Below are 72,089 nucleotides of genomic sequence, written 5' to 3' on the forward strand. Positions count from 1 at the left end.
AATCTTTCAAAACTCTGAGTTTTTCTTTTGCGGAATCTTACTCAGCTGCATACGTGTCGGGTATTTCTTTGCATCTAAAGCCGTCCAAATTAGACATTGTTTCCTCGCACCTTCCACTCCCCACACCGCGCTTTTGCACTCTTACCTGGCCACAGGCTGTCTCTCTCCTGGTGAAACTCACTGCTTGTGTGTCTCTAAATATGCCTTCCCAAATGTTTTGGAAACGGTTTCTCTGAGTGACAGAAATTCTGCTCCCACATTTCTTTGTCCGACATCGATGGTTTTCATTTCCTGACGTTCAGAAATTTGTGAACTTGAAAGAGTGAATTTACCAACTATTTACTCTATCCAACTTCCATTCGGTTTTCCTTGGTTCAGTTTCAAATTTTCCAATACCCAAATAAATAAAATTCCGTCCCCACTAAACGCCTTCAGCATCGTCTCTAATGTCTTAGCAGCCAATAAACGCTGACAGTGTCCTCTCTGATAGAATCACAGATTCCCTACAATGCAGAAAGTACAATTCAGCCAATCGAGTCTGTCGGGACACACTGAAGAGCATCTCAACCGGCCCAACTCCCCTCTTTATCCCCGCAGGCCTCTGGCTTGTGATTTCAAATAAACCTGTTGGAATAAAACCTGGCATGGTGTGACTGCTGACCTTATCACTGCGTTACCCATGGCTAATTCACTTAACTTACTGAATTCACTCCCTGGACACATCAACGCAATTTAACATGGCCAATCCACCTCACACCTCGCTCAGTGCGAACCACTGAGCAAATGTACCATCACATTGAACACTATCTGTATCATGTGTAATGGCTTTACACACTGGTAACTCAGCCGAGTGAAAGCAAGCTGCGCCCTCAAACCGAGCTCAATGCATCCAAACGCGGTTCTCCACTGTACAACCTCATTAGTGCTGCTGGAAATGTTTCTGCACTCAGATCTGAGTGATTACTTTGTTTTCTTCCTCAGATTCCTGCTTTAAATAAACATGTCAGTCAGGAACAACTCTATGTAATGGTTTTCATTCCAACACAAACACAATGTGCAGTTTGCACAACTCACCTGTTTGCACTTTCACAGACACCCTCTCTCCCCAGGAGTTGCAGCCCGTCTCCACGCTGATTCAGACAGCACTGTCCTTCCTGTGACATATCCAATCGAGAATGGAAGGCCAGGCATTAATAACCTTCACTGGGGAACAGAGCGACAATTTTAAAACATTTACGATGCCCCCAGCGGAAAATTGAGCCCCGTGACAGGCGGGGACACTGACCACGATACTGTGGAGGACAACAACATCGAAGGAGACCCTTCAGCCTGTTGTGGCCTCACTTGTTCAACACAACTGCTTAACGACCTAAATCAAGTGTTCCATTGTTTAGCCCATAGTCTTATATGTTTTGGCATCACAAATAATCTCTGGTCCATGTCAGTAAAATCTGCTACATGAGCATTGATCTCACAACAGCGGTAACCAAATGTATCAACTGATTTTCATGTCCCGATCGTGGGCTTGGGGCACGTTCACCCAGCGACAGTGACTGCAGCAGCACAGAGTGAACAGTATCGATGTGAGATTCTGCAGTGCCTTAATGAAATAAGAAATGACTCCACAACCACATGATGAAAGAGCATAGCTCCGACAGCTAGTGCCCATTTAAACCTGGTAGACTCTAACTTGGTGTTGTGTGATTTTTAAGTTTGCACATCATTGTCCAAAACCGGCGTCTCTAAATTAATGAAACGGGGGTGTGGGACGGAAAGTTCAGTTAGTGATCTTAGGAGGGAGAGAAATCTCTAGGAACTGTGGATTTGAATTCTGACATATGAAACAGAGATTTGAGCGAGCAGAATTTGAAGGAAAAAATTCATCACCTTGGAGAAAATTTCCATGTTAAAACAAATGATTCCTTTGTGTTTAACAAAAGCTGAAGCAGATAGAAAAATTACTGCCGTGACTCGGATTCGAACCGAGGTTGCTGCGGCCACAACGCAGAGTACTAACCACTATACGATCACGGCAACACACAGACAAGCACGCTGATTGCTGCACTACAGTAGCATAAGAAATGTTAGGCAGAGCACGGAATGAACAATATCAGTAATTAGCGAAAAGTGGCAGATATGTGGGAACTCAGAATGGGCTGACTGTTTAACATCGGTGCCCCCAGAGGCAGTGGTGATTCCATCATTAATATGCTGAAGGCTGAGATAAATAGATTACTCCAAAACATCAAAGACTCCGGGGACGGTGCAGGTTTTGTTGAAATGTATGCTTCAATAGCAATGCAGTTTAACATCGGCTCCTTCACCAGTTTCCCCCCACAAGGCAGTAACTCCTGCTGACACATAGTCGCAATTCCCAGCCCCAGCATCATAGGAACTGAGTGGCGCAGTCGCGAAGATCCAACTTGAAATCGGTTGGGAATAAGGTCGCAGAGCTACTCGATGGCTCCAGTGATACAACCGGTGAATGCACGGTATTTCTATGACAGTTTAGAGGCACAAGCAATTCCGAGGTTGGGAGTGTTCCTGGTCAAAGGGGGGGGGAAGCGGCAGAAGGGAAAATTTATTCCCGTTTATAATGACATAGCAATCTACAGTGCATCTTGCTGAGACAGCTCAGTGCCACAACTGGAGCATTGGCGGCTGGTTTGACGTTTGATTCTGCTTCACGATCAACAACTTTCCTGGAATGAATTGCTTTCACCAATTTTCTTTCCAAATGTTTGATATCTCCCTGCAGTCTGCGGCTTTCTTCCTCATGGTTAATTGCATGATTAACTGTTGTATGATCTGCACACTGCTAAATGACGGCCACCGTAAGTAAAAATGAGTCATTGATCTACATGAGAAAACAGTGGAACTCACAGCAAGCATGCTTCGTAGGTTTGCAGGCAACATCAGAATTATTGACAGTGAGGAAGATTATCTAAGATTCAAAAGGATCTTAATCCAAAGAGTCGATGGACTGAAAAATGTAACATGGAGTTCAATCTGGATAAATGGAAGGTATTACATTTTGTACATCAAAAAGAGTAGGGCTTTGCGTGGTGTTGGAGAACACGGAAGCTAGGGGTACAGGTACATAATTCCTTGTAGTTTGCAATGCACATAGACAGGATGGTTAAAAACGCTTTGGCACACTTCCCTTCATTGCTCAGTCCTTTGTGCACAGGAGTTGGAACGTTATGTTGAAGCTTTGCAGGACATTGATGAGGCCTCTTCTGGAATATTATGTCCAGTTCTGGGCGCCCAGTTGTAGGAATGATATTATTCAGCTGGAATAGGTTTAGAAAAGGTATACACAAAAGTTGCCTTTTGTGAAATGTTTGAGTTATAATGAAAGGCTGGATAGGCTGAGGCTATTTTCAGATTCGAGATTGGGGTGCTGCAAAACCACAACAGGTAAGGCAGCATGCGAGGAGTAGGAGAATCAACATTTCATGCAAGTGTCATTCATTAGGCTCTTTCCCGAAACGTCGATTCTCCTCAAATGCTGCCTGACCTGCAGTGCTTTTCCAGCACAGCACACTCTCGACTCTGGTCTCTCATCTGCAGTATTCACTTTTTCCTAGTTGAGACTGTTTTCACTCTAGGTTAGGGGTTTGAGCAGTGACCTGATAGAAGTTTATGAATTATTGAGAGGTAAGCTAGAGTTAACGATAGCTGCCTTTTCCCAGAAGGGGAATTTCAAGGCGAGAGGCTATATGTTTAAGAGAAAAAGAGAGACATTATAAAAAAAGACATGTGAGACACTTCTTTTAAAGAGGGTGTTTTACGTGTGCAATTAACTTGCTGAGGAAGTGATGGATGAGGATGCATTTGCAACATTTAAAGGAAAATTGGATCCATCCATGAATGGGAAAGTGGGATTTCTAAAATAAAATATTTTCTTTCATGCCTAGTACATCTGTTATTTCCCAGAGGACTGTTAGGAGTCAACCACGATATTACGTATCTGGAGTTTTATGTGGGATAGAACAGATGACTATGGTAGTTTGCTTCCCGAACTGGCATGAGTGAATCAGGTGGGAGTTTCCACACCAACCGATTCACGTCATCACGAGAGTCTTCAAACTCCACCGTCTGTCCTGCCAGGATCTGAACCCTTTGACCCCAAAATATTACTTGGGATTTGGATTAACAATACAGTAATAAAACTACAAGGGCATTATCACCGCTCAGCGGGTACAGGAGGAGGCAGATGGGACTAGATCATTTTGGCAGTATGTTCAGCGTGGATTGGTTGGTCTGACGGGCCGGTTTTTATGTTGTATGACTCTATCACTGACGCCACGGAACAGGCAGTTGGTTGGGATTAACAGCAGCATTGACAACATAATCGAACTCCTGATGGGATATGTTAACCTGCTGGAGTCTCCGGAGGTTGTTTTGCTCAGTGATCCCTTCCCACACACGGGATTGGTGAACGGCCTCTCCCCAGTGTTACTCATTAAATGAGGTTCATTTCTGTGGTTAATTGAATCCCTTCCAGCAGTCCCTACATTGTCCTGCTTTCTCTGTGGTATTGGCGTCATTTTCTCTACCCAGAGTGAACGATTCTTTCAAATTGTGTCCACTCAGAAACAAATCCTGTTTTCCATGTTGTGAATGTGTTTTCATTCTTTCTCATTCACCCACAGGGTGTGAGAATGACTGATCAGGACAACATCTAATCTTCCCCCCTTGTTCGTTGCTGCCTGGCTGCATCACAACCCCTGGAGCGATCCCAGCCTCGGGTCGCTGTCTGTGGGCAGTCTGTGTGTTTGCATTTTTATTCCTCCCTCTGACCAAAGATGTGCCAGTTAAAGAGATCAACAATGGGAAATGCAGGTTTATGGAATAGCGAATATCTTGGGGTCTGGTGGGATGCTCTTCGGAGGGGTGTGGACTGGAACGGCCGACTAGCCTGCTTCCCCATACGTGAGGATTCTTGAATTAAGGATCAGCTAATGTTTTTTCTGGTCCTGGAGTCTCTCGTAGGCAGGACTGGGTAAAGATGGTAGAATCCCTTACATACGGGACATGAATGAGTGCGATTTCAGGAAATTAATGATCCCTGTTCCTGAGGTCAGGCTTGCATTCTAGGTTTTATTCGTCGAACTTAAACATTATCGGTTCGCTGTCCAAGTCCAAAAGGACAACTAGTTTAAAATATCACCCCAACATCACCTTCTCCATTTTGAAGTCTTTACTGTGGGAAGAAACTTATGCTGAGCTGATGCAAGCGAAAGCAGCTGCCACCGCCAGTGTCTGAAACACAGATCCAAATAGCAAAATCATCTTTTAAACCCACCACTGCCAAGTTGAGGACTCAACACGCTCCCGTTGTGCCACTCAGCTATCTTAGCAAGATGCACTGTAGATCGCTATGAGAGTATAAACGGGGCCAACTATTCCCTTGATCAGGAGCATACTCAACCGAGGAATTTCTTGCGCCTCCATACCATCACAGGAAGGGCCGCACTGTCACCTATTGCATCACTGGAGACAAAGACGAACTCCGCAGACTCACTCCCTTCCCCATTTCCGGTTGGATCTGGGCGGCTGTGCCGCAGTTTCTCTGACTCCGAGGCTGGGAACTGGTATTAGTTCCCAGCACTGGTTACTGCCTTGAGGAAGCTGGTGAAGTCGCTAATTTTATGCTAAAATGCTAGTGAAGCATACATTTCAACAATATCCTGAACTGTCGCCTGAGTCTTTGAGGCTTTATCGAAATCGATCAATCTCATTTTTCAACATTCTCATTTAAGGGATCTCCACAGTCTATGAGGACATCAAACTGAAAGATTCAGCTCATTCTCAGTTCCCACATGCCTGTCACAGTTTGCTGAGTACTGATATTGTACATTTGGTATTCTTCCGAACATATCCTCTGCTAGTATACTTATTGCTGCTGCCAAGCATCCTGTTCTGTAGTTGCTGTGATCGTGGTCGTCTGTATTTTGCATTGTCGGTTCTAAACCATATCACAACACTAAGTGTTCTCTCCGTTGTCCTTTGTGTGACACATCGTAAGAAATTAATTGTTTTACCTTCAAATTTCGCTTTCTCACATCTCTGCGTTTTATATATCAGGATTCAAACACACCTGTTATCGATGATTCCTCTCCTTCCCACGATCATTAAAACTTCCTTTCCGTCCCTCCTCCCATTTCTCTGAGGCAATGCACAATCTATCACTCTCTTTCACATTCACACTGTTCTGTCTATGCAGCGGTCACTGTTGATGGGTGAACGTGCACCAATCCCACCATCGGGACCTCCAAACAAGTTGATCCACTTGAATACCGCAGTTGTGAGATCAATCCCCATGTAGTAGCTTTTACTGACATAGGCCAGAGACAATTGGAGCGTCAGGCTCATGGGAAAGACCCAGGGCAGTTTTGGGGAAAAGAGATTTTATTGGAAAAGATCAGCTTTTGTGGCTTTCTGCATTGGTCTTGTTGTAATTTCATAGGACTGATAATCCAGAGACTAAGGTAATAGTTTGAGTACTCGGGCTTGAGTCGCACCATCCCAGATTGTAAAATTTAGATTCAGCAAATATCTGCAGTGAAGAATATAATGACTATTATACATCCATTGACATTTGTTGACAAAAAAAGCATCTGGTTCACTGACGTCATTTCAGGATGGAATCTGCTGTCCTGACTTAGTCTGACCTGCATGTGACTTCAGACTCATAGCAATGGGGTTGAGTCTCAACGGCCCTCTGTGCAATTAGGAATGGGTAATAAATTCTGCTTAGCCAGAATCGCCCTACTACTAATACAGAATTTTTTAAAAAACAAATGCTCATTAGGTTAAAGCAAGAGTGTTGTGTGCAGTTTTGCAAGTCACATTATAAGACCATAAGACATGGGAGTGGAATTAAGGCCATTCGGCCCATCGAGGCCACTCCACCATTCAATCATGGCTGATGGGTATTTCAACTCCACCTACCCGCATTCTCCTCGTAGCCCTCGCAGGAATGTAATCTCACTGAAAACATTGCAGGAGATATTTACCGGGATATTGTTTGGGACGAAGAGTTTCAATTAGGAAGAAAGACAGGACAAAGTGGACTGTTTGTCGCAGTGCAAAGGAGATGTAGTGGAGACATGATTGAGTTAGGGAATGGAGAGGGTTAACTGAACGAGTTTCCCATTGATGGAGGGATCGATCAGCAGGGGCCAGAGATTTAAGGAGAAAGTCATAAAGGTTTCAGATGATGTGCGAAAATGCTTTATCAGCCAGTGGGGGGTTGGAATTTGGAATACACTGTCTACATTGTTCAGAGTGGCAGACACTGTTAAAGGTGAAATGTGTTGCTGGAAAAGCGGAGCAGGTCAGGCAGCTTCCAAGGAGCAGGAGATTCGACGTTTCGGGCATGAGCCCTTCTTCCTATGATCAGAGGAATAGATAGAGTAGACAGTCAGAAACATTTTTCCTGGGTACAACAGTGTTACAATGGGACATAAATTTAAGGTGAAGGGTGGAAGGTATAGGGGAGATGTCAAGGGTGGGTTCTTTACCCAGAGAGTGGTGGGGACATGGAATGTGCTGCCCGTGGGAGTGGTAGAGTCAGAATCATTGGCGACATTTAAGCGGCATTTGGATAGGTAAATGAATGGGTGCTTAATCTAGGATAGAAGTTCGGCACAACATCGTGGGCCGAAGGGCCTGTTCTGTGCTGTATTGTTCTACGTTCTATATGTTCTATTTTCAGCTCTAATCTCCAGCATTGGCAGTCCTCACTTTCTCCTGGACATTGTTATAGCCTGAGTAAACATTCAGATGTGAACTTGTGATGCAAAGACATACAAGGCTGTGGGATAAACATTGTGAAATGGGATTCAGTTCATTAGGCAGGTATTTTTGACAAGTGTGGCCACAACTGGTTGAAGGGCCTCCTTTGACACTCTTGTTCTCGGTAGTATAGTAGTTAGTGTCCCCGCCTATTACAGGGCTCAATTCTCCACTGGGACAGTGTAAATATTTTAAAACAGTCGCTCAATTCCTAAGTGCGGGAATTGATAGTTGTCCTTCGATTCTCGATGAGGCATGTCACAGGAAGGACAGTGCTGCCTGAATCAAGGTGGGGAAGGACTGCAGCTCTCAGGGAGGCAGCGTGTCAGTGAAAGTGCAAACACGTGATTTCTGCAAACTGCACAATGTTACTGTGTTCGAATGAAAAGCATTTGACAGACTTGTTCCGGATTGAAGTGTTCATTGGAAGCAGGATGGTGAGGAAGAAACAGCGTACAAGCATTCAAATATGAGTGCAGAAACATTTCCCGCAGCACGGATCAGATCGTAACAGAGTAGCATTTCGATACATTGAATTTGGGTTGATTTGCTTTGAAGAGGCAGAGTTACCAGGGTATAAAGTCATTAAAAATGATACAGGTTTTGCTCACGATGATGAACATTGGCTCAGTAATTCGCACTGTTTTTCGGTCTGAGGGTTATGTTGATTGGTTAAGTTAAATTGCTCTCTCGTGTCCAGGGAGTGAATTAAGTAAGTTTAATGAATTAGCGACGGGTAACGCGGGGACAAGGTCAGAAGTCACAGGACACCAGGTTATAGTCCAACTGGTTTATTTGACATCACAAGGGGGAGGATTGCCCCTTCTTCTGGTGAAATATAAGGGAATAGGGAGGAGAGCTAGGTCTGGGTGAGATGCTCTTCAAAGAGTCTACACTGGATTGATTGACTGAAATGCTCTTTCTGCACTATAGGATTCTGTGATTCTATGAATTGATAATGACGGTGTTTACTGGGGTGTAAAGGCATTAGAGAAGATGCTGATAGGGGTGTACTGAGGATGAGATTTTATTCACTTGTCTTCTTGGAATACTGAGAACAGTTATCCCTGAACCAAGGAAGACTTAATGGGTTTTTTTCAAGTTATGAAATGTTTGGACAGAGTAAATAGGTGGAAAATTTCCTCTTTCAAGTAAGTAAACATCTAGATGTCAGGCATTCAATACCTTTGATAAAACCTTTGAAGGACAAAGAAATGATGAGAACAGAATCGCTGTCACTCCGAGAATCTGTTTTTCAAAGTGTTTGGAAAGGCACATTTGCTGACATGCAAGGAATACATTTCACAAGGAGAGAGACAGCGTGTAGCTAGGTAAAGGTGTAGGGGTGGGGTGAAGTCAGTCAGAAGTTGCGGCGAAACAATGTCTAAGTTGGTTGACTTTAAATGTAAATTTCTTTAATGTGTGCAGCTGAATAAGATTCGTTTCCAAAACTGCATTTTGAAATATTTCGCATAATATTCCACGTAAAGCATTGTAAATAAACTGAATGGATTTTTATTTATTGATAAGGTAAGATATCACAGAATGAATAGGAAGTGACAAGTTGCTTGTAGATCGACTTCCTGCTTTCATCACATGCTTTAAGGATGTGAGAACAAACACCATGATGTTTGGTTCATTTAATACTCAGTGAAATCTGCCAAAGCAACGCGTAACAAAACTGGTGGGTTTTCTTTTGCACTTTAACTCTCTGTTTTTCTAAGCAGTATTTTCCTTAAGCTGAAACAAAGTCAGAGCAAATTTGGATACTACATTAATCGTTCCAATGAGATATATCTAATTCACTTCTGATTATTACAATGACATTGTGAGATTTCAGAAAAATGAAAATGAAACGAACAAATCAGCATTTCTTGCGATTTAATCCAATTCAGGTTCAGCCATATAAGAAAAGCCATTGAGCGACAACATCACCTTTATTTCACTCACCATGGCTGCTTCTTCACGTGAGAGAGAATGTGACTGAAAAAAATTATGAGTCAAATGTAGGTGTAAATATGACGGAAAATTCTTGTCCTGTTTCATTCTGACACAGTTCTGACTCAGAATGTATCAATGACAGTTATTCATTCTGACCAGCATGGCTATTTATTGGAATATGCTGCTATTATAATTCCGGTGAAAGCAGAAACACAACGGTGTGGATTCGATTCCACTCTGGAAATTTCTCATCCATACTTTTCATCACATGTAACCTGATGAGGTCACATGTCACCCCACTAGAAAATGTGCAGAGGAAACCGAGAGATTATGGTGGTGGGTTATCATACTGCTGTGCTCCGCATTCACGGGTTAGAGTCACACTCTGGTTGCAAACTTTACGCACCCCTCTAGCAGTTTTTCTTTGCACCTCACACTCTGGTATACACTGGATCGAGAATCTTGTTCTTGCCCTTCACTGCACGGGAGATTCACAAATAATCGACATCACATTAAAGTCAAAATGAAGAGTGCGAGCAGTCATTCTACTCAATTGTAGATGAAATTGGTGTAATGAGAAGGAACGCATTTTTCTTTCCGCCCTACATTCTACCTTGTCTTTCTATGAATTTATATCGAAAGAAAGAGAAAAAAAAAGTGATGGGGAGCACAAATCTATCCAGTGGGGTTGTTCATGAGTATTTTAACCTAACACTTCACACAAAGATCTAATCAGTATTTCAAACAGTCACTCGGAATTGGAACCGCAGAAAATGTCTCCTTTGAAACAAACACTTCATTCTTTCACAAATTTCTGCTGTGTGTGAATCACACAACGATCCATCATCCAGCGTGATCACTGACTTGCCAACTGTATAAGATCTAGCAACTTCCTTCAGCAATCACAGCTTCTGTACACAGCCACCTGTGCTGTGCCCAGTGTCATTTGTTGCCCCCAGGTCACAGTACATTTCTTCTTCCTGAGTTTATGAGCCTTGTTCCTGATTGTCTGATCTGTTTAATAAACCTATTCTATTACTTCATCCCATCCTCTCACAATTCTGAACTTATGAATAAAATAAGGCGTTAGACGAAATATTAAACCAAGTGGAAGTATGCCACTCAGCCCCATGAGTCTGTTCAACCATTCAACGAAATCATGGTTGAACTGATTTGGAGATGCCGGTGTTGGCCTGGGGTGTACAAAGTTAAAAATCACACAACAGCAGGTTATAGTCCAAAAGGTTTAATTGGAAGTGCACTTGCTTTCGGAGCGATGCTCATTCACCAGGTAATCTAATAATCTTGAATTCCTTTCTGCTCGACAAAGTTTCTTCATCTTTCTGATTAACTATCTGACACAGTTTGATAATACCCAACCACACAGTCTCAACAGCGGTTACTGGAAAATGTCACAGATTCTTTGACCCCTGAGCAAAAATTTCTGAATTAAATGGGCAATATCTAATTCTGAGATTATGTCCTCTAGTGCTCTCCTCAGAGCATAGAGCAAGCCACCTGCCCGTATCTACCCTGTCAAGATCCCACGAATAATGAACGTTTACAATTATTATTATGTGATTATAAAGTTCCGCTCCTCCTCCTTTGTTTCAAGGAGAATAATCCCAGCCGAACCAATCATTCCACGAAGTTCTACTATATACAGAGTTAGCAACATGTTTGTAAGTCTCCACTGTCCCTTACCGCGTCCTTACATATTATTAAGACAGGTGGAGAAATTTCGGTGAGGAAACGGGTTGAAATTTCGGGCGCAAACGGGAGTTGGAACTTGAAATCAGAAAGCGATTGGAATCGATGGACCCACAGAAAGATCAAATACAGAGAAGATAACTCTGACAAACGAGAATCTAATCATATTCGATTGACATTCAATGGCTTCAATGTAACTGAATTCCTCCGTGTAATCGTCCTGGGAGCTAGTATTTAGGAGAAATGGAACCTGACTGCCCATATGAAGAAGTTGACGGAAAAAAAATGTCCGTCGGTCGACTTTGTTTAATTATTAACTCAACTCTCATCTCCGTGAAGCCTACATCGTCCGCAACGCACAAATTAGATGTTTAACAAAAATGTCTCCATTGCCTAGGTGAGTGCAGCTTCAATGCCACTGAAGGAACTGGGCACCCTCCACGACAATGCAGTCACTTAACTGTATATTGTTCAACACCTCAATATTTATTCCCTTAACTGCTAAGGCACAATTGCAACAGAGTGCACCACATAGAAGATTCACTGGATTAAGTCATCCAGGCTTTGTTGACAGAACCTTCAAAGCTCAAAGACTGTACCGACTATAAGGACAAGTTTGAAGATGCACTGAAACTTCACAATTTGCAAATTATCCTCCAAGGCACAAACCAGCATGACTTGGAGAGGGATCAGTGGCAAATTCATTGAGTGGTGAAGTAGTTTGATGGGCAAAGTTTAATATTTCAGCCCTCTATTTTTCATCTTTCGATTGTTAAAAATGTAGATTATTGCATGGACCAGACTTGTGCTCGTTCCTTTAGTTGTTTCCTAAACTGGCGGTTGCTAAAGATCGAATATCATCCACAGGCTGTGGTCAACAATAGAAAATATCCAAAAACCTCTTGAACACCTGATCTCCCTGTCCAACAATCTTCAGAGATCTGTGAATGTCCACTCCAAGATTTCTTTGTTCCTGTACACCACACAGAATCCTCACTGTTATTGTTACTATTCCCCAAATTCACGACAACACATTGGTCTGGATTCAATTCCATTCGCCATTTTTCCTTTCCACCTGATGGCTACATCCCTGCAGTCCCTGACATTATTCATCATAGTCAACTATACGACTATGTATCGTCATTAAACGTCTAAATCATAACTGCTAAAAAAAAAGTTTGAATTATTGATCTACATCAGGAAAAAGTGGTACTTCACTGGGAACAAGTATCCAAACATGGTTCCCCGCTGCATGGGATGAACACCTGCCATGTTCCAATCTCCAAAGGTTGCTAGCCCAGTATCTCGCCCCTTCATTTGCAAATGACACAAAGATTGGTTGAGTAGCCAGAAAACATAGGGGACTGTCAAAAATGAAGGGGAATATAGATAGACAGAAGAGTTGAGCGCAGAAGTGGCAAATGGAGTTCCATCCAAGCAAATGAGAGGTGATGTTTTTGGGAAGCCTAATTCTCAAGTCAAGTATACAGTAAATGGAAGAGCCTTGGGTAAACTTGATGAGAAGAAAGATCTGGGAGTTCAGGTCCTTTGTACCGTGAAGGTGACTGCACAGGTGGATAGAGTGGTCAAAAGGCATATGGCATGATTGTCTTCACCGGATAGAGCATTGAGTGTAAGAGCTGGCAAATCCTGCTAAATTTGTACAAATGTTTGGTTCGTCCGCGTTCAGAATACTCTGTTCAGTTCTGGTCGACAAATTACCAAAATTATGTGTACGTTTAGGAGAGAATGCAGAGAAAGTTTACACAGATGTTGCTTGGTATGGAAGATGCAAGCTCGGAAGAGAGGCTGAGTAGTTTACTTCTGCTTTCATTAGAAAGAACAAGATTGAGGGGCCCTGATTGAGGTCTACAACATCATGAAGGGTACAGACTGGATGGATTGAGATAAGCTTTTTCCCAAGATGAGGCATTCACTAATGAGAGGTCACGCGTTCAATGAGAGAGGTGAAACGTTTAAGGGAGATAGACATAGAAGGTATTTTACACAGAGGGTGGTAGGTGCTGGAATGCGTTGCCAGCAGAGGTAGTAGAGGCAGGCATGGTAGATTCATTTCTGGTGCGCCTGGAGAGATGCATGAGTAAGTGAGGAGCAGAGGGATGCGGATGCTTAGAAATTGGACGACATGTTTAGATAGTTGATTTCGACCGGCTCAGGCTTGGCCGTCCAAAAGGCCTGTTCCTGGGTTGCACATTTTCTGTATTCTTTGTTCTTCTTTGTTCACTACACTACCAACTGTGGGATACAGGTGAAGTAGTGTTACTTCTGCAAACATAATTACTTATGCAAAGTAAATGAACTCACACCAGTGTATAATTGTTTCAACCAAAAGCTGAGTCAACAAGAATGAAACCTATGTGAGGGAAATATATAATTGTTTTCATATTAGCTAAAATGTGCATACAAGAATGAAAGGTGCCTGCAAGCAATGGTAGATGGTACAGACACATAGATAAGGTGTTGTGAGGATGTAGGTTAAGCCAGATATGCTTGTACAAGCAGGAGTTATAAGCATTTTTTCCCATTTCTGCAAAAACAGAAAACAAACCCCAAGTAAAAGGTCGTAAGGTTCAATATGGTTGGGGAAAGGGAGGAAATGTCACAAGTGGGGGAAATAGATGGCAATGAAGGAGGATATACCTAACAGTTGACAACAGCCAGGATGTGGTGAAAAGGCCACGTAAAACCTATACTTTGTTATGCAAAAGGCCGGATAAGGCAAGAGCAAAACAATAGTAATGGGCACCGGGTTTGGAGTCGTGAATCCTATGTACTTGCTAAACTCTGCATGTCTATTTCAGGCACCACGCTTGCAAGCGTATAAAAAACATACTGAGTGCTTCAGATTTTGCCTCGCACTGAAATTATTGAAGTGAGTGGGCTTAGTTTCTCACAATTGGAGGATCGTCCGGGATATTCTTCTATCGCCAGGGGTTGTGGCTGGCCCTGGACACTGGGAAGATGTATCCCAGTCGCAAATGAGGAGCGGTTTCTTGTCCTAGTTTTGTCCGCTCCCTTGGGCGTCTGGTAGAATCCCACAAGAGGGACATCTGAATCAGACAGTGAAAGGAAGTCGATAAAAAACATGAGAAAAGGGGCCAGGCAACTCTGTGCACAGACCAACGTAAGAAAACTGACTTTTAAGTATTAACTTGGTGGCCGGCAAAAGGGGTATATAATTGCTGAGGGACTGATGAGGGCCTTGAGAAATAGGGGGTAGGCAGAGTAAGTCGAACTGTCACGGATTAAAGAAAGAAAAGCATCCTCGTTGGGGAGGATGTTGAGGGAATGGACAAGTAAAACTTGAACAAGGGAAAGAACCAATCCTTTATCCAGCTGTCTTCTGGCCAAAGTATGATTCGGATGAGGATTGGGTATGTCAGTATTCAAATTTGTATGTCAATAAAAAAACAAACCTTTAGTCAAGAAGAGTCGGACTATGTGTCCTGTTGGAAAGGCTGTTTGGGCTTGATGGGAGGAAAGACAAAGGATTCCCCCTCTGCCCCACCCAGTCCCTGGGGTCCTTTTGCTGCTTGCACCTCCCCCACCCGCCAGCCGCCTCATAAAATCAGATTAGGTGAAAATGGGGGGGGGGGGAGAGAGACAGAAAGACAGGGACAGGGAACGTATGAGCCACAAGAGGAGAACAAAGGGGCGGTGGACAGGGGTGTTGTTGTTCCCGAGCCTCAATTCGCAATAAAAGGAAGGGAAGATAAAGTAGATGTAGAGGAGGCCTCTGGTGTATTTACACTAACGCCTAAGCGGGAAAAAACCAAAAACAAATAAAGGGGCAGAATATGAAGACTTATCCCCTTCTGCAGGTACCAATAGGGGACAAAGAGATTGGGTTTGTGAGTGCCCCCCTCACCGGTGGGGAGGTCAGAACATTTAAAAAGGAAATGAAGGTTCTGGATGAGGATCCAGTACGGTAGTGTGAACAAATTAATCAATTCTTGGGGCCCAGTCTGTATACATAGACTGAGTTAATGTCCATTTTGAATATACTATTTACTGGGGAAGAAAGAGGACTTATACCAGGAGCAGCCATTAAAATATGGGACAGGAAACTTCCCAGTGGGGATGGGGATACTGGACAGGGAGAGACAGAGTTTCCCCTCAGAGATACCCAGTGGGAAAATCAAAACCTGGAGCATAGAGAAGAAATGAGGGAATTGAAATACCTGATTCTCAAAGAAATAAGAGAGGCAGTTCCGAAGTCGCAGAATTTGACTAAAGCCTTTGAAGTTAGAGAGGAGAAAGATGAGACTCCCTCAGCTTTCTTGCAAAGATTAAGAGACTCAATGTGGAAATACTCTGGAATGAACCCTGAGGACCCAGTGGCACAGGGTCTTTTGAAAGTACATTTTGTGACAAAGGCATGGCCAGACACAGAGAAAGATACTGAAGATAGAAGGGAGGAGCGAAACACCTTTAGATGAATTGGTAAGAGAGGCACAGAAAGTGTTTGCAAAGAGAGAGGATGAGAGAAAAAACAGAAGTCAAAAATGATGGAAGCTACGATTGATGAGGTAGTTAAGAAAAGAATGGAACCAATAGTGAGCAACGGAGCGATGGGTGGCAGTATATAGGACAGAGGAAGAGGGAGGGCGAGAGGAAAAGGGGAGCATTTGATAGAGGGTTCGGGCGACAGGCGCAGAGATGGAAGTCTCCACAGGCAGGATGCTATTATTGCAGAAAAATCGGGTATTTTAAGTGGGAGTGTCCTGACCTACAAAGGGAAGAAAGGCAATTCCGCTTATGAATTTTGATGAAGAATAGGGGTGTCAGGGTTCCTGCCCCCGGGAGCCACCAGGAACCCTTGATAAACTTGAAGGTGGGACCCTGTGGGGAAGAGGAAGTCTTCCTAGTAGATACAGGGGTAGCATGGTCATCGCTGAATTTTAAACCAAAGAAAGTAGGAATGTCAACATGGTCAATTACTATTGCCGGCGTGAAAGGGGAAGGATTTACTGTTCCAGTATTTGAAACTATGATGATAGAAGACCCTAAGGATACAGTGATAGGGGAACTGTTGTATATCCCTGATATTGGAAGTAACTTACTTGGGAGAGATTCAATTATCCTCTTAGGACTGGAGATTTGAAATCAGGAAAAAGAATTAGTTGTACAAATGGCAATGTTGACAGAAGATGTGGAGAGAGAGATAGACCCTATTATATGGGCTAGAGAAGGGAATCGTTGAAAAATACAGATCCGTCCCCTAGAAATAACTTTAGAAACGAAAGGGGACATTGTTTATGAGCGACAATATCCCATTTCCATAGAAGGCAAACGAAGGCTGCAGCCAGAAATTGAGGGGCTAGAGATGGACTGTTGGAGCCATGTATGTCTCCTTATAATATCCTGATTCTTCCAGTGCGAAAGTCCAATGGAACCTATCGATTGGTGCAGGATTTGAGAACATTGAATCCAATAGAACAGGTCAGGCACCTATACGTTATTAAGTAAGATCCCTAATGACCACAAATGGTTTAGTGTGATAGATTTAAATGATGCCTTTTGGGCTTGTCCCTTCGCAGAGGAAAGTAGTTTTTTTTCCTTTGAATGGGAAGATTCCATGACAGGACGAAAACAGCAATACCGGTGGACCGTGCTCCCCAAGGGGTTTATACAATCCCCGAATTTATTTGGACAGATGTTAGAACAAATATTGGAGAAATTTAGCAGCCCCAAGGGAACTACCCTGTTGCACTATGTAGAACGACCTCTTGGTAACAGGAAAGAGAAGAGAATGCATACTAGAAGCCGCTAAAAGAAATAATAAATTTCCTGGGTCAGAAGGGACTGCGAGTATCTGAAAACAAACTACAATATGTGGAGTGGGAAGTGAAATACTTGGGACATCTAGTTAGTGAGGGAAAGCGAAAGATAAGCCCAGAACGGTTAGAGGGAATAATGGGGATTCTGCTGTCCAGGACTAAACGGGAATTACGTATTTTTTTGTGTTTAACGGGATATTGCAGATTGTGGATTGATTTTTATGCTCAAAAGACGAATAAATTATATCTCAAACTATTAAAGGAGGAACCAAAGTGTCTAAGTTGGGACGAAGAGGAAAAAGAACTATTTAAGAATTCTAAAGAGATCTGATCAATGCAGCATGTTAGCCTTGCCTTCTCTAGATAAACCTTTCCAGCTCTTTGCTACTGTAGATAGGGGAGCGGCTTTGGGAGTATTAACCCAGACGTGGAGAGGAATGAAACAGCCAGTAGCATATCTTGCGAAGCTATTGGATCCAATGGCTCACATTCCGGGGTGGCCTGAATGTGTGCAGGTCGTGGTGGCCATTGCACTGTTGATGGAGGAAAGTAGGAAGCTTGCATTTAGGGGAACCCTAATAGTAAGCACCCCACACCAAGTGAGATTGATCCTAAACCAAAAAGCTGGGCGATGGTTGACAGTCTCGCGGGTTCTGAAATATGAGGCAATATTAATAGACGAGGATGATCTCGTGTTGGTCACGGACAATTGTTTAAATCCATCTGCCTTTCTTTCGAAAGGGGAAGGAGAATCTCCTCAGAATCCAGAGCACAACTGTGTCGACATTAGAAAATCCCAAACTAAGGTCTGCATGGACCTGAGAGATGTTCCGCTTCATGCAGGAGCCTGACTTTTTATAGATGGATCATCCCGGGTGACTGATGGGAAAAGACATAATAAGTATGCAGTTGTAGACAGGACGACAAGTAGTGTGTTAGAGGCAGGAAGGTTGCCGAATGGATAGTCAGCTCAGACTTGCGAACTCTATGCATTCGAAAGAGCCATTAGGGCGTTAGAAAATAAAGAGGGAGCAGCACACAGTAACTCTAAATATGCATTTGGTGTTGTGCACACTTTTGGAAAGATATTGCACGAAAGAGGACTGATAAATAGCCGGAGGAAGGAATTAGCACATGAGGAGTTGATTAAACGGGTCTTGGAATCCCAATTACACCCCCGAGACATAGCGGTAGTGCATGTAAATGGTCATCAGAAAGGAAATGAACCAGAAGTTAGGGGGAACAGATTAGCCGATGAAGTGGCTCAGGAAGCAGGCCTGGACCCACCAGGAGTGCTGATTCATTCCCTAATACCCATTGTCCCTGAGCCCCACAAGCTCCTATATTTACTGAAAGAGAAGAAAAAGAATTGAAAGATTTTGGGGCTGCAAAAAACAGCAGACGGGCAATGGATGTTACCTGATGGAAGGGAAATGTTAAACAAAATGATGATGCGAGAAATTATGGCTGTCCTACATCAATTCAGGCATTGGGGAGTACAAGCAACGAATTTTTCGTTCTTAGGGAATATGGATGTAAAGGATATACAATTGCTAAATAAATATGTGAGGCATGTATAATATGCACAAAGGTAAATAAGAAAGTCTTGAGAAAACAGACCCTGGGAGGGAGAGACCTAGGATTTAGACCCTTTCAGAGTATACAAGAAGATTATACTGGACTATCCAGAGTAGGAAGTCTAAAATATATGCTGGTCAGAGTAAATCATCTATCTGGTTGGATTGAGGCATAAACCCTAGCTATCGCCACTGCAAGTGTGGTGTCTAAAACAATATTACTGCAGTTAATTCCCCGATATGGGAGAGTGAACCGTATAGATTCCTACCAAGGAACTCATTTTACCTCTAAAGTGTTACAGGAGATAATGTAAGTATTGGGAATTTCCTGGGAGTTCCATGCTCCATGGCGCCCACCATCATCAGGAAAGTTTGAGAGAATGAACCACTCAAACGACAGCTCTCTAAATTGATAATAGGAACCAGACTCCCTTGGACAAAATGTTTACCTATAGCTCTCTTGCGAGTACGAACAACCCCAAGGAAAGATTTGGGACTATCTCCTATGAAATCATATTTGGATTACTTTATCTGGGAATGAACAGAGAATTAACAATTCCCGAAACTAAAGACTTGTTCTAAAGAAATGTATACTGGGCTTGTCCGCATCTTCGTCTCTCCTCAGAAAACAGGGTTTATTGGCACAGACTCCGCCCCTTGAATTCACCGTTCATCCCATCCGGGCAGGAGATTGGGTCGGAGTAAAATCTTGGACAGAGACTAAATTTCAGCCGGACTGGGAAGGGCAGTATCAGGATCCTTTGGTTACCGAAACGACAATAAGGATGGCGGAGAAAGGCTGGAATCACTCCACTCGGATCAAAGGGCCAGTGTAATCTCCAGTTGAGGAAGAAGTCTGGACAGCCGAGTCAACGCAAGACCCGCTGAAACTCAGACTGAAGAGACTTTGAGTAACTGGTTATACAGTGACGATGCGAGCGCGGGATTATTTCTGTAGGATTGTGTGTTAAGATTTTTTGTGCTTCAGCACAATTTTTACAATGCTGAGGATGCTTAGAGTTATGATGCTCGCTCTCTTAGCATTGGGATTTTGTCAAATATAATTTTCATATGTGTTATTAACGATCCCTGAGACTGATAATCGGCAAGGAATAGAGCTGATGCATGTAGCTTAGTAAATTGAGGGGATGTTGATAATCAGAGACAGTACCGCAGCTCTGAGATACATCTTAAGTCATTTCGGGATGGTACTTGGTATAGTGCTCATGTCACAATACACCGTGCCGCCTTCCAATCACCTCTCGATTGTGCCAATAAAGAGTGTAACCCAATATACCTAATGATAAAGAAAACCACATGGCACAAAGCAATTCTCGGGGTGGCGGAGGGGGCGGGGGAGGCACCTATGAGATACAATTAGATGAAACATTTGGGATAGAAATGTAAGCAAACGGGAAGGATTTCTCGGGCTGTTGTTTTCAAATTAGCGTGGGAGAGGGAAAATGGGCAGAACTATTGGATAATAAGGTACAACTTTTCACACCTCCCGATGTTCCTAAAGTAGTAAAAATTACAGAGATAAAGGACATGAAACAGACCATCGAAATAGAAACTGAATATGAGGATGCAAATGCCTGGTTTGAATGGGTAAAGTGTACTGTAAAAGTTCTGAACAAGAGCAATTGCTATGCATGTGCCTCCGGTAGACCAGTGGCCCAGGTGGTTCCCTTTCACTTGGGTGGAAGCGAGACAGGAAGGGCATGCAATGTATGATCGCCCTGTAACAGGATAATACTGCATGGAATGATAGTAATTGTACCTTCCTATCTCTGATGTTCGCACCCTTGGAGAAGAATGGTTCAAAAGCACCCTCCCGCCCCCCACACCCTATGTTTTCAGCCGCAGTCAGAAATCACACTACGTGTGTGCATAGACAAGGTACAAATAGGTCTATAGATTTGGGGGAGTTGAAAGTATGTACAGAGATTAAGAATGTCATCCAAACAGACAGGGGAGGAAACTAATCAGCACCAAAGCCTCCCTGAGGGGATCTGTGGTGGTAAAGTGAAGGCAAAATATTGAGACCCACCCTACCACTAGGTTAGAAAGGGATATGTGCAATTGTACAATTGGCAATTCCATTTACCCTGGCATTTGAGAAGGAAAAGATAGTGGGGGAAAAAGGAAGGAGTAAGAGATAATTGTTAGTCACTTCTTTCGATGACAGTTTTTATCTCGATTCTATAGGAGATTCTCGGAGGGTACCTGATGAGTTCAAGGGTCGTAATCAGATTGCAACAGGCTATTAGTCAGCTCTCTTTTGGTGGGTAACAATTAATAAAAATGTAGATTGTATAAATTACATTTTCTATAATCAACAGTGATTTATAAATTATGCAAGAGATGGGGTTAAAGGAATATCAGAACAGCTTGATGCGACAAGCAGGATGGCATGGAAAGCAGAATGGCCTTGATATGATTTTAGAGGAAAAGGTCTGTGTGTGTGTGATGTTAGGATGAAGCTGTTGCAAATTTATTCCTAATAACACTGCATCTGATTGTTCAATTACTCGGGTGTTAGGGGGATTGACTACCTTAGTGGAGGAACTGGCTGATAGTTCAGGATGAGACACATCTCTCATAGGATGGCTTTAATCATGGTTTGGAAAATGGAAGGGGATGGTGGTTTCCATCCTTACTTCCCTGATAGTAGTAGCCGGGGTATTGTTGGCCATTGCTGTTGTATCACGCCCTATATACGAGGACTCACCCAAAGACTGATTGAGACAGCCTTAATAAAACAGATGCCCCGAAAAGGCAATCAGGCAGAGGAACCTTGTCGATTAAATAATGAGGGGATGAGTGACACCAAGATGGATGAAATCTCTGGAATGATGTTTGTGAATTTTGGGGACAATGCTTAAAAGAAAAATGCAGAAGGTAACAAATGGTCATTAAAGAAAAAGGGGGAAATTGTTGAATATAGGTAAAGTAGTGTTACTTCTGCCCTAATAATTAATTATTCAAGGTAAATGATCTCACACCAGTGTATAACTGTTTCAACAAGAAGCTGAGTCAACAAGAATGAAAATTATGTGAAGGAAATATAAAATTGTTTTTGTATTAGCTAAAATGTGCATGCAAGAATGAAACGTGCCTGAAAACAATGGTAGATGGTACAGACAATGAGATAAGGTGCTGTGAGAATGTAGGTTAAGCCAGATATGCTTGTACAAGCAGTAGCTATAAGCATCTGTTTCCCACTTTTGCAAAAACACAAAAACAAACCCCAATTAAAAGGTCATAATGATCAATATGGTTGGGGAAAGCGAGGAAATGTGACAAATGGGGGATTTAGATAGAGGTGATGGAGGATATACCGAACAATCGGCCACAGCAGGATGTGGTGAAATGGCCAAGTAAAACTTGTAAATTGTTATGCACATGCCGGATTAGGCAAGAGAGAAACAATAATAATGGGCTCCAGGTTTGGAGTAGTGAATCCTATATAAGATATGTATTTGCTAAACTCTGTGTGCCTTATTCCAGGCACCACGCTTGCAAGCGTCTAATAAACATCGTGATTGCTTCAGATCTTGTCTTGGACTGAAATTATTGAGGTGAGTGAGCTTTGTTTCTCACACTCTTTAATTTAAATTTACTGTGCTTTCTTTTCACTCAACTTCTCATCTTAATTGCTCCTCGTTTTCTTCTTAACTTTGAGACAAATCTCAAAAGTCCAGGCACAATAAAAGCGATATGAATTATAAATTAGCATCTGGACAAGAGAACCAATGAACAGCTACATAGACGTCTTGAACATCCGAGATATTTGAATGAAAAAGTAATGCCTTCCAAAAAAATCTCTGCACATCTGTATCCTTTTTCAATTCAACAATCCTGCAAATAGCTTACAATTGTCAGTTGATCTGTCTTAATGAGTATCTAATCAATGTCATTGTAAACCACTGAAAAAATTAAAACTTTTATTTATTAATATGCAAAGATTCATTCTCAATTCGTTATTAAAACAATAAGGGAACCATATTTTACCTGTCCACTAAGGTCAAGTGACCTGTCGCCCATAATTGAACATTCTAAATATTCCTAAAGCTGGAGAAATTGGAGCCGAAAAAGCCAAACTAAATCAAGCATTAGACAAAATAATCAGCTCCAGAAAACTGTGGAAATCCCGGCCAGAGAGGTCACAAAGGTTCGAGAGATCCAATCACAACCAGCCCGAGAGTTATACTTTGAAGAGTTTTAAGCAGACTTCCTGGCACCATGACTTGCAGCCAATGCCTGAGCGTTATACACCTCGCTTGAAAATGACGACAAGTGAAGGGTGTTTGCACAAAACCCATTGAATGCTTAGAATCCAAAATTTTGGTAAAATGTTGAGAAACATTTCCCATATCATGGAAATCACCTTAACATTATTAAAATCAAACTACTCGTAATGGTCTTCAGGACCACCTAATTACTGTTCGGTGAGAAACATTTTGTACGTGCCTTATTGTTCTCCGGATGAATAATCACAAGAAGCATCACAGTCTCACTAGATCCAAACATATGGAAGAGAAACCTTATTATAATTTACACACTACATATTTCCTAGACCCATGATGACACCTTATTTCTGATGACTGAGGATACTACGTTTAACATGTATCGAGATGAAGCAAGTCCTGAATATAGGAATCTTTTTCTGATAAATTTCCAATCCAAACATTATGATAAAAATGTAATTGTGGTTCATTACATTGTCAACAGATCCCCATTAAACGTATTTATCTGTTTATTCAGAGACAATATTGAAACAAATACCTTGATAAATGCTGTTGACTGTATGTTTCTGTGAAAATAAATCTTCCTTATTGACTTATTTTCTTTAGAATTCTGACTCATATGTCCAAATATTGATGATAAGAAAAATTGCATAAATTAAATACAATGCAGTATTTGTTCTTCTTATATATTATATTTCTCCAGAAGAAAAGCTAAGAAACCAAGTATAGAAATCTTGAAGATCTGAGAATTTTGAATGACAAACCATTTCTGATCAACGTTCACTGAATGTCTAATGTCTTGTCATATCATCATGCCAGAATTTGTGTTCTCAGCTGACAGATTAAGAAATACCTAATCAACATCAGAGCAAAGCCGTTTGGCAATATTGAATCATTTACTTTGCAAAGGTTCCAAAATTATTTATCAATTCGTTGTCATTCCAAAGATCACACAGTAATTCAGTTTAGGTTTTGTAACAAACATCGTCTAATTCACATTTTAATTTAATCCATTATTTCTTAGAGTCAATATTAAAAAGGAATAATAGTTCTCTCATTCCAGGTCAACACAAACACAAACTAACTAATGATTCCCCATCCAACAATCACAGGTAATATCTCTTCCCTCTAATTTGAATGTTCACAGAAATCATTGGATTAATATTCGGCCTTACATATTAAATGGCGTTTGATATTTTTTGAGTTTAGATTACTTACGGTGTGGGAAAAGGCTCTTCGGCCCAACAAGTCCATACCGACCGGCCGAAACACAATACACCCAGACCCATTCCCCTACGTTTACCACTGCCCCTAACACTGCGGGCAATTTAGCATAGCCCATTCACCTAATCTGCACATTTTTGGACTGTGGGAGGAAATCCACGCAGACGCAGGGAGAATGTGCAAAATTCCACAGAGTCAGTCGCCTGAGGGGGGAAGTGAAGCCGGGTCTCTGGTGCTGTAAGGCAGCAGTGCTCACCACTGTGCCACCGTGCCGCCCATTACACTCCAACAAATGCTGTTCATTTTTACATATGACGGGCAGCTATATGAGATTTCGTTAGAAGAGTTCGTTTGTCAGAAATAGTTATTATTTTAAAGTTACTAAGAATATTAAACAAAGGTTCTAATTACAGATTCCTGAGAATCATAGGGGTAATTTGTAACATAATTAGATACATGTAACCAATGTGTATAAAAAAACATTATAGAAAAGCATTTAGACTTAGATGTACAGTTAGCTAGTTTTAGGAATTAACTTCAAGGTATGATGTTGACTGCCCATTAATTATATAGTCCTGGCAGTAAGAGTAGCTGGATAATTTCACACAATGTAACGAACATTGTAACACAAGTCATATTACTAATCTTATAGCAAGTAAGTTAATACTAACTGTCTTTTGCATTTCTTTGTACATATATAAATAGGACAGTGAACAATATGAGAAGTAATTGACTTTGTTAAAATAAAGTATAATGAATAGCAGAATTCAAAATGTCCCAACTGATAAGGCAAACTGAGAGGCCAGAGGGAGTGCATTGGCCATTGTGATGCAGAAAGTCCATAAAAATGCTGATTTTTACTGTACATGTTACAGTGTGTCATGGATCTCCCTTCCGAGATTGGCCTCGGGGGATGACCCCTGCATTAACTGGTTGCTACATGAGTAAACATCTTCCACATGCCTGAGCTCAGCCTCCCTCCTGAGTCCTCATTCCCTGTCAGGGGGAAACACTTCTACAGCTTTGATGACATTTCAATTCAATACAAACATTTATTGTGTGTGAAATGATTAATTTTCATGATAAAATTGCTTTGCATTTGCTTTTTTGGAGTACAAGAAAACAATTTGATTATATCCATTTGTTCTTTAGTTCAACCAACAATAAGTTTTAAATTATTGTGAAGACTACAATGGAGGAAACGGGAACGAGTCTTCCGCTCAAATGTCAAGTGATGTGACTATTTCTTTTTTTCAAACTATGTGCCCTCCAAAATGATTTTTACTTTCGTTTCATTACAAGAAAAAAATGTTTGGAAATGTTGACAATTCCCCTTTTCCTTCCATGTTAGTTGGCAGTGAATAATAATCACACAATTATGCGAATTCCTTTCCATACCAAATGTCATTGACGCTACAGTTTGTTCACAATAATAGTCATTTTCATGGCCTAAAACTTTTCCTCTTAATTCTGAAATAAATATTGAAATCTTTTTTGTGATAAAAATTATATGAACAAAATTAACATGAGTCTTCAAGAAAGCATATAACTCTTGCATTGCCTGCATTTTTGAACAAAATCTGTTTTTTTTTTCAATTGTTGCTGAATGATTTTTTTCACACCATCCAGCTAAGTTTTATGCTTTAATTTTCAGTTTCTTACCCTTAATGAATATCCAATCAACATCAGAGCAAAGTGCTTTCAAAATATTAAGTTAATTTATCTGTCAGAATTACAAAGGCATTTATCAATTACAATAATTACACAGCAATTTAACTTAGACTTTGTAGTGTTTTTTAAAATTTCTTTCATTATTTCTTATTGTCAATGCTGTCATATTAATACCTATTTGTTCAGGCCAATCCAAATACAAAACGACCAATAATATCCCTTGCAAACGTCTTTGTAAATATCTGATTTTTGCTCATTTGAAAGATTACAATTACATCAGCCTTTGAAATTCAGAGAGCTCCAGTTATGTTTCCCTGCAATATTATTCTTCATTTCTATATATTACTCAGTCTAATATCAAGATGAGATATCTCATTATTCTCAAATTCACGAATATGATTTTTAAAATCCCTTTGTTGCTAATATATCTTATATATAATAGTTATGCAATCCAGTAAGGGGTATAAATGTGGAATTATGCTTCCGTACAATAAATACTGCAAGGACATTGCAATGTACAATCTCTCAATCATTGTGAATATTGTATTTATTTTAAACTTCGAAACATTTTTGAATTGATTTGATTATAATTTACTTCGATGCTGACATTTACTGTATATCCAATCACAATATCAGTAGATTATAAGGAGATATCATCGTTCATTCCAAAAATCACAGTATCTGCTATATACTATATTCTGGTCACTAATAGCAAGATGTATCTAATTCCACTCAATCAACAGTCTTCGGAAAATATTTGAGAATGTTGCAGTCATAAAGCTGAAATATACAAAATCATGATAGTCATTAATTTTCTCTTGTTCTGTAGATCTTAATTAAAACGACACATAGAATTTTATGTTCCAGTGCTATAAATATGAGAAAAGATCAATTAATTCTTGAGTAAAATAAACAAATGTCACATGATATTATTTATCATTTTTTAAATTACTTGTCAGTTTATGAATTGTGTGAGATTTGATTTTAGATTTCCAGTCATTTATTTATATTGAATGTGACATTGAAATGGTGTGAAAATATCAGGTTGTGTTCATTTGAAAGTTGGATTTGCCAACTCTCACTTATCCCATTGATTGCATGATGGTTTAAGAACGTTTCACTCAGCAATCGTAGTAAATATAAAAAACTGTCAGATTTTGAATCAGATCATTCGCATCCAATTATCAATCTGTTCCTAATTCATGAAAATATCTCAATTTTATTGAAACCAATGTTCACGCTAAACAGTACACATAGAGCTACACAAAGACTTCCATCACCATCTGATTATTGTTCAGTAGAATAACCTGAGTAAGTACCTTATTGCTCCTGAAACCAATGACAACAGTAAGCATTTATTTACTATTCCATGCAACAAGTGCAATTGATATCTTCTATTTCAGTTCAGGAGTTAAAGATGATTTATGTTGTTTAAAACAATGCTTCTACTTTATCACAGATATTGACTGTAATACAATCATGCAAACAACAAACGTTTTGTCATTCTAAAAATCTTTAAGTTTACTTATTTTACATTTGTGTGCAATAGATATTTCAAATTACAACAATTTTTGTTGTATAATTCAGCAGACCTAAACTTTGAATTTGGGAAAGTCTCCATTTTTGCAAAATGGAATTCGTTTTCAGTTTATATAACACTTTAAATGACGTTTTTTTTCCAAATCACGCGCTATACAAAATGATTCTTGGTTTCAGTTAATTGTAAGAAAAGGACTGCTTTGAACACCTTGATTCTTTATGTCTTTTCTATTCCAACATTATTCATCAATGTACAATAATGACACAATTATTATAATTCCTTTATGTACCAAATGTCTGCATCATTTGTTCACTTTCATGCTCACTTTCATTATCTATTAACTTTCTTTCAAATTTTGACACAAATGCCTGAAATCCGATCATAATATTAATTGTCTGAATTAAAATAACATGTCTCTATGTGGAAACCATTTGATAGAAATTCATACTTATTGTGTTACCTATATTTAGTAAAGAAAAAAAAGTTCTATAACCACTGAATGGCTCATTTTTTCTTCAATTCATAAAGCTAGTTACTATATTGTATTCCACAATTTACCACTTTTAATAAATATTCAATCAACATAACAGCAAAGTGTTTTTGAAATATTGAATCATTTTATTGCTCATATAACAACATTATCAAGTCATTGTCATGATAATAATTGCACAATTATTTAAGAAAGTCTTTTGAACAAATAAAGTGAGATTTACATTTTAATTTAACCAATTGTTTCCGAGTACCAACACTGCAATATGAAACTTTATTTTCAGGTCAAGTATCCCACAATGGATCCAAGGACTTCGCATCCAACATTAATTGTGAATGTCTGATGTTTGCTTATTTGAATGAACTCCATAATCACAGACTTTAAATTCACAGACCTGCAATTACTTTTCACTGCAATAATTCCTGTTTGTTTGCACATATTCCTCACTCACATAGCAAAATGAGATTTCTCATTATTTCTAAATTCATTGATCGAATTTTATAATTCAGTTGTTGCTCATACCTAATAATCATTCAATCCAGTATTTGATGTAAATGTGGAATTACAGCTCTTTACATAAATAACTGAATATATTGTAGTGTACAATCTCTCAATCATTGTTAATATTAATTCTTATTTTACCCACGGAAACATAGTTGAATTCATTTAAAGATATTTCACTTCGATGCAAACATTTATTGTACTTCTAATCACAATAAGATTTAGGTATCTTTCATGCAACAAAATCATGTAAAATTTTTGAGTTTTGTTAAGTCAAATGAAAAAGAGTTAACATCTCTGTATTGTTTCATTAAACAATGACAATGCATTTTGAATTTTTCGAAGTTGAGCATTTTTGCAAAGAAGGGATGTTGTCTTCAGCTGAATAATCACATTGAACGACTAATTCATAGAATCTGCTGTTTATTCTCTTCGAGTTCCCAAGCAACCAAATTAACTAATTTTGCTGGATCTAAATTCCTGGAAAGTATGTGATAATGTTTGAGTCTCAAAGATGAAGAAGTCGATGTGATTGTACTGATTTCTTTTATGAGAAAGAGCTTAATTAAAACATTTCAGGCACATAAATTGCTATTCTGCAGTGTTACAAAGGTGAAAAGCAAGTCAATTTCTTTATCAGTGAAATAAACAAATGTTACTTCTCGTTATTCATTAGTTCGCTCATTCCTAAATTTGTAATTAAACAATGCAATTCACCTGAATATTGTTGTGTCTTTTGATCATATTAATTTTCTAATTATTGTTCATTTGTGATTTGTCAGAGATTTTTATTTTTTGTTTTGCACATCTCTTACTCATTTCACTTCTTGCATGGGGTTGGGCATTGAGAACAGAGGATCAGTGGTTAGCACTCGTGTCTTACAGTGTTATGCAAATGTGTTTGATTCCATCCTCAGTCACATGTTTGTGTGGAGTTTGCATGTTCTGGTTTTCTCCCACAATCCAAAGATGTGCAGCTTAGGTAAATTGGCCATGCTAAACTGCACGTTCTGTTCAGGGATGTGTAGGTTAGGAGCATTACTCAGGGGTAAATGTCCAATAATCTGTGAGCAGAATGGTGCTGAGTGGATTGTTCTTTGGAACGTCAGTGTAGACTTGTTGGGCCAAATGGCCTATTTCTACATAGTAGGGATTCCGTATAATTAGAATTGTGTTTCACTAAACAAAACTGACATTTTTAAAAAAGTTGCCTTTAACACTTATCTTTAACAGTCAATTGTTAATCTTGTAAAATATCTCAATGTTACTGAAATCAATGTTCAAACAAAACACTGCACATGAAGCCACACAAAGATCTTCATGACCATCTAATTACTGTTCAGTGGAATAATCACAGTAAATATCTTATTGTTTCTGAGATTAATCACCACTATCACAGTTAGGATCTGGTTATCATTCCCTCCAATAAATGCAATCGTTGTCCCTCTGGTATTTCAGTTCAGCAGTTATACACCATACTGGATGTTCAAAGCATGGTTATTCTTTATTATGAATGGCCAAGGGTTCTAACGGCAAGAGTGTTGTTCGATCTGATTTTTTGCATGTTCTCACACAGGTTTTCTCTATAAATATTGCAAAAAATGTGTTAACTTGGTCTTGTTCAAGTGCTGATGCTAACCTTTTCAGTTCATGTTCGTTAAACATATTTGGAGAAAGTGAGGAAAGCTGAAGCTGAAGATCAGAGCCAAGAGTGTGGCATTGGACAAGGGCAGGCACATCCAAAGAGCAGAAGGATCGACACTTTGGGCTTTAGGCCATAATCAGAAAATATTCCTGATGAAGTGCTTATGCCCAAAACGTTGATTCTGCTTCTCCTCGAATGCTGCCTGGCCTGCTGCACCTTTCTGGCACCACACTCTTGACATTAGAAAAATTTGACTGAATATTCAGAGATTATACTAAAAGTTGCCTTTGTCAATTTAATTTACTTTGCTTTCTATTCACTGAAGTTTTCATGTTAATTGTTCCTCCTTTTCTTCTTAAATCTGATACAAATCTCAAAATACAGAACACATTAAAATTCACGTGAACTTTAAATCTGCATTCTCGACAAGAAAACCAATGGAAGGCAATATAGAATTCTTGAACAGTTTACACATTCAAATGAAAAAGCAATTCCTTCCAAAAAAATGTTTGCCCGTCTGTATCTCTCTTTCAATTCAATAGTCCTGCAAATAGTTTATAATTGTTAATTGATCTCTCTGAATGAGTACCTAATCAATGTCAATGTAACCAGCTGAAACATTAACAACGGATTGATAACTGGGTGTTACAGATTTTATTTGAAGTCAACAAATGTTTGGAATTTACTCGAATTCCACCAGGAAACATTCTTGAATCATAATGCAAGAAATGAGATATGTGAGAGACGTGCAAACCTTATTTTTAAATGAACAAACCCCAATATTTTCAAAACATTTCAATCTATCGGTCAAAATGAACAGGTGAATGGAAGAATAAAAACAAGTTTCTGACAATTCATAAACCGAACAAATACAAGTTCACTTTGATAAAAGGACAGAGCAATATTTAGATGAATCACAACATTTAGTTAATAAGTAGGTAACCAGCTGACTGACATGTAATTGGTGGTAGCACTTGTTAGTTTCCTGAAGAAGATATCAACATTATTTCAAATTTATAGCACGAGAGAATAATATTTAATGTGTCTCAATTGTTTGGACTTGCCTCTTTGGAACAAAAAAAGATCGATCACATTACTTAGACATCGTTATCTTTAATTCTGCAATATTTTCAAATATTCTCCAGGAACTTATAAGCAACAGAATTAGATACAGGTATCCCCACTATCCGAAAGTAGAGCGTTATTATGAAACCTTACAGAAGCTGAAAAGGGGCAAATCGAAGAAGCATTAATTTATATGGGAAACATCTCCCTTTTTTTTCGTAAAAGTGAAAATCCTCTTCAGATTTCTTTCAGTTAGAGAAAACAGGGACAGATGTAAGTCTTTTGTAAAAGCAAAGTGACTAAAGTGAAGTTTCCAACAATATTTCTTGGTAACCTGACACAAATAAGTATCAGATTTTGTGATTATTGATGTAATAGATAAAAGCAGATCTAATGTTGTATTGAAAAGCAGTTCACTCTGTGCTTAGGTTCTCTCTAATCACCATTCAGAGCAGCTCTTGATATATTTCTGGTGAAGGTATGATTTGAAACCTTCCCTCGAGTCCAGTAATATAGACACTGCCACAGCTCCACAAGCTCCTTTCATAATGTTCCCACCCAGGACGGGCAGGACTGCAATATTATGTTTAATGTGGTTATTCAAATCAAAACTAATCAGCTGTTTATTGCAGTATTCGAATGGGAATTAATTAGATAGTTTCTGTGTGTAATGGACTGGAAATTAAACAATATTTTACAATAACAATACAATGGTGGTCTTAAATAAACAGCAATCTCATGACAATTCTTTGAAAGACAGATTGATAAAACTGCATGATCATTGTACTTTGATTTAAAAAAGCAATTTCCCTTCCTTTCAAGAATATACAACTTCCACAAATTCAAAATGAACACTCATCGATAAAGAAAGGAACAAGCAGATGTTAATTCTATTTTCTGTACATAAACATGTGATGAATTTTAATAAGTTATGTATATATGTAAAAAGAAAGCTCTTATTGTGCTTCGAAATGCAATAAATGTTAGCGTGAAATGAAAAATAATCAAATCAATTCAACTGTGTTTTCTCAGTTAAAATACCGTTCAATATTCAAAGTAATCGAGTGACTGTACGCTGCAATATCTTTACATTAATTCAGTGCTTAGATATAATTCCACATTTATACCCCATATAGTGAAGCAAACTTGTGCCAGGAGTCAGAGGGGGTAGGGGAGGTTCTTAATGAGTACTTGGCTTCAGTATTCACGAGTGAGTGGGACCTTGTTCCTGTGAGGACAGCGTGAAACAGGCTGATATGGTCGAACAGGTCGATGCTAAGGCGGAGAATGTGCTGAGCATATTGAAAAATCACAGGGATAGATGTCCCCTGGGCCAGAAAGGATATAACTTAGGTTGTTATGGCAAGGGAGGCAAGTGATTACTGTGTTTTGGCAATGATCTTTGCATCCTCACTGTCCACTGGAGTCATACCAGATGATTGGAGAGTGGCAAACATTATTTCCTTATTCAAGAAAGGCAATTGAGATAATCCTGGGAATCATCGATGAGTCAGTCTTACATCAGTTGTGGACAAATTATTGGAGAAGATTCTGAGACACAGGATTTATGATTATTTGGAAAAGCATAGATTGATTAGTGATGGTCAGCATGGCTTTGTGAGCGGCAGGTTATGCCTCACAAAACTTATTGAATTATTTGAGGATGTGACAAACACATTGGTGAGGACAGAGTAGTGGATGTGGTGTATTTGGATTTTAGCAAAGTGCTTGATTAGGTTCCCCATAGTAGGCTCATTTAGAAACTAATGAGGCATGGGATACAGGGAAACCTGCCTAGTTAGAAAATAAATTGGATGGCCCATAGAAGACAGGATGAGATTACATGGATAGTTTTCAGCTTGGAGCACGGTGACCAGTAGTATTCTGAAGGGATCAGTTCTGGGACCTCTGCTTTCTGTGATTTTTATAAATGACTTGGATGAGGAAGTAGAAGGGTGGGTTAGGAAGTTTGCCAATGACACGAGGGTTGGTGGAGTTGTTGATAGTGTGGAGGGCTTTTGTAGGTTGCTAGAGGACATTGGCAGAGCTGGGCTGAGAAGTGTCAGATGGAGTTCAACCTGGGAAAGTGTGATGTTATTCATTTTGGAATTTCAAATTTGAGTGCATATTTTCGGATTAAATGCAGGATCCATGACAATGTGGAGGAACAGAGGGATCGTGGGGTGCACGTCCATACATCCCTCATGGCTGACATCCAAGGTGATAGGTTTATTGAGACGGTATATGCTATGTTGGCTTTCATTCTCGGGAAAATTGAGTTTAAGAGACACGAGGTTATGCTGCAGCTCTATGGATCCCTGGTGAGACTACACTTGGAATATTGTGTTCAGTTCTGATCACCTCATTATACATAGAATGAGGAAGCTTTAGAAAAGGTGCAGATGAGATTTACCAAGATGCTGCCTGAACTAGAAGGCACGTCTTATGAAAAAAAGGTTGAGGGAGCTGGGGCTTCGGTCATTGCAGTGAAAGAGGGTGAGAGTTTGCTTGATAGATTTTGATAAGATGATGAGAGACATAGATAGAATGGATAATGAAAGAGTTTTCCCCACAAAGTGGCATAATTTTAAGGTGAATAGGGGAAGTTGTGGGGAGATGTCAGAGATAGTTTCTTTATAGATAGTGGTGGGTGTGTGGAATGCCCTGCCAGTGGTGATAGTAGATTCAGATCCATCAGCGACTCTTGGATAGGCACATGGATGATGGTAAATGAAGGGCATGTTGGTTTGTTTGATCTTAGAGTAGGATAAAAGGTCGGAACAACATCGTGGCCAAAGGGCCTGTACTGTGCTGTACTGTTCTATGTTCTATGGAATGTAATGAAAAATTATTATATATTAGCAACATATAGATTTTCAAACTTCTATTAGCATACTTACGAATAATGATAAATTTAATCTTGCTGCTTGACTGTGCTATCTGCAAGAATGAACAGGAATTGTTGCAGGGAAAAGTAATTAGGTTTTTCTCAATTTATAAGGCTGGGATTACACAGATCATTCAAATGAGCAAAAGTCACATTTTTAAGAGTGATGCTAGAGATAGTTTCTTTATAGATAGTGGTGGGTGCGTGGAATGCACTGCCAGTGGTGATAGTAGATTCAGATCCATCAGCGACTAGAGCGACTCTTGGATAGACACATGGCTGATAGTAAATGAAAAGCGTGTTGGTTAGTTTGATCTTAGAGTAGGTTATTCAACTCAGATACATGTGCTTCCTTTATGGTTCTGTGGGTGCTCACTCACTCCTTCCCTTCAGTTTTACATGAATTTCACACTGAATGTGAGGGTGGGAATGAATTTGCAAATATAAATACTCCAACCGAAACCCCTCACAGGTCAGGAACTGTTTTTGCTACTTTCATCACTCACAAGGAAGAGGAAAATAAAAGGTTCAGTCACCACTCTTACAGGAACATAACGGTTATAATCACCAGGAAAGGCTGAACAGCTCAAAACGCTTTTCTCAAGGAAAGAGGAGGCTCAGAGAAAACCTGGTACAAGTAGGAAGCTTTGTGTCTGTGTTTTCAGAGATTTGAGGTTGAAATCATTGGGTTGGAAGCATGTTGCATTGCCCCAGATCATCAAAGGTGCGATCTAAATGTGCATCTTTCTTACTACCTGTCTGAGTTAACAATCAGATGGACAGGTCAATGTCTGAGTGTCTCACCAAATCCCTGATTGAATCTGTCTCCCCACACAAACTCAGATGCCTCACCACTCACTAGGTCATGGAGAAACTCTGCTGTTACAATGAGAACTGTCTTTGCTATCACCTCTCCTCGTGCTTCCGCCTAATCCCCACTTCCCTTCATTAAATCCCAGCTGCCTCTAGTCCACCCACATGGACATGTTGAAGAGCATGGCAGGAGATTGGATTGAAACCGAGAGTTCAATTGACAGAATGAAAGAGGAAGAAGGAAATAAACGGTGAGTGTGGATCCCAGCGGATACAGACTCCAGGATTAATCCTTGTCGGCATTCCTGCAGTAATATGAGACAGCACTCCACTTTGAGAGTTAAACCCAGGAGGCAGGAGAGGGAGCCACTGAACATTAGCAGGTTTAGTTCAAACACACGAGGTTTGTTGAGTCAGTAACAGTGTGTTAGACATGGAGGTGAAGTGAGCAATGAGGGGAAATGTTACCACAAGCTGGCGATGGATAACTTTCATTGGAACAGGAGGAGGCCATTTAGCCCCTTGACTTTGCTCTGCCATTCATGATGATCACAGCTGATGTGTGACCTAACGTACAATTTTTGAAACCCTTTAATTTCATCAATAAACTCTTCTGCAACAGACAAGATCAGTATTGGAAAACTAAACATCTGCAAATGCTGGGAAATCAGAAATAAAAACAGAAATTGCTGGAAAAATTCAGTAGGACTAGCAGCATCTGTGGAGAGTGAACCTTTCAGGACCAGTGACCGGTCAGGTGACCAGCTGCAGCTGACCATTCTGCCGGATCTGGAACCCTCTCTGGAACAGGTTCTGGTGCGAAGGGAATGAGATTGTCAATAACAAATGAGAGAAACAGGAGGACGAGCTCAATCAGAATAAGGAATTCACTTACCCCTCCCAGTGGGACACTCACCGACACAGTCACACTGCGGAGAGGCCGCTCACCTGCCCCACGTATGGGAAGGGATTTACTCGATCTTACAATCTGCTGAGGTACCAGAGATGGAACACTGGATTTAGACCCTTCACCTGCTCAATGTGCGATAAAGGATTCATTCACATCTCTCACCAGCGGACACATCAGTGCATTCCCACTGGGGAGAGGCCATTCACCTGCTCAGTCTGTTTGAAAGCATTCACTCAGTCCTCTGACCTGCTGAAACACCAGCGAGCTCACTCTGGGGAACAGTCATTCACTTGTTCCCAGTGTGGGGGGAGTTTCACTCAAATGCAGCACCTTCGGAGTCCCCAGTCAGCTCACACAAGGGAGAGGCCATTCAGATACTCAGTGTGTGAGAATGGATTCAGTGATTCATCCTGTCCCCTGAGACCCCAGCGGGTTCACAATGGCTAGGAGCTGTTCACCCCTCTGTGTGACAAGGGATTTGCTGCGTCTTCAACACAATTGAGAGACCAGTGAGTGCTCACAGGAGAGTGGTCATCCACCTGCAGGACTCTGATTCTGATGTTACTGTCCATCAGAGTCAGGAGTGGACCTTGTACATGATGACACTGTTGGAGTATTGATGTTGTTGTTGTTAACCACATTAACTGGGCTGGAGTTGATTGAACTTACATTGCCACTTTCTAAACCTCAGGATGTCTCTCTGGGCAGGATGTCTCTACAAATATCAATGGGACAATGAGCAGGGATCATCTGTTTTGATTTAAATTGTGATTACAGCACGGCTGCTTCACAGCACTAGGTACTAGGTTGGAGTCCAGTCTTGGTCAATGTGGAGTTCCCCCATTCTCTCCATGATAGTGTGGGTCCCCCTCCAGGTGCTCTGGTTTCCTCCCACAGCCCAAAAATGTGCAGGTTACGTGGATCGGTCGTGCTACCTTGTCCACAATATCCAGGATTGTGCAGACTAGGTAGATCAGCCTTGGGAAATGCAGTATTTCAGGGATGGAGTGCAGTGGGTCGTATGTTCTTCGGGTAGTTGGTGGGGTTTTGACGGGCCAATGCTCTCCTTCCACACTGTCAGGATTCTATTATATGATTGAGGAAAAAGGCGACACAGCAGGGTGTCCTTGGAGGAGGAGTATGTGGTGTGTATCAATGCTCTTGATGCCTTTAGATAGAGGTGGGCACTGAAGGGGATATAGTGCTTTATCCCCACCGCTGCCCCCTCCCCACAACTCTACTTTGATTTAGTCCCTTCTCACTCGGTCACTTGTAAAGGTTTGCTTGGCCCGTAATGGGCTTTGTTTGGAAATATTCAATTGGTTACACAAATGGTTTATTGCTGGTGATTAGATGTCGAGATTAGAGTGGTGCTGGAAAAGCACAGCAGGTCAGGAGCCGGAAAAGCAACATTGTGGCAAAAGCCCTTTTCCAGCACCACTCTAATTCAGGCTCTGGTTTCCAGCATCTGCGGTCCTCACTTTTGCACTGTTGGTGATTATATGTTAACCAAAAGCAAAATGGCGTAATGATGATTTTGATGGTGGGAAGGTTGCTGTGATAATATTTCTGTGTCAGAGAAATGGGGAAAAAGAATGCATCACAGCTCACAGAACGAGATCTGAAAAACAGTTAAATCAAACCAAAGGTTAATACAGGGAGGGAATATTTCCATGGAGCTTGAGTAGCTGAAAAGTGAATAGACAAAATTTTGTTTTACAGAGGTTGAAAGTTTTAAATCTGTTATATTCAGACAGTTTAATTTATTTTCTTTAATTTTATTTGCTGTGCAAAAACTTTGACAACATTTTAAAAACAAAATTCTCAAACCTTGTGTTAAAGATAAATGTTAAATAAAATCCATCAAACCATCCCTCACTGAAAACTTATGTGGAAGTGCAATCTCCTGGATATTCCCTGCCTACTTCTTCCTACCCGGGCTCCATGGCTATGTACAAACCTGGGAGATAGCAGCAGGAGGAGACCATTCGGCCTTTCAATCCTGCCCCACCATTCAATGGGAAACAGCTGACCATCCAGCTCAGTCTCCTGTTCCTGCTGTGCTCCAATCCCCTGTCATGACTTTACCTCGAAGAACTATATCTAAGTCCTCCTTTGGTTTCACTGCCTTTTGTCCCAGTGATGTTGCTGTGTTACTGTGTGGGTGTAGGCGGGGTAATGTGATGGTGCTGCCTCCTGGAGGATACACTCAGCATCCCTCTTCATCCTGCAGTAACATCAACTGGGTTTCAGCAACTAGAGATAGAAACCATTTCCAGGATATGGGCATCACTGGCTCAGCCAGCATTTATTCCCCATCTTGTTACCCTTGAGAATATGGTAGTGAGCTGTTGTCTGGTACCATTCACAGACCGACAATGCTGGGAGGGAGAGTGTTGCTGGATTTTGGCCGAGTGATTCTCTATCTTTGGTTTTTCAAATGCTGGTTAACATAATCACAAATTGCACATGAGTTTGAGATTTCAGTCTGCAAATCTTCACCATCTAGCGCCCTGTATAAAGGAATATGTACAGGTTAGAAATTCAGAGCAGACAATTCTAGTTTCTCTGTCTTATCTTTTCCCCTTTCTTTCTGCAAAGCTGTAACCCTCCAGCCCACTTACTCTCTCCCACCATTCTGACTCTGCTACCCACTAATGTACCCACCCCCATTCTCATGGAGTTGCTGATAAACAGATCCATGCCACCACTTCCTGTCCTGGTTAGACTCTGCACCCTTTCTGGGTTCATTTCCTTTCCCTTCAGTTACCGCAAGTCAATAATGTAACAGCAGAATGAAACAAAAGGAAACAGAAAGGGAGGTAGCAGATCCTGGACAGAAGAGGAACATTCAGTCTGGGAGAATGGGTCAGATCCTTCTTTGTTTCCCATTGGTCGATGCCCAGTGTTATGACGAGTTAGGGATGGCCTTTGGCCCCACATGGGTGGAATGACACTTTGACCTCCCGCCCCCCAACCGATACGTTCCTCCTCCAGCCAATCACAGTGTGAAGTACTTTCCGCTAGTTACCCCAAAGCACATGCTCCAAAATCGGCCCACATTCTGTACATTTACAGTGCCAGGCTTCCCCACACACGTGTGGTCCCCGCCTCAGGGATTGTGGGAGTTGTAGTCCCATTGAAGCCACTGGAGCCGTGTCTCTGGAAAGTGAATGAAATATGTGGGGTGGAAGGTGTTGTGTATAGGATCCCCATTCAGACACACAGGACATATGGGCTGTCACTGGGTTTTACTGAGACACCTGCTTCCACAACCTGATTTCTGATGTAAAGAACACAGATTCAGCCAATTGCAGGGCGGGGAGGTTAATAAGGGGGAGCAGATTTTAAGCAGAGGTGGCTCAGTGGTTAGCACTGCTACCTCACAGCGTCAGGGAGCCGGGTTTGATTCCAGCCTTAGGTGACTGTGTGGAGGTTACACATTCTCCCCATGTCTGCGTGGGTTTCCTCTGGGTGCTCCAGTTTCCTCCCACAGTCCAAATATGTGCAGGTTAGGTGAATTGGCCAAACTAAATTGCCCACAGTGCCCATGTATGTGCCGGTTAGGCCATTAACCATGGGAAATGCAGGGTCACAGGGAATGGGTGGGTCTGAATGGGATGCTCATCATAGGGCTGGTGTGGACTCGATGGATGAATACCCTGTTTCTGTACAATAGGGACTCTATTCTATTCTCAGGAAGAAGAATGTACTTGTCTCAATGAGCTGTGAATCTGTGGAATTCCCTATTGAAAATGCGATGGATGCCAGGACAATGAGCACATTTAATGAAGAGATATTGATGTTGAATTTGTAATGAGTTGAAGGGTGAGAGAGAGCAGGTGGGAAAATCCAGTTGGGACCGAGGTGAGCTCAGTCATCATCGAAAGGCTACATTGCCTCTCCTGTGCCCAGTGCTCATCTTCTTACGGTAATAACTGGAAAGCTGAATCCAAAACTCACCCACTTCACCAAAAGAGATTTTCGGAAAATGCAGGATAATCAGGTGGATAAGTGTTCCAAACTTAGACAGTGAGGAAGCATGTAGGAGATAATGGTTTTGCAATTTTAACCTCAGGGGAGACATGATTTATGATTTTAGACTGTGTAGTACATTCACACCGTCCAGAACGGTCTTGTGGGCGGCACGGTGGCACAGTGGCACCGTGGTTAGCACTGCTGCCTCACAGCGCCAGAGACCCGGGTTCAATTCCCGACTCAGGCGACTGACTGTGTGGAGTTTGCACGTTCTCCCCGTGTCTGCGTGGGTTTCCTCCGGGTGCTCCGGTTTCCTCCCACAGTCCAAAGATGTGTGGGTCAGGTGAATTGGCCATGCTAAATTGCCCGTAGTGTTAGGTAAGGGGTGAATGTGGGGGTATGGGTGGGTTGCGCTTCGGCGGGTCGGTGTGGACTTGTTGGGCCGAAGGGCCTGTTTCCACACTGTAAGTAATCTAATCTAATCATTTCAGAATACTCTGTTGTGAATATCTATCCTGTACTTTATTATAAAGTTAAGGTCACTGATAATGAAAACCAAAACACCCAGGAAACATCCCCTCACCTTGTAATCTGATAAAGGACTTGTGATAAGTAAGGATGAATTTAGAATACAGATGGAAAGCGGGAAGATTAAATCCAGTCCCAAGATCCTGTGCTTAATCAAAGGAGACTACAATAGGATGAGACAGGAGTTGGCTAATGTAAACTGGAAGCAAAGAGTTTACGATGGGGTAGTTGACGGCCAGTGGAGAAATATCAAAGCAATTTTTCAAAGTGTTTAGCAAAAGTTTATATCAGTGAAAAGGAAGGACTGTAGGAAAAGGAGTAATCTTCTATGAGTGGCTAAAGAAATAAGGGAGTCTATCAAATTGTAATAGAAGGCATACAAATTGGCAATGATCAGCGAGAAACTAGGAGATTAGAAAAACTTTAAAGATCAACAGAAAGCTAGATGGGATTGGGGATAAAAAGTGAAGAGTAGCTTACCCGAGAGCCAGAATAGCAGTTGATACTGCTAGAGGGGAAGATGTGGCCTCTGTAATTAGATTAGATTACTTACAGTGTGGAAACAGGCCCTTCGGCCCAACAAGTCCACACCGACCCACCAAAGCGTAACGCACCCAGAAACATTCTCCTGCATTTACCCCTTCACCTAAGGCACAGAGTCGCCAGAGGAGGAAATTGAACCCGGGACTCTGGCGCTGTAAAGCAGTAGTGCTAACCACTGTGCCACCGTGCCGCCCACGAATTATTGGAGTACTTAACTGAAGAATTCTGTCATCGTAGAGATAGACCTGATAAAGTTAAAAATTACGCCGTGCTCGGAAAGCTGGTGCTTCCAAAAAAAAACCTGTTGGACTATAATCTGGTGCTGTGAGATTTATAACTTTGTCTACCCCACTCCAACACCGTCTCCTCCACATCAGAACCCTGACAGACAATCCCACTGAAACTGAAGCGCCTGTCAGGTACTGAAGTGAGCCACGGGGGAGTGTGGGGGAGGGGGGAGGGGTGCGATGTTAAAACAATGTGCTGAAATGGACTAGACTTTATAAACTGCCGTTGCCATGGAGATAATCCTGATAAACAGCCTCCATTCAAAGCTACAAACTTTGCTAACATGGACTTGGCTGTGTCGCAGTAATTTTTCCAGACGCATTGACATTTGAAATATTGTCCACGGACAGAATACACACCTTTCCTTCCAGATGAAAAGACCAATGATATTCGGATCAGTAACCATCAGGTCTGAACATGAAGCTCAATTTGAATTTTTCATCCACAAATCCACCCTTTCAGTGCCCTACAACAGAGAAAACAACTCACCACTGTTAATACAGGACGGAACTTTATAAGATAATGATAGTATTAAATTGTAGTTTCCTTGTTCTCCCCCCAAAGCTTTAAATCTCAGTCTCACAATTTCTCTCTCTTGTTAACTGAAGACCAAACCAATCTCCTCACTCCTTCCCTCCACACCCAGTTTTCACAATCTCTCTCCTCTCCTTGAATTCAGTTACCTAGCTCTTGTCTGCAGACTAAGAACCAAATCAATGATTCTGACTCTGAGCCTCCCGGGTGTTGGTGAATCCTGCCCCCAGGTCCCCAGGTTTCCTTCCTGGTCGGAATCACATTGGGGAAAAATCAATCTGGAACCTCTCATTTATATTCCCCACCTCCACCCTCTGATGAGAACCATCCTGCACACACTGCATCCTGCACACTGGCAAAATCATATCTGGTTGAACTGAAATGAAGCAAGTTAGAACTCGCATTGCAGGCCCATCCTTGTCCCTTTCCATAACAATCCTGAATTTTCACAAAATGTGTTCTGATAACTTTCTGCAAAATCCTCCCCCATTCATACTTTGACCACTCAACAGGATACCAGGAGCGGGGCTATTCCCCGGGTCCTGTTCCCAGAGGAGGAAGATAAGGAGCTGCCAATGATAGATTAATCCCACACACCCATAGCCTCCCTCCCTGGCACTGACCCGCGCTGTGGCCAATTGCCCAGCACTGCGCCTGTGCATTGGTCTCCCCTCCGATAGCACATGCTCGAGATCACACAGGAGCCCGGGTGATTGACAGCAGCTGCTGCCCAATAGAGTGGAGGAGGCGGGGCTGGAGGACTGGGACAATGGGATTGTAAACAATGAATGAACGAGGAGGGACACGGGGAATGGACAGGTCAGTGAGGGACAGGAGCAGTGCAGCTGCAGGAGGGGATCCTGGACAAACTGAGCAATGGGAGAGGCTGACAGGAGAGAAACTACAGGAAGGTTCTGTTTGGAGGCTCAGGCAGGGACAGCTGGGAGACAGTATGGCCTGGTGGCTTGGGCACGTTTTCTAATCATCCTCTTCAAAGATGGTGTTACTCAACTCTGAACCAGATCCTCCTGGTCCAGAGGCAAGGACACTACCACCATTTTTTTGGTGGGCCAGTGGAAAGAAGGGAAGATGTTCTCAATCTCACGCACATGGAAACTCCATGAGCTCCTCCCATTTACTGTCTATGGTGGGGATGGAGGAGACAGAGCAGTTGGGAGTGGGTTAGGGATATAGGGACTGCCTTTCCAAAGGAACTCACCGGTGTTGGTGATATTAACAAGAATCAACACAGTCACTAACACAAAGCTGGTGTATGTGAACTTTATCCAGAATATGAACACCCATAACTTGGTGACGCAGACCCCAGTGTATAGAGTTAAGTCCTGTATATTATTAACAGCTTTGTTTGTGAGACATCACATCTCATGAACTTGAGTCAGTTTTTGAAGAAGTAACAAAAATGATTGATGAGGGCAGAGCTGTGGTCATGATCTACATGGCCTTCAGTCAGGCGTTTGACAAGATTCCCGATGGGAGACTGGTTAGCAAGGTTAGATTTCATGGAATACAGGGAGAACTAGCCATTTGGATACAGATCTGGCTCAAAGGTCGAAGGAGGAGGACGGTGGTTGAGGGGTGCTTTTCAGGCTGGAGGCCTGTGACCAGTGGAGTGTCACAAGGATCGGTGCTGGATCCACTACTTTTTGTCATTTATATCATTGACTTGGATGTGAACATAAGAGGTATTGTTAGGAAGTTTGCAGATGACACCAAAATTGGAGTTGGAGTGGACAGTGAAAAAGATTACCTCAGAGTACGAGGCACGTGGATCACATGGGCAAATGGGCTGAGGAGTTCAGTTTAGAAAAAAATGTGAGGTGCTGCATTTTGGAAAAGCAAACCTTAGCGGGACGTATAGAGTTAATAGTAAGTTCCTGAGGAGTGCTGCTAAACAAAGAGACCTTGTTCTGCAGCTTCATAGTTCCTTGAAAGTAAAGTCGCAGGTAGATAAGATAGTGAAGGCGGCAGTTGGTCTGCTTGCCTTTATTGGTCAGAGTGTTTAGTATAGGGGTCGGGAGGTCATAATGTGGCTGGACAGGACATTGATTAGGCAGCTTTTGGAATATTCCATGCAATTCTGGTCTTCCGATCAGAAGGATGTTCTCAAACTTGAAATGGTCAGAAAGGTATTACAAGGATGTTGCCAGGAGTTTTACCTGGAGTGTCGGAGGCTGAGGGGTGACCTTATAGAGATTTATAAAATCACGCCGGACATGGGTAGGTTAAATAGACAAGGTCTTTTCCCTGTGGTGGGGGAGTACAGACCTAGGGAATAGGGAGATGAGGGAAGGCAGGGATGGGGTGGCAGAGGGTGGGGAGACAGAGAGGCTGGCGGGATAGAGAGGGATGGCACAGAGAAGGGGGAAGAGAGAGATGGGGAACAGACAGTGGGGACAGAGGAAGCAACGGGGATAGGCGCGGGGAGGGGGCAGACAGACAGATGGGGGACAGACAGACAGGGGGAGACGGGGGAACAAACAGACAGGGGAGACAGGCAGAGAGGGGGAAGATGGAGAGAATTTTTACAGATCAAAATTCAACCCTGTTGCTGTTTTCTCTCCATCCCCTTCAATCCCTCTGAAGGACTCAGAACAACTGCATAGTTCCTGCCAAGTAGCGTTTCAGGGAGATCATTTGTTGGCATTTGGGATGGTGACCATTATTGGTCAGAGCACTGATTAATAAATGGACCGGGCTTAATTCCACTGTCTGTGTGGTGTTCGCATATTCTCCCAGTGTGTGTCTGCGTGGCCTTCCTCTGGGTGCTCTGGTTTCCTCCCTCAATCCAAACTCTTGCAGATAAGGTGGATTCGCTGTGGCAAATGAGAGGTTACATGGTTAGGGTGGGATGCTGTTCCGTTGATTGGTATGGTCTCATGGGCCGAATGGCCTGTTTTCACACTGTAGGGATTCTGTCACTGAGTATAGAAGTTAGGAGGTCATGTTGCGGCTGTATAGGGCATTGGTGAGGACAATTTTAGAATACTACATTCAATTCTAGTCTCCCTGATTTCAGAAAGATGTTACCACAATAAACTCAACCTCAATGACAAGTTCCTGGGAAATGTTGATAAATAAACAGACCGTGCAGTATGAGTTGATAGTTCCTTGAAAGTGGGGTTGAAGGTAGACAGGTCGGTGAAGGTGGTGTGCCGTATGCTAGCTGTTATTGGGCAGAGCACTGAGGATAGGAGTTGGGAGATCATGTTTCGGTTGCACAGTTTATTGGCTCGGTCACTTTTGGATTTTCCTTAGTGCTTTCAATTCCAGTCTCCCTGCTATAGGGTGGATGTTGGGAAACTTGAAAGAATTCGGAAAAGATTTACAAGGGTGTTGCGAGTATTGGAAAATTAGAACCATCGGGAGAGGCTGAATAGGCTGAGGCTATTTTCCCTGGATCACTGGACGCTTGAGGTGGCATTGTAGAACTTTATAAAATTATGAGGAGCAACGATAGGGTGACTAGTCATGGTTTCTTTTTTACCCCAGGATATGGGAATCTAAGAGTAGAGAGCATAGGTTTAACATGAGAGGGGAAAGACTTCAAAGGGATTTGGAGGCTTTGGGGAGGGTGAAAACAGGTTTACCAGGATGTTGTCTGGATTGGGAGAGGTTGGAAAAACTTGGATTTTTATCTTTGGCAAGTCAGTAGCTGGGGGGTAACCCGAGAGGCACAGACAGAGTGAATAATGTGAATCTTTTCTCCAAGGTGGAAGTCACAAATTCTAGAGCCACACATTTAAGAGGAGAGGAGGCAGTTTAAAGGAATGAAAACCAAAACAACTGCAGATGCTGTAAACCAGGAAGAGAAACAGAAGTTTCTGAAACAGCTCAGCAGGTCCAGCAGCATCTGTGAAAAGAAATTAGAGTTAACGTTTCTGAGGAAGGGTGACCAGTCCCGAAACAGTAACTGATTTTTCTTCACAGATGCTGCATGACCTGCTGGGCATTTCCAACAATATCTGTGCAGGTTTAAAGGGAGATATGTCAGACAAGTTTCTTAAGCAGAAGGTGGTAGTTGACTAGAATGTACTCTCCTGGAAGATGGTAAAAGCAGAAACAATCACAACGTTTTTGAGGCGTTTGGGCAGACACATAAGCAGGCATGGGGTGGCATTGCTGAACAAAGACACCTCGGAGTGCAGATTCATAGCTTCTTGAAAGTGGAGTCGCAGGTAGATAGAATAGTGAAGGCAGCGTTTGGTATGATTTTCCTTATTGGCCAGAGCATTGAGTACAGGAGTTAGGAGATCATATTGCGGTGCACGGGACATTGCTTAGGCCACTATTGGAATAGTCCATACAATTCTGGTTGCCTTCCTATCAAAACAATATTGTGAAACTTGAAAGGGGTCAGAAAAGAATTTCAAGGATGTTGCCAGGACTGGAGGATTCGAGCTACCGGGAGAAGTTGAGTAGGCTGTGTTCCCTGGAGCGTCAGAGACTGATGAGTGACCTTATCAAGGTTTGCAAAATCATGAGGGGCATGGATAGGGGAAATACACAAGTTCAGATGGTTGGCATAGTCTTATGGGCCAAATGGCCTGCTTCCACACTGTAGGGATTTGGTCACTGAGTATAGGAGTTAGCTGAAGTTGTGGCTGTACTGGGCATTGGTGAGGCCAGTTTTAGAATACTACATTCAATTCTATTCTCCCTGATTTCAGAAAAATGTTACCACAATAGGACTCAACCTCATCATGACAAGTTCCTGGGAAGTGTGCACAAACAAATATAAGGAATTATTAACTCACTGCACAGTGTAAGTGGGGTTGAAGGTAGACAGGTCGGTGAAGGTGGTGTTTGGTATGCTAGCTATTATTGGGCAGTACATTGAGGATAGGAGTTGGGAGATCATGGTTCGGTTGGACAGTATATTAGCTCGGCCACTTTTGGAATCCCCAGACTGCTTTCCATTCTGGTCTCCCTGCAACAGGAAAGATGTTGGGAAACCTGAACAAGTTCAGCAAAGATCTGCAAGGGTGTTTCCAGTATTGGAACATTTGAACCATAGGGAGGGGCTGAGGCTATTTTCCCTGGAGCAGGAGATGCGTGGGATGGCTTTATACATCTTTATAAAGTTGTGAGGAGCAACAACAGGGTGACGGGTCAGTTTCTTTATTCCCAGGATAGGGGAGTCCAAAAGCAGAGGGCATAGGTTTACGTGAGAGGGGAAAGACTTCAAGGGGACCGTAGGGACAACTTGCTTGGTACATGTATAAATGAGCTGGTTGGCATGGACAATTAGGACAGAGGGTCTGTTTCCATTCTGTACATCTCTATGACTCTGTTTCACAAAACTTGAGGAGGGTTTCACAAAATATCTGCAAGGTTATTGTTCGGACTGTGGAGTTAAAGGGAAAGGCTGAATAAGCTGGGGCTTTTTCCCCAGAGCGTCAGAGACTGACGGGTTACCTTACGGAGAAGCACAGACAGGGTGAATAGCCAAGGTCTTTGTTTCTACCCAGTGTCAGGGAGTTCAAAACTATAGGGCATTGGGTTTTTAGGTGAGAGGGGAAAGGTTTCAAATGGACCTGAGGGCCAAACGGTTCGCTCAGAGGTTGGTGAGCGTATGGAATGAGATGCTTTAGGAATGATGAACACAGGCCAAATTAAATTTAAAAGGCGACTGGAGGGGGACATGAACAGAAAGTGTTCATGGGTGATATAGGCCAACTCTCCCAAATGGAGCTGGATCAGGTTAGGATATCTGGTCGACATGGATGAGTTGGACTGAAGGGCCTGTTTCCGTGCTGGATAACTCTCTGACTCGAAGTGCCTCAGCAAAATGGTGGAAATCCACAATAAAAACAAAACCTGCTGGAGATCCTCAGCGGGTCTGGCAGCCCCGGAAATGGTGACAGATGCAGGAAACATTGCAGCTTTGAAGTAGTGTTGAGATGATCACACCAAGCTCTACAATATCGATTACATGCTGAGTGCCAGAACATGGGACGAGAATAAATAGGTATTTGATGACCAGCATGAATACGATGGGGTTGGAAAGCTGACGTTCTGGGTCAGGATTATTCATCAGGACTGACAAAGGGTCCCGACCCAAAACATCAACTTTCCTGCTCCTCTGATACTGCCTGACCTGCTGCACTTCCCCAGGTCCGCATTGTATAGACTCGGACTTCCAGCAATGCCCACATCTTATCCATCCTGGTCATTGTGTTCAGGTCAGGCAGCATCAGTAGTGCTTGGTGTGTCCATCTCAACACTTCTTCAAGTGCACGATCTACCTGTGCCTCTACTTTCGAGGAATTATGAATCTGCACTGCAAGGTCTCTTTGTTCAGCAACACTCCCCAGGCCTAACCATGATGTGTATCAGTCCTGCTAAGCTTTGCTTTTCCAAAATGCAGCACCTTGCATTTATCTAAATTAAACTCCATCTGCCACTCCTCAGCCCATTTGCCCATCTGATCAAGATCCCATTGTAATCCGAGGTAATATACTCCATTGTCCGCTACGCATACAATTTTGGTTTCATCTGCCAACTTACTAACTATACCTACTATGTTCACATCCAAATCATTGATATAAATCACAAAAAGCAGAGGGCCCAGCACCGATCCTTGTGGCACTTCACTGATCACAGGCCTCCAGTCCAAAAACAATCTTCCACCACCACCCTCTGTCTTCTAACTTTGAGCCTGTTCTGTATCCAAATGGCTAGTTCTCCCTGTATTCTGTGAGATCTCACCTTGCTAATCAATCTCCCATGGGGAACCTTACCAAAAGCCTTACTGAAGTCCATAGAGATCACATCTACCACTCTGCCCTCTTCAATCCTCTGTTAATTCTTCAAAAACAGCTCAATCAAGTACGAGACACGTGATTTCCCACACACAAAGCCATGCCGACTATCCCTAATCACACAACATAGACAAGTACAGCACAGAACAGGCCCTTACGTCCACGATGTTATACCGAGATTTAATCCTAATGTAAAACACAGTAACTTAACCTACGCACCCCTCAACTCACTGCTATCTATGTGCATGTCTTGTCCCCAATGACTTCGCTGCCACCACCACCACTGGTAACGCATTCCATGCATTCACAACTCTGTGTAAAAAACCTACCTCGGACGTGTCCTGAATACCTTCCTCCTAATATCTTCATAGTATGACTTCTCAAACAAGTCAATCCTGCCCTGGGGAAAAGTCTCTGTACACCTGTATGAGGTCTCCTCTCTTCCTCTTTTTCTCCAGAGAGAAAAGTCTGAGCTTATTCAAACTTTCTTCTTACAGGAAGCCCTCCAGTCCAGGAAGCATGCTAGTAAACCTTTTTGCACCCTCTCCAAAGCCTCTGTACATTTCCTATAGTAGTGAGACCAGGACTGGACACAAAATTCCAAGTGTGGTCTCACCTGTGACTTGTAGAGCTGTAGAAAAACCTCATGGCTTTTAAACTCTATCCCCTGATAATGAAAGCCAAAAAAAAACATTTGCTTTATTAACAACCCTATCCACTTGGTTGGCAACTTTGAGGGATTTATGTACTTGCACACCCAGATCCCTCTGTTCCTCCACACTGCCAAGAATCCTGTCTTTAATCCTATATTCAGCATTCAAGTTCCCATTTATCCAGGTTGAACTCCATCTGCCATTTCTCAGCCCAGCTCTGCATCCTGTCTATGTTACACTGCAGCCTGCAGTAGCCCTCTATATTATCAACGACACTTCCAATCTTTGTGTCATCGGCAAATTTACTAACCCAACCATCAACCTCCTCATCCAAGTCATTTATAAATCCTACAGAGACCCAAGAACAGAGCTCTGCGGGACCCCACTCAACACTATCCTCCAGACAGAATACTTTCCATCGACAACCACTCTCTGCCTTCTGTCAGCCAGCCAATTCTGAGTCCGGATAGCCAAATCTCCCTGTGTCCCATACTTCCTGACTTTATGGATGAACCTACCATGGGGAACCCTAACAAATGCCTTGCTGAAATCCATTTATAACACATCCACTGCTCTACAGTCATCGACCTGTCTTGATACCTCCTCAAAGAACTCAATAATCACACTATGCTTTGACAAACTGTCATAAATTCTATCCCTCAGAATTATTTCCACAACTTTGCTAACAGATGTAATTGCCACCAATTTCCCTATTTCCCTTCTTGAAAAGAGGAACAACATTCGCCTCCTTCTAATTCTCCGGTACGACTCCTGTAGAGTGAGGAGGCAAACGTCCTCGCCAGCGGCTTAGCAACCTCCTTTCTCGCTTCCTGGAGCAGCCGAGGATAAATCTGGTCTGGCCATGGGGACATATCAATCTTGATGTTTTCCAAAATTTCCAGCACATCAATTTCATCAATCTTGATCTGTCCTTGCTTTTCTAAATACGTGTAAATGCTGGCCCTCAGGGTTCCCTCCAACAACTTGTCTAGCACCGACGTCAGGGTCACGCGTCTGTAGTTCCCGGGCTTGTCCAAACCGCCTTCCTTAAACAGGAGCACCCCATTAACCAACCCCCAGTCTCCTGGCTCCTCAGCTGTGACTATCAATAATACAAAACTCTCAGCAAGGGGCCCAGCAATCACTTCCCTAGCTTCCTACAGAATTTTAGGGTACACCTGATCAGATCCTGGGCATTTATCCACCTTTATGCGTTTCAAGGTATCCAGTACCACCTTCTGTGTAATATGGACATTGTCAAGGTGTCACCATCTATTTCCCGACATTCTATAACTCCCATGTCCTTCTCCACAGTAAACAATGATGCCAACTACTCGTTTAGTCTCTCCCCCACCCCACCCCCACCGTATTACCGACAGCTCCACACATAGGCCACGTTGCTGATCTTTTGAGGAGCCCTAATCTCTTTCTAGTTCTCTATCGATATATGGGTCCACATGTTTTCCCTCTTAGAATCCCATTCCCCTACCCTTTTTACTCTACATATACCCCTGACTAATTCACTAAACCCAATCATCCCTGAACACGATGGGCAATTTAGCACGGCCAGTTCACCTACTCTGTATATCTGTGGTTTGTGGGAAGAAAGGGGAGCACCTGGAGGAACCCACGCTGACACGGGGAGGAATATCCAAACTCCACATGGACAGCCACCCAATACAGGAATTGAACCTGTGTCCCTGGTGCTGTGAGGCAGCCCTGCTAGCCATTGAGCCACTGTGCCACCCTGAAATTGTAATTGCATTCACAGCTACCTCTGCAAATATATTCCACACGTGAACCACTTTCTATGCAAAAATAAAATCCCAAACGTCGTTTTAAAGCTTTCCTCCTCTCACTTTAAAATGTCTGTACCCAGTCTTGAATCGCAATCCCTCCTGGAAAGGGCACCTGTTGTTCACATTACTGATATAAAATCCTGAAGACTAAATCTCTAATAATGTCACCCCTCAGCCTCCTATGCTCTGGTGAAAGAAGTCACAGCCTATCCAGACTCTGCTTAAAATTCAAACCATCCATTCCCATTAACCCACTGGTAAAACTCTTCTGAACCCGCTCCAGTTTAAAAATACCCTTCCCAAAAGTGGGCTATCCACCCCCACCACACTCACTAAACCATTTATAATAGTTGTTAACCTTAAATAGTTACCTATTAGTACATTTAAATAGTCTAATACTAGCTGGAAAATGAGTAAAGGGAAGGGAACAGGCGGCTCTAAGAAAGCAGGGACCCCTCCCCCACCCTCTCCCTCTTCATCTGCAACAAAGGTGTCTTCAGCTGCTTCAGGAGATTTACCAATGAAGATGAGCTTTGAGGAGATGTTTGCCAGGTGGGAGGCGAAGATTGATGCTTTTATCGATGAGTCTCGGCAGAGCAGAGAAGCACTATCAGCCGAGCTGCAGAAGCAGGGCAGAACCATTCAGGAATTGGAGTGCCGAGTCAGAAAGGTGGAGTCGAAGGCCGCAGCCTCAGAGACTGGGATAAAATCAACAGCCGACCACATCCGCTTTCTCGAGAATCGAGTCCAGAACCTAGAAAACCACATTGATGACCTCGAAAATCGATGTCGTAGAAAAAAATATTCGGTTGTTGGGCCAGCCCGAGCAGGAAGAGGGAGGTCAGCTGACAGCATTCTTAGAGCATTGGCTGCCACAACTTTTAAATCTGCATAATGGATCAGGCCAGGTAAGGGTAGAATGGGCCTACCGGGTCACAGTACGTGGGCCTGGCTCAACCCAGCGCCCACACCCGGTCCTGTTCCAGCTGCAGAGCTATAGGGAGAGGCAGATGCTCCTGGAAGCCTCAAGAAATCTGGGAAAAGATCCCCAAGCTATGACCCACAAAGGATCCAGGATCATGCTGTTCCAGGACTTCTCCCCAGCTTTGGTCCGAAAGAGGAAGGCATTCGATGAGGCGAAGAAGCGTTTAAGGGACTTAAATATCCAGTACTTCTTACGATATCCAGCGACGCTACGCCTTAGCCACGAAGGATCCATATAGAACTTCGGATCACCGGAGAAGGCTCAGGAATTCTTGGACTCTCTTAAATAAACTGTAAGAGATTGTGGACGCTGGTCTGCCTTTCCCATTATTTTGGTTTACATCACTTCATCTTTTCTTATCTTTCCCCTATGTGTGTGTGTGTGTGTGTGTGTGTGTGTGTGTGTGTGTGTGTGTGTGTGTGTGTGTGTATATATATATATATATATATATATATAGGGGCGTTTGGTTAATGTTGATGGGGAGAGGTGGTTACCTTATTCTATTTTACTTCTGTTTTTAGGAGCGGGGTTGTTTTTCTTTCCCCTGTTATTTTGTGGTATTATATTTAAGTATTACATGTTGAGATTGTAATCTTATAGTTATATATGGTATTAATATTCCCAAATATATTTAGATGTGGGTGTGGGTGGGGGTGGGGTGTTCACTGTTACCTCTAGCTTTATATTATATTTGAATTCTCCTCATTTTATTGAGGAACACCTGGGTCAAGGGTGGGGCACTGGTTGGAAGAGGGTAAGATGGACTGTGGGAGAGGAAGTGACGCTTCCTGGGAACAAGGGAGAAAATCTCCAATTCGGAATGTTTTATATTTTTTATACTTAGAAAGAGTTTTTTGTTATATTGTTTTGAGTGTATCAGAGAATCTTTACTTTTGTAAATCTTGTATGCTCCATGCTCGGGATGTCCTAGATAGGGTTTCCCCTCCCGAGGGGTCTCGGATCTGTCCAGATGATTATGGCTGAACAGTCGGTTAAGTGGTGCACCTGAAATGTCAGGGGGAGTAATTCGCCAGTTAAAAGGAAGAAAATATTATCAAATCTTAAGAAGGAGAGAGTTGATATAGCTCTCCTACAGGAGACACACCTGTCGGATAAAGAACACTTAAAATTACGACAGGGCGGATTTGATCAGGCCTTTTTTTTCCTCTTTTAATTCAAAAAGCAGGGGAATCGTTATCCTTGTCCGGAAGAACTTCCCTTTGAAAATTCTAAATCAGATAAAAGATGAATCTGGACGATATATTTTGATTAAAGCCCTCATAAATGGAGAGGAATATGGGATCTTAAATGTATACTGCCCCCCGGCACACCCCTTTAAATTCATAACGGAAGCTTTTTCAAAACTGATGGCCTTTGGTGCCCGTCATACAATTATAGGGGGAGACTTTAATTGTATTATGGATCCGGAAATAGACAGGATTCCCAAGAGTGCCGCTGGAGTATCTCCCAGATCTAGACAACTGGCGGACCTGAATAAAGAATTAGGATTGGTAGATGTATGGAGATGTCTCCATCCACAGGGTAGAGATTTTTCTTTCTACTCTAATCCACATAAATGTCACACAAGAATTGATATGTTTTTTGCCCCATCGATTTTTCTAAACTCTATAGCAACCTGTAAAATAGGTACTATAGCAATCTCTGACCATGCCGCTGTATACATGGAAACTAAGGTAAAGAACAATGGGACATCTGCTCGGCATTGGCGTATGGACCCCTTCCTGATAAAATATAGCAAATTTTTAAAGTACTTCTCCCAAGAACTTAAAACTTTTTTAGAAATTAATACTGGTACGGCTAGCAATCCGTCAATGATGTGGGAGACCATCAAAGCTTATGCACGAGGTTTGATCATCTCCTATTCAGCGACCCAGAGGAAAATGAAGGGAAAGCAACAGCGTCTGCTCGAAGCTCGCCTAAAAGCAGCCGAAACAGCATACGCTGATAGACCTTCTATCACAAAATTGCAGAGGATTACAAGCTCTTAGGACAGCTTTAAACACCGCGCTTACTCAAACGGCTAAAAGGGAAATATTATTTGCGAAACAAAGATTATATGAATATGGCGACAAACCGGGTAGATACTTAGCATTTCTTGCAAAGAAAAAGAAAGCCCCTCAAACTATTCCGACCATCAAGGAAAGTACAGGTACCCTGACTCATGATCATAAAAAGATCAATGCGACCTTTAAAGAATTTTATTCTGAACTATATAGATCGCAGGACTGTGAAGATAGGATTAGGAGGATGCAGTCATTTTTAAAAAATTTGACCTTCCCGGGCCTGACTCCGGAACAGGTGTCGGCCCTAAATACCCCTTTAACAGTCCAAGAAATACTTGAGGCAATTAGGCAACTTCAGAGCGGAAAAGCACCGGGCCCGGATGGTTTTCAAGCTGAATTCTATAAAGAATTTACAGGAATATTGGTTGACCCACTTATGGATATGTATAATTTTGCGCATAGTCAGGTCTGTCTCCCGCCCACACTGAAAGAAGCAAATATTTCTCTTATCCTCAAAAAAGGAAAAGACCCAGAAGATTGTGCATCTTACAGACCAATATCCTTACTAAATGTAGACTTTAAAATTCTCTCAAAAATGTTAGCACTAAGACTAGAAAGGGTACTGCCATATATTATAAAGGAGGACCAGACGGGATTTATTAAGGGCCACAGATCATCCAATAATATCAGAAGGGTCTTGAATATGATCCAAGCCTGTCATCAGGGAAAGATACCAGGAGTAGTAATTTCATTGGATGTGGAAAAGGCATTTGATAGGGTTGAATGGTCATATTTATTTTACACATTGGAAAGGTTTGGCGTTGGACAGGTGTTTACCAAATGGGTTTCAACATTGTATAATGACCCCAAAGCAGCTGTTATTACTAATGGGTTAAGATCGGATGGCTTCAGTGTGGGTAGGGGCTGCCGTCAAGGATGTCCTCTCTCACCATTGTTGTTTACGCTGATAATCGAACCATTAGCAGAAGCCATCCGGACTGATCCTAATATAACGGCCCCGAGGATTGGTACAGGTAAACACAAAATTACCCTCTATGCAGATGACGTTCTCTTATTCCTCAGTAATCCTTTAATGTCAGTGCCTCGTCTAATTCAAGTTATTAATACATTTAATGCATTCTCAGGCTATAAAATTAATTTTTCAAAATCGGAAGCCATGCCAATGGGTGGTCTGGCTATGATACCCCACTTAATGGACGGATCCCCTTTTCCCTTCCGTTGGTCCCTGGAGGGCTTCTTATATTTAGGTATTTTTATCACGCCAGTATTTGATCAGCTGTATAGGGCTAATTTTGTACAATTAATGGAAAGGATAAGGCAGGACCTCCAGCGATGGAGAGACCTTCCGATTTCCTGGCTAGGGAGAATAGCATTAATTAAAATGAATGTTCTGCCCCGTCTCTTATATCCTATGAGAATGCTCCCGCTGATGCTGCCAAGGCTATCCCTACGTAAATTATATGGCTGGTTGGGCTCCTTTATTTGGAACCATAGACGGCCCCTTATTAAGCTGAAGAAGCTACAGCTTCCACAGGCAAGGGGAGGACTGGACTTCCCAGACTTTAGGAAATATCAGTTAAGCTCCCTACTAAGTTACATAGCTGATTGGGTTTCATCTGATCCACAATCAATTTGGCTGGATATCGAAGCCTCCCAAGTAAAATACCCACTTATTAACCTTTTATTTTCAGATAAGAGGAAAATCATTACAGACCACTGTAAAAATCCCATAATATTAAACACAATTAAGGCCTGGAATATAATGCGGCAAAATGAGGGTAACTCACATAAAACATCCCCCCATGCACTAATAGTAGGCGCATGGGGATTCCAACCGGGGATTACAGATGCCACCTTTAAACTCTGGAGATCCAGGGGCATCTCATGCTTAGGGGACCTATTTAAAGATGGGATCCTGATGTCCTTTGAGCAGCTGCGTCTGAAATTCGGAATACCTAATGGGGATCTCTTTCGATACTTCCAAGTTCGAGATTATATACAGAGGAAGACTACATTAATAGATAGTCTTTATAAATCAGACAGAGAACGTAATGTCTTACGACCAGCGGGGGCATCCTCCGTTAGTACTATATACCATTTGCTACATGATGGAGTCTCAGGAGACATGGATGACCTGCTTAAAACATGGGAGCAGGACTTGGGGCTAGAAATCTCTGAGGATATGTGGAATGACATTTGGGAAAATGCTAGAAGAATTGCTATCTGTAACAGAACTCAGGCTATCCAACTAAAGATACTTCATAGGGCCCATATAGCTCCGGCTCGACTGGCAAAATTTAAGGCAGGAGCATCTCCAATGTGTCCTAAATGCAAAATAGAGGTGGGTACTCTTGTACATTGTCTGTGGACTTGTCAGAAAATCCGCAGATACTGGACTAAAGTGGCAAATACCCTGACAGAAATTTTAGGAACGGAAATTAGGGTGGACCCTGTATCTCTCCTTTTGGGCTTTTCGAACCTCTCATCTCTGGATATGCATGGGAAGAGACTATTTTCTATTCTCTCTTTCTGTGCAAGGAAAAATATTTTGGTGAACTGGGTGGCTGAGGGCCCCCCTGGACTTTCAAATTGGCACAGATTAATTATGGAATATATCCCCCTTGACTTCCTCACAAATATGGTGCACCGAAAGACTGAATTTTTTTATAAAATATGGCAGCCCTTTTTGAATTATATAAATGCAGATATTTCGGCTATCCTAACAAGGGCTTTTATTTAGTGAAGATTTCAGACCGGGCTGCTCCGGGGCCCCTTGGGAGAGGAATCCTGCGCGAATACGGGTTTTATTATATTTGATGTTTATACATTCCGAGCATGTAAGAGACTTAGGTATACACTCTGGTTAGTTATAGGTTAGATTAGTAGAAAGTTGTGATTTTTTTTTCTTTTTTCGTTTCTTTTTTTTCTTTTTTTGTTTTCTTTCTTTCTCTTTTCTTTGTTAAATTATGACTATTGTATATATGATTTAATTGTACATAAATGTTTGTATTTGAGAGTTTTGTTTATTTTTGTAAATTTGCAAAAATGTTAAATTTCAATAAAAATATCTACAAAAAAAAAACCCTTCCCATAACAGCACAACCAGAACTGGGCACAGTATTCCAGATGAGGCCTCCCCAACATCCTGTACAACCTCAACATCCCGTCCCAACTCCTATACTCTGAGGTCTGAGCAATGAAGATAAATGTGCTAAACACCTTTTTAACCACCCTGTCTACATGTGACACATACTTCAAAAATCTGAACACCGATGTCTCTGTTCTATATCACTTCTCATGGCCTGACTTTTAGTGAGTGTAAATCCTGCCTTCTTTTATCAAGATGTAATATTTTGCATTTATTCCAATACAAAACATCCTTCGAGTATAAGGGCAGTAGGAGTATACTGAAGAGGGGAATCAGGAGGTCAAAAGGGGACAGGACACAGCTTTGGCGAATAGGGTTAAGGATAATCCAAAGGGTTTTTATAAATGCATTAAGAACAAAAGGATTACAAGTGGAGGCAGATGCGATTAGTTCAGTTCAAAACTATGGTCAACATGGACTGGTTGGACCACAGGGCCTGTGTCAGTGCTGTATAACTTTATGTCTCTAACCCTCGCTACCTCTGTAAATTCCTGTGTGCTCGGTACTTTCCCTGTCAATGCCACCTCATCCAGCCTTACAACTCTTCCATATCTCAATAATTCCTCTCCAGCCTCAAAACCCAAAAATTTTTATCATAAATACCTATCTCTGTAACATCCTCCGTCCTCAGAATACTTTCCAAATTTCATATCCTCCAGCTTCATTATCCTCCCTATCTCCAATCCCCTCCCCTCTCTCAAAACTTTGCGATATGTGCCTTTCTTTATTTCCAGCCTCCAGGACGCCCAATTTTTATTTCTCACTTGATGATGGCCCTTTCTGATTCCTGAGCTGAGCTTCTGAATTTCATCTTAAAACTCTCCATCTCACTTACCTACCAAAAACATCGACCAACCATGTGCCGTCTATTCTAGTATCACCTTTTCTGACCTGATGTCCAATGGAGCCTGTCATATTTCTATAATAAACATCTCAGCTGTATACAGAACAGAAAAACGCTCTGGTGATCCATCTGTGAGAAAGAAAACTAACACCAAACTATCCTGATCTATTTTCCAGTACTTGTGGAAAAGTCTAATCTATCATGGCATCGCAAGTGTATACTAAATATATCTCAAATGTTTTCAGGATTTGTCTCCCACCCTGACAGACAGTGAGGCTTAGTGCAACTCTTGTTCTATGACGATATCACCCACAGGAACACAGAGCAGCTGGGTCTGTGCAAACCAGAGATCACCCACACATTGGGAAGGATGGCAGGTACCCTGAGAGGGGACACAGGAGATTTACCAGGATGGTACAAGGAATGGGGGATTTTAGTTGAAGGGACATGGGTGTTAATGGTACATATCAAGAATATCCAACTACAATAGATGGACTCTCCTTGACAACCTCTCCCCTTGCCTGGGCTGGGTAACCTTCAGGTTAAACCTACCACCAGACATTTCTCCCTAATGAGAGAGCAGCCCTATGGTCTGGGAGGACAATGCTGCCTTTCCCTTTTACACAGTGATGCCACTGTACCCCGGGGGTGGGGAGAGGGATTGCTGAAGGTGGTGGATGGGACACCACTCAGGCACAGTGCTTTGTCCTGGAGGATGTTCACTTTCTTTAATATTGTTAGGAACTGCACTGATGCAGGCAAGTGGAGAATGTTCCAACACAATCCTGATGTGTACCTTATAGAGAGCAAACAGACATTGGGGAATCAGGGGTTTGGAGAAACTGAGGTTGTTCTCCTTGTAGCAGAGGAAATTGTGGCTGCCCTGTTACAGAGGGGTTTACAGAAATTATACATTAGAATAATCAACCTTACACTCATCAGCTCATCATAAACTGTTGACAAGACATATATGAAAGACTTGGAGGGAGATCTATTGACAGGATGGTTTGATTCAAAGGAGAACTTTTATGCATCAAATAGGAATGAGTTGGAACACAATACTCACAACTAAATGCAAATATCCTGGTCCTGATGAATTGTATAATTCTGTCAGAGTTTGGTGTTACAATGACTGAGGTTACCATCTGAATGTCCACCTGTAATACAAGTTTATAAAATCCGTCACTGTCAGATCAGGTTAGAAACTCACGCCATCCCCTCCTCCTGGCCCAGGATGACCGGACACATTACCCCTTGTGGAGGTCAGCAGTCAATTCAGGGGGAAATCTACGTGGGTTTCTATCAGTTTCCATCTTGGGACTTCATGTGACTGCACAGGGCCGATCTTTGACACATGGGAGAGAATTTTCCAAGTGTCAGTGAGATGTGGAGAGCAGGATTTGTTGCTTCTTCTTTCCTTCCGTGCTGCCGCTGTGCCTCATCAATAAGACATGGGGGGGGGGGGGGTGAAAGGCTCATGCAGCTTCAGGGGCAAGTTGTCTCCATTCTGACCAAATAGGCAGTAAGCTCCTCCCAGTCATTCCATAGAGTATTCCGTAAAAGACAGGAACTCTGCATGCTTCCCACTGCCCAGTGTTCCCAGGAAAAGTTTAGAAGAATGATGGGGAAAATCTCCTAGGAAAGGCATAACAGTAAATATCCAAAAGGATTATAAACAATTTACACAGAGGGATTCATTGGAGAAGTGGGCAACAAGTTGGCAAATGGAGTATCACTTGGGAAAATGTGAAGTTGTTCATTTTGGAGGAGATAATAAAAGAACAGAGGACTATTTAATTGGTGGAAACTGTCGAAAGCTGCACCACAAAGGGAGCAAGAGGTAAATGTGCAGGAAACAAAGCAAGCTAGCACAAAGTTACACCAGGTCATCAGGAAGGGGAATGGAATATTGCTCCTGATTTCAAGGGATTTGCAGGATAAGAGTGTGAAGTATATACCTGAGAACAACTTTATACAGTGTGAGTGAGACCACATCTGGAGTAATGAGAAGTTTTGCTCCCTTTATTTTAGGGAATACATCACTTCATCGGAGGCATTCAGAGAAGATTGACTGGGATGATCCTTGGTTTGAAGGGATTATCTTTTAAGAAAAGGCTGAAGAAGTCCGGACTCTACTCACTCGATTTGGGAAGAATGAGAAGTGAACTCTTTCAAACATATCGGTTTCCTCAAGGGTTTGACAAGGTAAAGACTGACAGGATGTGTCCCAGCATGAGGGAACCTAGAACCAGGCTCTGGGTCATTCGCAGAATCAAGGGTTCTGTTTTAGTTTTGTCAACTTTAATGCAATACCAACACGGGTAAGGGGTTTCAGTAGCAATGGAGCTGGGGCGAGGGGGAGACAAGCAACATTTTACAGATTGGAATTCCTGGTGCTGGTGATTGTGTAGATGTCTGATCAGAAGGGCACCTTGGCGTCAGAATAGGAGAGCAATATTGTGAAGAGTGTAGCTCTGCCTCAGTTCCCAGTGAGAGAGAGGGGCTCAGCAGTGAGGGAAAGGAATTTGTAACATCAACTGAAGGCAATGGGTTTAACCATTGTAATGTTTCATTGGAGGAAATTGCAGCTAATCGAGTAGTGGGAGCATGGTTACCAGTTTGATAACAGAATAACAGTGGAGTAATGGAGAGGGATGATGGGGAGGTAGAGCTGGACATTGTCAGTGTACATGTGAAACCTAACAGTGCTTTTGGACGATGTCACTTCCTGGCAGTATGTAGGTGAGAAACTGGAGGGACCAAGGATAGATCCTTGAGGGACACCAAATACAAGGACTTCAGAAAGGAAAGGGAGAGTGGAGATGGAGAAGGATTTTCCAACAACCTTGAAGTAAAATATTAGTTGGTAGCAGAATGTGTGAGCAGGACGTAACCAGAAAAGACAGACAGAACAAGGAACAATATCTGTGAATCGGTGAGGGGGAGTGATGATGATGATGATGAGGAGGAGTATGACTCTACATTCTATTTCTACATTCATGAGATCACCCAACCCCACCCTCGTCTCAGCTCATTTACTGAAATACTTGCTCCATCCCTGTGTTATCTCCAGACTCCTTTATCCAAACACACTCCTGGCCAGCCTCCCACATTCAACTTACATATAATATCAACAATATCTAAAACTCTGCTGCCCAAGTGCTCACTTGCTCTATAACTTGTTGATCCAACAAAAGGCTCCCGTTTACAAGCAACTTAAAATTCTCTCCCTTGATGTAATTCCTGGCTGTGAACATCCCTGTCTCCCTGCACCACACAACCTGTGAGACCTCAACAACTCATTTTCTTTCAGACTCCCAACGATGTGTTTATTCATTGCTTCACCGGATTGGCTGTTTCTACTGTTGCCAAGGCAACACGGTCTGGAATTCCTATCCTAACCCTTTCATATCTGTTTTTCTCCTTTAAGGTATTCCCGAAAACCTGCTTATTTGGCAATTCTTTTGATCACCTGACCTAATATACCCATCTGTTGCCTAATGTCAGAAATTATCAATAGTATTTCTGTGAAATTATAAAAATGATAAAAATACAAACCGTTGTTGATTTGCACATACATTGTCAACTTTTCTCTGTCGCTGAGTGAATAATCTGTAACATCTCCTACTCAACCACATTGTAGGAGCACCTTCACCACACAAACTGCAGCTGTACGAGGAAGTCAAACATCACCCTCTCCACAGGCAATGGGGCTTTGGTATTAATCACTGGGAACTGTGGAGGGAGAAACACAGTTGATATTTCAGGGAGTGCTAAATGTATTACAGGGAATGAAAATGTTGCAGAATTTGATGCTCAGAAATGGAAGGAAAATGCACTCTTTTGTTGTAAAAAGGAATTATTCACTGGCAAAGTGATTGCGGAAAATTCAGTCCGTTTAGAGAGCAGCACGTTGTCAGCGGTTGGGCAGCAGAGGAAAATTAACTTACAAAAGGTCTGTGAAAGTAACAGTAAAACACTGAACAACCCAAACACCCTGTTTCCCAACACTTTAACTCCCCTTCCCGCTCCACCAAGGACATGCAGGTCCTGGGCCACCTCCACCGCCAAATCCCAGGCATCTGATGCCTGGAGGAAGACCACCTCATCTTCTGTGTTCGGATCCTCCAACCACATGGGATCAATGTGGATTTCACCAGTTTCCTCATTTCCACTCCCCCCCACCTTATCCCAGATCCAGCCTTCCAACTCGGCACCACATTCTTGTCCATCTTCCTTCCCACCGATTGGCTGCTGCCTGACCTGCTGTGCTTTTCCAGCATCACACTCTGACACTGGAAACACCCTGACTCTGACACTCTGTAAATCCTGCCCTATCACTCCCTGCCAGGCAAAGCTGCGCATGTGTCCCCCTGCAGCTTGCCCCTCACAAAGTTGGCTGCCACACTCATGTCCCATGAATCACTGCCCCCAATAAAGGTGGCGGCACTCACTCGCACCATTCACCATTTGAAGCATTTTCCTGTTTGCCACAAACATGGTCCTGGGAATTTCAAATTTGTGTTTTCCGATGTGCACTAAGTTCTGTAAAGCGTCTCAGCCCGTTCCATTAAAATTTCCTTCTCTTCCTGGTCAATGTGTCTTTCCTTAACCATGCCCTGCACCTTCACACATTCCCAATGCCTTGGTCACAACACACACTGTGCGGCCAGTGAAGCTGATCACGTGGTTGCTTATAGCCACGCCCCTCATTCACTCCGATTGGTTGGAGGACCGACAGGCACTGCCTGGTCTTCCAGTCCCAGCCCCATCTTCTTATAAGAGATAAGAGTGAGGGTTCATTCCTGTTTCTCCTGATGTCAGACATTAACAACAACTACCTGCATTGTATGGAGCCTTTCACACTGACAATTCTCCGAAAGTGTTTCACGAATGCTGGAAACATTGATTAAAGAGAACAACGTTAAGATACATGTTTAAGGAGGACAGAGGGTGTTAGGAAAGATATTCAAGAGGTTTTTTTTTAGATTAGGTTACTTACAGTGTGGAAACAGCCCTTTGGCCCAACAAGCCCACACCAACCCTCTAATGAGCAACCCACCCAGACCCAATCCCCTACATCTAACACTACGGGCAATTTAGCATGGCCAATTCACCTAATCTGCACACTTTTGGACTGTGGGAGGAAACCGGAGCATCTGGATGAAACCCACACAGACACGGGGAGAATGTGCAAACTCCACACAGACAGTTACCTGAAGTGGGAATTGAACGCGGGTCTCTGGCGCTGTGATGTAACAGTGCTAACCACTGTGCCGCCCATCTGCAGCTCCAACCGTGGAGTGATGTATGTGGGGAACAGCTTACAACGGAGACAGTTAGTGGTTAACCACAGCTTAACAACCCCACGTCCTAGCCCCCTACCCCACACACTAGGCCTTGGTCTCACAGCCTGTCATTACACACTACCTATGGTTAGCCACTAATAGTCTCCATTAACAGGTAGTCAACCTCCCCCAGCCAGATCGTTATCTACTCCTTTATCCAACCGTTCTTCTCGCTCTGTCCCTACCTATGCTTTACTCCTTACATCCTCCCCTAAACCCTACCTTCTACATATAAACCAACATTTGTTCTCACAGTAACATCAGCTGTGAGGAAGGGACACCGGATCTGAAACGTTAACTCTGATTTCTCGTCACAGATGCTGCCAGACCTGCTGAGCTTCTCCAGACCCTCCTGGTTGTTGTTTCTGATTTACAGCATCTGCAGTTCTTTTGGTTTTAATTTACCAGGAGTTTGTAATTCAGGTCCAACAGCCTCTGTCCCAGTCTCTGCTGTCTCTCCCACCCCCACCCAGTGACACTGCACCTCCACAGCTCATGGACAGGTGTCGTCTTGCTGGCCACACCCCTCATTCACTCCCATTGGCTGCAGGACAACACAGACTCTCCTCCCATTGGTCTGGAGCTGCCATCAATCAAGCCATCCCCCATTGTGAGGTGAGTGGTGGGCTCCTCGCTCTCTCTGCCTTGGGATGAGCTTCATCATTCACAGTGAATGGGGCAGTATCACAGAGCACAGGGGCTGGGGGCTATTCAGCCCATTGGGGCTGTATGCTCTCCCTCTGGAGATGCTGCAAATCCGTCCCAACTCCCCTCGCATTTACCCACAGACTCCCAATCTTTCCGTAAAAAGTAAAATTGCAAATCTGTTTGAGAACACCTGCTGAATCTGTGTCCACCCGCTGTTCAGACTGTTCCAGATGCTCAGAATGTACTCAGTAAAATATAGGTCACATATTCACATTACTTTCCATTTAACATAAAGTAATTACTAACATTGTGACATTGTTAACAATTCCCCTCTCTCTGCAAATTAAAATATCCTAGAAACAAATTTGCACTTGGTCGCAATCACTGCTTATTTTTCTCAGATCTAAGAATTATCTGTGCTGAGATGTTCAGCTCAGAAACATTGGACTAATTCGCCCATGCCAACTAGGAATCCTAAACTAACGGAGTCCCACTTGCCAGCTATTGGTCTGAATTCCTCAAAACCCTTCCTAATCACGTACCCAATCGGATGCCTTTTAAATGTTGTAATTGTATCAGTCTCCACTACTTCATCTGGGAGCTCATTCCATCCACACACCACACTCAGCTTGAAAACGTAGCCCCTTTGATCCCTTTTAAATCTTTGCCCTCTCAACTTAAACCCACGTGGTCTTGTTTTGGACTCGCCTAACCTGGGGGGAAAGAAAGACCCCAGCTGTTCACCATATCAACGCCCCTCGTGATTTTATAAATCTCCCGAACGTCACCTCTCAGTCTTTGATTCTCAAGGGAAATTAGCCCCAGCCTATTTAGCCTCTCCATGTAGCCCAAATCCTCCAACTGTAGCAAATCTTTGTAAATCTTGTCTGAACCATTTCAAATTTCACAACATCCTCCTCAGAACAGGAAAATTCGAAATGAAAACGGAACTCCTGAAATGGCTTTATTATAGAACAAAGAACATAGAAAAATACAGCGCAGTACAGGCCCTTTGACCCTCGATGTTGCGCTGACCCAAGCCCAGCTAACCTACACGAGCCCACTACCCTCCATTTGCCTATCCAATGCCCGTTTAAATGCCCATAAAAAGGGAGAGCCCACCACTGCTACTGGCAGGGCATTCCATGAACTCACGATTCGCTGAGTAAAGAATCTACTCCGAACATCTGTCCTATACATACCTCCCCTTAATTTAAAGCTATGCCCCCTCGTAATAGCTGACTCCATACATGGAAAAAGGCTCTCATTGTCAAATGTCCTGTCCAGCCACAATATCTCGTCCCAGCTTCTGTATTCAATGCATTGACCAATAAATATAAGCATACCAAACACCACCTTCACCACCTGCCGACCTGCGACTCTACATTCAAGGAACAATGTACCTCTTTTTTCAGCAACACTCCCCAGGAACTTACCATTAAATGCATTAAGTCCTGTCCTGATTTGCCTTACCAAAATGCAGCAGCTCACATTTGTCTAAATTGAACTCCATCTGCCATTCCTCACTCGAATGGCCCATCTGATCAAGATCATGTTGTATTCTAAACTAACCTTCTTCACTGTCCACTACACCTACAATTTTGTATTTTGTGTAAACCAACCTCATATATTCACATCGAAGTCATTTATTTAAGGACCCAATATCCATTCCTGCAGCACACTGCTTTTCAGAGACTTCCAGTCCACAAAGCAACCCTTCATCACCACCCACTGTCTCCTACCTTCAAGCCTGTTTTGTATCCAAATAGATAGCTCTCCCTGCATTCCATGTTATCTAACCTTGCTAACCAGTCTGCTTTGTGGAACCTTGTTCAATGCCCATATAGACAATGTCCAAAGTCTGTCTTCATCAATCTTCCTCGCACTTCTTCAAAAAAAACTCAATCAGGTTAGAGTGACAATTTCCCACGCACAAAGCCATGCTGACTCTCTAATCATTCCTTGTCTTTCCAAATACATGAAAATCCTGTCCCTCAGAATCCCTTCCAACAACTTGCCTGCCACTGACTTCAGGCTCACTGTTCTCGTGTTCCTTGGCCTTTTGTTACCACCTTTTTTAAAAAAAAAATAAGAATGGCACCCGTCTTCCATCACCTCACCTGTCACGAACGATAAAACCAATATGTCAGGGAGGGGCCCAGCAATCACTTCCCGAGCTTCCCACAAATTTCTGGAATACACCTGATCAGGTCCCAAGGTTTTATCCACCTTGATGCAATTTAAGACATCCTGAAACTCCTCCTCTGTAACAGATGCTTTTCAAGTTATCACTATTCATTTCTCCAAACACTTCCACATCCTTCTGCAGTGAAAAAAAGCCATGGAATATTAGAGTTGCGAGGTAGGAGCGAAGGACTTCTGGGAAGGTGAGTCTAACTCAGTAGCTGATAGAGTAGCTCAGACTGAGCTGTCTCAGTCCTCAAGGACAGAACTGTTCAAATGGGGTTTGCAGCAGGTGGTGAGGGAACCAGCAAGAGGGAAAAAGATACTACATCTTATCGTTATGAGCCTACCAGCTGCAAATGCATCTGTCCATGACAGTGTCGGTAAGAGCGACCATCCCACAGTCCTTTTGGAAACAAATACTCACCTTAAAGTTGAGAAAAACCTCCCTTGAGCTGAGTGGTACTATCACTGTGCTAAATGGGACAGATGTAGGAACTCAAACTGGATCTCTCTGAGGCACTGTGGGATAGCAACAGAACTGTACTCCAGCACAATCTGTAATCTCATGGGTTTGTACATCCCGCACTCACCCATCACAATGGACAGGAAAGGAGGGCATGCCATGAGCAGCACCAGGCATACCTAAAAATGAAGTGCCAACCAGGTGAAGCTATTAAACAGGAATATCTGCATAATCAAACAGCATCAACAGCAAGCAACAGAGCTAAGTGATCCCACAACCAATGGAGTGGATCAGGGCTCTGCAGTTGTGCCACACCCAGTTGTGAATGGTAATGGACAATTAAACAACACGTTGCAGGAAGCACCACAGATATCCCCAGCCTTACTGATGGAGGGGTTTCATACATCCATGCAAAAGATAAGATGACAGCATTTGCAGCAATTTACAGCCAGATGCAAAGTGGGATGATCCATCTCAGCCTTCTCCAGTGGTTCCTCATGTCACAGATGTGAGCGTTAAGCCAATTCAATTTACTTTGAATAATATCAACAGAATGGTTAAGTAGTGTAAAGGCTTAGGGTCCTGCTAACATTCTGGCAATAATACTGATAGCTTGTGCTCCAGAACTTGCCACCCACCAAGCCACATACCGCTCCAGCACTGGAATCTACCATCAATGTGGAACATTGCCCAAATAAAAACACAGGGCAAATCCAATCTCGGCAATTTCCCTCCATCAGTCCAACTCGATCAGCAGTAAAGCGATGGAAGTATTCCTTAGCAGGACAACCAAGCATCAGCTGCTCAGGAACAGCCAGCTGAGTGACACTCATTTTAGGCTCCACCAGGGCCACTCAGCTCCCGATTGTGTTACTGCCCTGATTTACAACCTGACAACCAGCTGAATCGCAGAGGAGAGATGAGAGTGACAGCCCAGTCCCACTCCAACACCACTATTTCTAGCTGATTCTACCCTTGTCTCAGCTCATATACTTTCATCCATCGTGTGTTATCTCCAGACTTCATTATCCAAACACACTCCTAGCCAGCCTCCCAAATTCAACCTCTCTGTAATCTCAAGAAAAACTGAAAACTGTGCTCACTTCTCCCAAAACATGTTGATCCATCTAAAAGCTCCTATTCATAAGCAACAACAATTTAGAAAACTCACTCTTCATATAATTCCTGGCTGTGATCATCCCTAGCTCCCTTCACCACACATCCTTTGAGACGTCAACAATCCATTTTCTTCGAGACTCCCAATGATTTGTTAATTCATTATTTCAATTGTTTGGCTGATTCTACAGTTGCTAAAGCACCATGTTCTGGAATTTGCAGACAAAACCTCACAGGTCTGCTTTCCACCTTTAAGACATCCCTCAAAACCTACTTTTTGGCAATGCTATTGGTCACCTGAACAAATATCTCCATCACTGGCCTCATATCTAAAGTTCTCAATAATATTTTTGTGAAAGCATGATAATAAAACTACAAACTGTTCTTGGTTTGGACATTATCTTCAAATCATCACTGTTGCTGCAATGAATAATCTGTAATGTCTCTTACCCAACCACATTGTGGGAGCACCTTCACCACACAAACTGCAGTTGTACAAGAAAGTCAAACATCACCCTCTCCCCAGGCAACAGGGCTTTGGCATTAATCACTGGGATCTGTGGAAGGAGAAACACAGTTGATGTTTCAGGGAGTGGAAAATGAATTACAGGGAATGAAAATGGTGCAGAATTTGATAGTCAGAAATGGAAGGAAAATACACTTGCTTATTGGAAAAAAGAATTCTTGACTGTCAAAAATATTCAAGACAAAAGTAATCTGATAATAGAGCAGCACATGGTCAGGGGCTGGGCCACAGTGAAAAACTCATTTACAAATGGTCTATAACAGTAATAATACAGTACTAAACAGATCAAACATACCCCCATGGTTGGAGACTGAGGAAGCTAGACATTGACAAAGTGGTCCTGAGGGAGCCCAGAGGTGAATCAGAGCAGGATTGGCTGCTGTAATCACAATGACTCTGTACCAGAGAGAGGCTGCACATGCGCCTGGCTGCACCTTGCCCCCTAAAGAGATGGCGGCTCCGCACGTGTCCAGTGAATCCTTGTCCCGAATAAAGATGGCGGCGCTCACGCAGCCGCTGAGGCAATTCCCCATTTACTGCAAACACGGGACTGGGACATTCAAATTTTTGTTTTCCGACTTGCACAATTTGTTTGTAAAACCTCTCCGCTCATAGCAACACAGTTTTTGTCCCGTTTCCCTGTTTATTTCTTTCCTTACCGTCTCCTTTCTCTCCATAACTTCCCGAGCATTCATTACAGCGACTCTGAGTCAGGCGCGAGGATGATCACATGGTTCACAATAGCTCCGCCCTTCATTCACTGTGATTGGTTGGAGGACTAACCTCCCGCTAGGTCCTCCAGCTCCGCCCACCGTCTTTTCATTGGTCCGGTGCTGACATCAATCACCCGGGGTCACTGTTGGCTGGAGCATGCGCATTGTGTCCTGCTTTTGCTGAGATGTTGGGTCATGTGATGGGAGAGGTAACAACAATGACTGCAGATGCTGGAACCCAGATTCTGGGTCAGTGGTGCTGGAAGAGCACAGCAGTTCATGCAGCATCCAAAGGGCAGAGACATCGACGTTTCAGGCAAAAGCCCTTCATCAGGAATAAAGGCAGTGAGCCTGAAGCGTGGAGAGATAAGCGAGAGGAGGGTGGGGAGAAAGTAGCATAGAGTCCAATGGGTGAGTGGGGGAGAGGATGAAGGTGATAGGTCAGGGAGGAGAGGGTGGAGTGGATAGGTGGGAAAGAAGACAGGCAGGTAGGGCAAGGCCGGACAAGTCATGGGGACAGTGCTGAGCTGGAAGTTTGAACTAGGGTGAGGTGGGGGAAGGGGAAATGAGGAAACTGTTGAAGTCCACATTGATGCCCTGGGGTTGAAGTGTTCTGAGGCGGAAGATGAGGCGTTCTTCCTCCAGGCATCTGGTGGTGAGGGAGCGGCGGTGAAGGAGGCCCAGGACCTCCATGTCCTCTGCCGAGTGGGAGGGGGAGTTGAAATGTTGGGCCACGGGGCAGTGTGGTGGATTGTTGGGGATGTCCCGGAGATGTTCCCTGAAGCACTCTGCTAGGAGTCTCCCCCAGTCTCCCCAGTGTAGAGGAGACCGGATCGGGAGCAACGTACACAATAAATGATATTAGTGGATGCGCAGGTAAAACTTTGATGGATGTGGAAGGGTCCTTTAGGGCTTTGGATAGAGGTGAGGGAGGAGGTGTGGGCACAGGTTTTACAGTTCCTGTTGTGGCAGGGGAAAGTGCCAGGATGGGAGGGTGGGTTGTAGGGGGGCGTGGAACTGACCAGTTAGTCACAGAGGGAACGGTCTTTGCAGAAGGCGGGAAGGGGTGGGGAGGGAATATATATCCCTGGTGGGGGTGTCTTTTTGGAGGTGGCAGAAATGTCAGTAGATGATTTGGTTTATGCGAAGGTTTATCGGGTGGAAGGTGAGCCCCAGGGGCGTTCTGTCCTTGTTACAGTTGGAGGGGTGGGGTGTGGAGGGCGGAGGTGTGGAATGTCGACGAGATGCGTTGGAGGGCATCTTTAACCAAGTGGGAAACTAAATTGCGGTCTCTAAAGGAGGAGGCCATTTGGTGTGTTCTATGGTGGAACTCGTCCTCCTGGGAGCAGAATCATCTGAGGCGGAGGAATTGGAACACGGGAAGGCATTTTTGCAAGAGGTAGGGTGGGTTGAGAGTTGACTGAGGGTAAGAATTCCCTTTGCTTGAGCTCTACAGTAGATTTCCTTTATTCATGGAGGGAATTGCCTTCCTACTCATGACTGTATAGCTGTGATTGATGAATCAATGCTATCTGAATCAGTACATAAACACCCCATTTTAACAACATCAAAAATCTTTAGCACATTGTATTACGCTCTTCTTTGGAGACAAAAAAAAACATGAAATGGAGCCTCGAGGAATCGGAGCAGGAGGAGGGCATTCATCCCTTTCAGCTTGTTCCCCCATTCTGTCAGATCATGGCTGGGCCAACCCAGACCTCAACACCTCTTCTATGCTTGATCCGCATAGCCCTCAACTGCTCAATATTTCAAAAATCTATCTGCCCTCCTTTAAAATAATTTGAGATAGAATCATAGATTCCCTAATGTATGGAAACAGGCCCTTCAACCCAACAAGCCAGTACAACCCTCCGAAGAGTAACCCAACCATTCCCCTCCCACATTTAACTTCCACTAAAGTTTGGGTGAGAAAATTCTAGCCATTCACTGAGAGAAAAAATCTTGACTTTTTCTAAAATGAATGTTCCCCTCTGTAATGTCCCCTGGTTTGAGACTTCACTGGTGCTGGAAGATCTCGTCAACATCCACCCTATCAAGCTCCTCAGAATCTTGTTTCCATAACATCACCCCTGCTTATCTATTCTTGATAGGTCAACCCTTTAATGCTTGAAGCAGCTAAGTGACTCTTTTTTGAATGGTCTCCAATGTTGGTTTATCCTTTATTAAATATGGGCGCTAACATTGTATACAGCACTGCAAATGAGGACTCAGCAACAGCTATCGTGGTTAACCAATCCTCAATCCATGCTAATTCATTACCCCGATACCATGAGCTCCTCAATTGTGCAATTAACTTTTATGTAGCACCTTATCATTTGCATTTTTAAATTCCAAATACAGAACATCATTGGATTGCCCTTTATCAGCCCTGCTAGTTATCTCCTCAATGAACCGTCGCAAATTTGTCAAATATAGTTTCTCTTTCACAAAACCCAGACTACCATGTTTAATGATAAGCTTTTCTAAATGTTCTGCTATTTCTTACTTTAATATTCGACTCTGTAGATTCTTTCAGTAGATTTGCTAAGTATGATTCCTCTCTCTTAAATCCATGCGGACTCTGTCCAATCCTGTCACTGTTCAGTAAGAAACTTGACTGTACTCCAATATAGTTAGTAAATGTATCTATTTATCTTTAAATATCAATTACTTATATTATGCTGGACCCATGCAATATCAATGAATTTGTGACTCTGAATTTGGGTTATAATTTTTTTTTCTGTTAATTCCGTTTCATACTGTGTTATGCAGACAGCACCAAGTGATCACTCTTAATTGTGAGTAACTTTGATAATAATATATATTAAAAATGACGTCCCAAAATGCTGCCTCATTATTGTGCAAGGAGGATTTTATTCAATAGTTTGCAGATAAAATTGAACAGCTTTTTGCTGCAATTTGGCCAGACTGCAGGTTACACCAAAGTATCAGTGCCTCACCTTTAGAGTGTTCCCAGATATCGTGCAGCTGCAGTATTTTGGTTTGCACTCAGCTATATGTTGTTCTCACTTGTTTCTTTGTGAAAGATTACAAAAAAGTCAGTATTTCAAGTGCTGATAAAGTAAAATAAACTGATAATCAGTAGGAAGGGTTTAAGATTGATAGATTC

At 42.5% G+C, this 72,089-nt stretch overlaps 1 long non-coding RNA gene and 1 other non-coding gene across 2 annotated transcripts; both read right to left on the reverse strand.

The window, feature by feature from the left end:
• Positions 1–1,962: 1,962 nt before the first annotated feature.
• Positions 1,963–2,034, reverse strand: trnah-gug (transfer RNA histidin (anticodon GUG)). Its single transcript has one exon. It is a non-coding gene; the product is annotated as a tRNA-His (tRNA).
• Positions 2,035–37,666: 35,632 nt separating this feature from the next.
• LOC132809308 (uncharacterized) lies at positions 37,667–59,106 on the reverse strand. Its single transcript, XR_009642255.1, has 3 exons — positions 59,025–59,106; positions 41,528–41,634; positions 37,667–38,344 (listed from the first exon to the last, which is right to left on the reverse strand). It is a non-coding gene; the product is annotated as an uncharacterized LOC132809308 (long non-coding RNA).
• Positions 59,107–72,089: the final 12,983 nt, after the last annotated feature.

This window comes from Hemiscyllium ocellatum, unplaced genomic scaffold, assembly GCF_020745735.1.
Source record: "Hemiscyllium ocellatum isolate sHemOce1 unplaced genomic scaffold, sHemOce1.pat.X.cur. scaffold_103_pat_ctg1, whole genome shotgun sequence".
Lineage (NCBI taxonomy): Eukaryota > Metazoa > Chordata > Chondrichthyes > Orectolobiformes > Hemiscylliidae > Hemiscyllium > Hemiscyllium ocellatum.